Genomic DNA, 72,089 nt, shown 5'->3' on the forward strand with positions numbered 1-72,089 from the left:
CAGAGACCAGTCACAGCTCAGCTTTCATGTTACCTCAGCGACCAGTCAGATCTCAGCTTTCATGTTACCTCAGCGACCAGTCAGAGCTCAGCTTTCATGTTACTTCAGAGACCAGTCAGAGCTCAGCTTTCATGTTACCTCAGAGACCAGTCAGAGCTCAGCTTTCATGTTACCTCAGCGACCAGTCAGAGCTCAGCTTTCATGTTACCTCAGCGACCAGTCAGAGCTCAGTTTTCACGTTACCTCAGCGACCAGTCAGAGCTCAGCCTTCATGTTACCTCAGCGACCAGTCAGAGCTCAGCTTTCATGGTACCTCAGCGACCAGTCACAGCTCAGCTTTCATGTTACCTCAGAGACCAGTCAGAGCTCAGCTTTCATGTTACCTCAGAGACCAGTCAGAGCTCAGCTTTCATATTACGTCAGCGACCAGTCAGAGCTCAGCTTTCATATTACCTCAGCGACCAGAGCTCAGCTTTCATGTTACCTCAGCGACCAGTCAGATCTCAGCTTTCATATTACCTCAGCGACCAGTCAGAGCTCAGCTTTTATGTTACCTCAGCGACCAGTCAGAGCTCAGCTTTTATGTTACCTCAGCGACCAGTCAGAGCTCAGCTTTCATGTTACCTCAGCGACCAGTCAGATCTCAGCTTTCATATTACCTCAGCGACCAGTCACAGCTCAGCTTTCATGTTACCTCAGCGACCAGTCAGATCTCAGCTTTCATATTACCTCAGCGACCAGTCAGATCTCAGCTTTTATGTTACCTCAGCGACAAGTCAGAGCTCAGCTTTCATGTTACCTCAGCAACCAGTCAGAGCTCAGCTTTCATATTACGTCAGCGACCAGTCAGAGCTCAGCTTTCATGGTACCTCAGCGACCAGTGAGATCTCAGCTTTCATATTACGTCATCGACCAGTCAGAGCTGAGCTTTCATGTTACCCCAGCGACCAGTCAGATCTCAGCTTTCATATTACGTCAGCGACCAGTCAGAGCTCAGCTTTCATGTTACCTCAGCGACCAGTCAGATCTCAGCTTTCATGTTACCTCAGCGACCAGTCAGTTCTCAGCTTTCATGTTACCTCAGCGACCATTCAGAGCTCAGCTTTCATGTTACTTCAGAGACCAGTCAGAGCTCAGCTTTCATGTTACCTCAGTGACCAGTCAGAGCTCAGCTTTCATGTTACCTCAGCGACCAGTCAGAGCTCAGCTTTCATGTTACCTCAGCGACCAGTCAGAGCTCAGTTTTCATGTTACCTCAGCGACCAGTCAGATCTCAGCTTTCAAGTTACCTCAGCGACCAGTCAGAGCTCAGCTTTCATGGTACCTCAGCGACCAGTCACAGCTCAGCTTTCATGTTACCTCAGAGACCAGTCAGAGCTCAGCTTTCATGTTACCTCAGCGACCAGTCAGAGCTCAGCTTTCATGTTACCTCAGAGACCAGTCAGAGCTCAGCTTTCATATTACGTCAGCGACCAGTCAGAGCTCAGCTTTCATATTACCTCAGCGACCAGTCAGAGCTCAGCTTTCATGTTACCTCAGCGACCAGTCAGATCTCAGCTTTCATATTACCTCAGCGACCAGTCAGAGCTCAGCTTTCATGTTACCTCAGCGACCAGTCAGAGCTCAGCTTTCATGTTACTTCAGCGACCAGTCAGAGCTCAGCTTTCATGTTACTTCAGCGACCAGTCAGAGCTCAGCTTTCATGTTACCTCAGCGACCAGTCAGATTTCAGCTTTCATATTACCTCAGCGACCAGTCAGAGCTCAGCTTTCATGTTACCCCAGCGACCAGTCACAGCTCAGCTTTCATGTTACCTCAGCGACCAGTCAGAGCTCAGCTTTCATGTTACCATAGCAACCAGTCAGCGCTCAGCTTTCATGTTACCTCAGAGACCAGTCACAGCTCAGCTTTCATGTTACCTCAGCGACCAGTCACAGCTCAGCTTTCATGTTACCCCAGCGACCAGTCACAGCTCAGCTTTCATGTTACCTCAGCGACCAGTCAGAGCTCAGCTTTTATGTTACCTCAGAGACCAGTCACAGCTCAGCTTTCATGTTACCTCAGTGACCAGTCAGAGCTCAGCTTTCATGTTACCTCAGCGACCAGTCAGAGTTCAGCTTTCATGTTACTTCAGCGACCAGTCAGAGCTCAGCTTTCATGTTACCTCAGCGACCAGTCAGAGCTCAGCTTTCATGTTACCTCAGCAACCAATCAGAGCTCAGCTTTCATGTTACCTCAGAGACCAGTCAGAGCTCAGCTTTCATATTACGTCAGCGACCAGTCAGATCTCAGCTTTCATGGTACCACAGCGACCAGTCAGATCTCAGCTTTCATGTTACCTCAGCGACCAGTCAGATCTCAGATTTCATATTACCTCAGCGACCAGTCACAGCTCAGCTTTCATGTTACCTCAGCGACCAGTCAGAGCTCAGCTTTCATATTACGTCAGCGACCAGTCACAGCTCAGCTTTCATGTTACCTCAGCGACCAGTCAGATCTCAGCTTTCATATTACCTCAGCGACCAGTCAGATCTCAGCTTTCATATTACCTCAGCGACCAGTCAGATCTCAGCTTTCATGTTACCTCAGCGACCAGTCAGATCTCAGCTTTCATATTACGTCAGCGACCAGTCAGAGCTCAGCTTTCATGGTGCCTCAGCCACCAGTCAGATCTCAGCTTTCATATTACGTCAGCGACCAGTCAGAGCTCAGCTTTCATGCTACCTCAGAGACCAGTCAGATCTCAGCTTTCATGTTACCTCAGCGACCAGTCAGATCTCAGCTTTCATGTTACCTCAGAGACCAGTCAGAGCTCAGCTTTCATGTTACCTCAGCGACCAGTCAGAGCTCAGCTTTCATGGTGCCTCAGCCACCAGTCAGATCTCAGCTTTCATGTTACCTCAAAGACCAGTCAGAGCTCAGCTTTCATGTTACCTCATAGACCAGTCAGATCTCAGCTTTCATGTTACCTCAGCGACCAGTCAGAGCTCAGCTTTCATGTTACCTCAGAGACCAGTCAGATCTCAGCTTTCATGTTACCTCAGAGACCAGTCAGAGCTCAGCTTTCATGTTACCTCAGAGACCAGTCAGATCTCAGCTTTCCTGTTACCTCAGCGACCAGGCAGTTCTCAGCTTTCATGTTACCTCAGCGACCAGTCAGAGCTCAGCTTTCATGTTACCTCAGTGACCAGTCAGAACTCAGCTTTCATGTTACCTCAGCGACCAGTCAGAGCTCAGCTTTCATGTTACCTCAGCGACCAGTCAGAGCTCAGCTTTCATGTTACCTCAGCAACCAATCAGAGCTCAGCTTTCATGTTACCTCAGAGACCAGTCAGAGCTCAGCTTTCATATTACGTCAGCGACCAGTCAGATCTCAGCTTTCATGGTACCACAGCGACCAGTCAGATCTCAGCTTTCATGTTACCTCAGCGACCAGTCAGATCTCAGATTTCATATTACCTCAGCGACCAGTCACAGCTCAGCTTTCATGTTACCTCATCGACCAGTCAGAGCTCAGCTTTCATATTACGTCAGCGACCAGTCACAGCTCAGCTTTCATGTTACCTCAGCGACCAGTCAGATCTCAGCTTTCATATTACCTCAGCGACCAGTCAGATCTCAGCTTTCATATTACCTCAGCGACCAGTCAGATCTCAGCTTTCATGTTACCTCAGCGACCAGTCAGATCTCAGCTTTCATATTACGTCAGCGACCAGTCAGAGCTCAGCTTTCATGGTGCCTCAGCCACCAGTCAGATCTCAGCTTTCATATTACGTCAGCGACCAGTCAGAGCTCAGCTTTCATGCTACCTCAGAGACCAGTCAGATCTCAGCTTTCATGTTACCTCAGCGACCAGTCAGATCTCAGCTTTCATGTTACCTCAGAGACCAGTCAGAGCTCAGCTTTCATGTTACCTCAGCGACCAGTCAGAGCTCAGCTTTCATGGTGCCTCAGCCACCAGTCAGATCTCAGCTTTCATGTTACCTCAAAGACCAGTCAGAGCTCAGCTTTGATGTTACCTCAGAGACCAGTCAGATCTCAGCTTTCATGTTACCTCAGCGACCAGTCAGAGCTCAGCTTTCATGTTACCTCAGAGACCAGTCAGATCTCAGCTTTCATGTTACCTCAGAGACCAGTCAGAGCTCAGCTTTCATGTTACCTCAGAGACCAGTCAGATCTCAGCTTTCCTGTTACCTCAGCGACCAGTCAGTTCTCAGCTTTCATGTTACCTCAGCGACCAGTCAGAGCTCAGCTTTCATGTTACCTCAGTGACCAGTCAGAACTCAGCTTTCATGTTACCTCAGCGACCAGTCAGAGCTCAGCTTTCATGTTACCTCAGCGACCAGTCAGAGCTCAGCTTTCATGTTACCTCAGTGACCAGTCAGAGCTCAGCTTTCATGTTACCTCAGTGACCAGTCAGGGCTCAGCTTTCATGTTAACTCAGCGACCAGTCAGAGCTCAGCTTTCATGTTACCTCAGTGACCAGTCAGAGCTCAGCTTTCATGTTACCTCAGCGACCAGTAAGAGCTCAGCTTTCCTGTTACCTCAGCGACCAGTCAGAGCTCAGCTTTCATGTTACCTCAGTGACCAGTCAGAGCTCAACTTTCATGTTACCTCAGTGACCAGTCACAGCTCAGCTTTCATGTTACCTCAGTGACCAGTCAGAGCTCAGCTTTCATGTTACCTCAGTGACCAGTCAGAGCTCCGCTTTCATGTTACCTCAGTGACCAGTCAGAGCTCAGCTTTCATGTTACCTCAGCCACCAGTCAGAGCTCAGCTTTCATGTTACCTCAGCGACCAGTCAGAGCTCAGCTTTCATGTTACCTCAGCGACTAGTCAGAGCTCAGCTTTCCTGTTACCTCAGTGACCAGTCAGAGCTCAGCTTTCATGTTACCTCAGTGACCAGTCAGAGCTCAGCTTTCATGTTACCTCAGTGACCAGTCACAGCTCAGCTTTCATATTACCTCAGCGACCAGTCAGAGCTCAGCTTTCATGTTACCTCAGCGACCAGTCAGAGCTCAGCTTTCATGTTACCTCAGCGACCAGTCACAGCTCAGCTTTCATGTTACCTCAGCGACCAGTCAGAGCTCAGCTTTCATGTTACCTCAGCGACCAGTCAGAGCTCAGCTTTCATGTTACCACAGCGACCAGTCAGAGCTCAGCTTTCCTGTTACCTCAGTGACCAGTCAGAGCTCAGCTTTCATGTTACCTCAGTGACCAGTCAGAGCTCAGCTTTCATGTTACCTCAGCGACCAGTCAGAGCTAAGCTTTCATGTTACCTCAGTGACCAGTCACAGCTCAGCTTTCATATTACCTCAGTGACCAGTCAGAGCTCAGCTTTCATATTACCTCAGCGACCAGTCAGATCTCAGCTTTCATATAACCTCAGAGACCAGTCAGAGCTCAGCTTTCATATTACCTCAGAGACCAGTCACAGCTCAGCTTTCATGTTACCTCAGCGACCAGTCAGATCTCAGCTTTCATATTACCTCAGAGACCAGTCACAGCTCAGCTTTCATGTTACCTCAGTGACCAGTCACAGCTCAGCTTTCATGTTACCTCAGCGACCAGTCACAGCTCAGCTTTCATATTACCTCAGAGACCAGTCAGAGCTCAGCTTTCATGTTACCTCAACGACCAGTCAGAGCTCAGCTTTCATGTTACCTCAGCGACCAGTCAGAGCTCAGCTTTCATGTTACCCCAGCAACCAGTCACAGCTCAGCTTTCATGTTACCTCAGCGACCAGTCAGAGCTCAGCTTTCATGTTACCTCAGCGACCAGTCAGAGCTCAGCTTTCATGTTACCCCAGCAACCAGTCACAGCTCAGCTTTCATGTTACCTCAGCGACCAGTCAGAGCTCAGCTTTCATGTTACCTCAGCAGTGTATGGAATGGCGGAGGAGTCTTCTGATCAGAGGGAGGATTCGTGGCCTCAGCACGATGGTGATCACTGCACACGTCTCTGCCGCGCTCATGCAGACATTACAGAACAAATAGTGAGCAAACGTTTGTGGCCTCCACAGTCACCAGACAGGACAGTGGGGTCACCTGAGGGGTCCGGAGTATGGATCTATCTGCCCGCACGAGGTGATATATCTGGAATGTGAACAAGGCCGGGCACATAGCTCCTGACCGTGGTAAGATCACACAGCCACTTCCATATACAGGAGGCCAAGAGCTGATCGTCTTCTCGCGTGAGCAGTCAGAAACCTCAGTTGCTGTTCTCAGTCCTCCTCCCTCCAGACTTCTCTGTCCTCCTTCTCCTCCTCTCTACAGAATCCTATCCTCTTCAGAATCCTGTGTTCTCTTCCTCCTCCCGTGTCCTCCTCCTTCCCCCCTGTCCTCCTTCTTCCAAAGTCATGTCCTCCACCCTTCATAGTCCTGTGTCCTCCTCCTCCCTCCAGACTCCCCTGTCCTACTCCCTGCAGACTTCTCTGTCCTCCTCCTCCCCTGTCCTCCCTCCAGGGTTGTGTGTCCTCCTCCTCCCTCCAGAGTTGTGTGTCCTACTCCCTCCAGACTCCTCGGTCCTGCTCCTCCTCCCTCCAAAGTTGTGTCCTCCTCCCTCATAGTCCTGTGTCCTCCTCCCTCCAGTGTCCTGTGTCCTCCTCTGTCCTCTTCACCAGACGTCTCAGTCCTCATCTTCCTCTGGCAGTGTCTTATTTCAGTCAACGATTGGCCATTGAAATTTAACAAGTGGGATCAGTCTCTCCCCTGTCCTCCTCAGGAGACCCCCATAAACATTAGAAGGTCAGCTGATCCTGCTGAAATCTGAAAGTTTCACCGAATTTTATCCCTAAAGAACCTTTCAAGCGTCGTCCACACTTGTACCCGGCACGAGACATCTCTAGAGCGGCTGGATACGTTATTCTAATGCAGCACTCCGCACTCCCTGCATAACCATGGATTGTTTATCAGGTGTCTGTCTCCTATTAGGCATATGTTTCTTAATAAGCATTTTGTCCTAATTTTGTCCCATTCTTGTGGCATAAATTATAATGAATTTGATGGGCCACAACGACGAGTAGAGCAAAAATATTGAGGCATTCGAAACAGCTTTAGAACAGAATTTTGGCAGAATCTGATTGATGAATTGTCCTCACCTTTCTGTTTTGATCACAAGACTTTATTTCAGCCGGGACCAGGAGCCCCTTCACTGCAGCTCAGCTTTTATTACAAGTATATAATGTCATTTGTTATACACAGGTACATCACCGCCAGAGGAGCGGTCTTTTACCGAGATAGAGTGGAGAACTTCCACCATAATAGAGGATGCGGAGGATAATATTACTGTCCACGTCTTCCTAAGCACATGATATTGTGGCCCCAGCTCAGGATTTGGTGTCAGTTTGCACCTGTATGTTATAAGCTACAAAGCCAATGAATGTGAACCCCAAAAAGAAGGTGACATTCTCATTGCCGTGCGGCACCGATGGGGCGTTCAACGGCAGGATCTCAATTTTGCTCTTCTTGCAATGTCCTTCTGCATACAGTCTTCCGTTCTCGGTCCAGCCGGGGACATTTGTCAGCATGCGATGCACACTATCAGACTTCATCAGGTCGTCATTGTCCCACTTCATGCGCTTTTCATTCAGTGGACCTGCGATGTGCTTCTCGATGGAGCTCCGGTGAATGATCTTCTTGAGGCCGTATCCCTTACCTAGAAAGAAGAGCACATTGGTTCTTTTCTTCCTTACTGGAACATTTTTGATTCTTCTCTCATGCAATACTCGTGCCATCTGCAGAGCATTGGCCAATATGTTGTCTTTATTGGCGTCCGGTTTATCATCGACTTTGTCATCTGGCCAGTACAGCAGGAAGGTGAGGAGGTAGGCGCTGGGCTGGAAGGTCTTCCTGGTGTGTAGAAACCTTTTACCGAGTTCACGGAGTTCCTGCAATGATAACAGGTTTGGAGATCCCGAACACACACATCCCAGCGCTATGTGGGACATGATGTAATTGGCCAGATCAGTGTCACCAAGCCCCTGACGGGTGATGTCCTCTGGGTACAGTGCGATGATATTCTCCAGCTTTTCACTGGATCGTTTTGTATTAGAATCAGACAATATGGACAGAATCGTGGCCACGCTTCCTCCTCCCAGCCTATAAATGCTCATCTTACGGACCAGCTGACTATTAACACCGGCTTCGGTGTTCCTCAGCAAAAACTCAGAGCTAAAGAACTTAGCGAAAACCTCAGTCTTCCTTAGCAGCCACTTTCTAGGATTGTTGACGTGTTCTTCTGTCTTGCTCAGCTGTACTTCATCTTCAATTTTCTCTAACTGGAAGTACCCCACATTATCTGCGATCCACTCCAACGCATTGTAGATATTTTGATAAAGTCCCTTTAGGCGGCTGTGATATTGAAACCACGGCTTCTCAATCTCCGCCGGTATATAATCTGTCAAAAGGTATTTCAGAAGTTCCATGTTTTCCTCCCCTCTGTTCTTGGAGAACACAAGCTGTGATGAAAGCATCTGTAACAATCGGCAGCCGACGTCAACTTCTCCGAAAAACGCAGAGTCGTTCATGCTGTCCATCTCAGTTTTTGCTGCATTTTCTGCTGCTCTGAAACACTCCATGGATTTAAGACTGTGTTCTATTAATTCGATCACATCCTCTGGAGTGAGGTCGTTTTTCTTCCGGTCTAGTGCCAAATTGAACCATCTCTTGTACACCTGACCTTCTGTGTGTAGTATGAAGGAATTACCTGGCAGTTGACACCTGGCCGTCTCTGCCCAGCTTTTCGCTTCCTCGAACTTCTCATGCATGTAATGCAAACGGGCCAGCTGCTGAGCAAAGAAGGCATCCTTGTCAAATTGCTTGTACGCGGCTTCTAGGAGCTTGATTGCCTTCTCAGGATTTTGTTCCACTTCACATACATGTTCAATCATGGGTGAGAAGAACGTATCCACGCTGTCACCTCGGCTCTTCCGGTAGCGCAGTAAAAACAAGTCTCTAATGAACTTTATGAAGTCATCTCGGCCAAATCTGTGCTGAAGTAATACTTTCTCGTCAAGGAGATCATTGGCGATGTCACTCTGAGGACGGATTGATGACAGCTGGTTCAACACTTCCTTAGCGATCAGAGGATGGATGATGTGGATGATGCTGATACAAGAATTCTTCTCCCTCAGCTCAATGAACAGGAGCCGCGCCTGCTCACTTCTAAAGAGGTAGCTCTTAAAATTACATTGCAATATTGCATTGTGCTGATCTTTGGTCATGACACCGAGGCCGAGGAAAGCCTCACAGTGCGAAACAGAAATGTAGGAATTCTGGACGTAGCAATTGAGCAGCGCAACGTATCTCAGGAGCCGAGTGATATCAGACGAGTGATCGATCCCTCGAAGAACGTTCTGCACAAAATCCTTCACATATTGTTCATCGAACTCATGGCTCATGAGGACAAAGGTGATTATGAACTCTTCTTTGGGAAACTCTTTCTCCAGCTCTGTCGCTTTTGTAGAGAACTCCTGCTTTTCCTTCTGGCTGAGCTTATGAGTGATGACAACTGTGTCGGATGCAGACGCTTTAAAGAAATCTTCTGGGACATTTGATCGTTTGCAGCTCAAGAGGATAAAACACGGTTCAGAATAAAGAATTTTCTTTACCGCCATAGCTTCTGTCAACTCGTGCCTCAGGTCATCCAGGTAGACTTCTTCACAGTCCTCTACCAGCAGCAGGACAGGCAGGCACAAGTTGGGGTCATTCTCTTCATACTCCCTGAACTTCACAGCGTGCTGACTAACTGTGGAAACAGGGCAAGATGACCCGACGATAGCACACCTTAAAATATTCCTGTTCTTCCACATGACTTGCCGCGCGACTGTACTCCCTCCACTCCCGGGATGGTGGAAAATTTTTATCATTGCGACTGGCAGCCGGACAGTTTTTTCATGCTGAATCCCGTGTAGAATATTCTGGACTTTGTTACATGCATCACGTTCAATAAAATTTCCACTCATTTTCTGTTCTGCGAGCCAGAGATGTTTCCAGCTGATTTTGCCTCCTCGATAGAACATCCCTTCAAGATCTTTCACCTCTTTCTTGTTCAGAAGATGAAGATTTTTATCACCGCATTCATTCACGCACAGGATTTCCAGCGAGTGCATTTTCTCCTCATCGGGCGTGTTAAGAACACAGACACCTTTGGATGACACTGGCAGATTTCTATAAGAGTTCCCAATGGGGAACATGCTCTCGACCGTAGCGTTAATGTGACTCAACTGTACCCCAACAATGCTCCTCTGCTCCAGGGTCTCCAGATTACATGATGCCTGGGCAAGGCTGGCCCATTCTTTGTAATATTCCTTGTTTTCTGCAATACAAATTATGTCTTCCATCCCGCTCATCAGGGCGTAGAAGCTGTGGAAAGTTTCCACAATGGGCTTCTCCACTGGTGACATCAGTAAAAACACCACAACATAGGTCCCTCTAGGGAAAAGCTCATCACAGATTAATGACAGTGCCTTCAACAGGTGTTTTTTCTTATTCTTGATCCAGGAATTTTCATCACAGGGCTCGTCACCTCCTCGGAAATTGCTTCGGCCATTACAGAATATCCAACTGGTTTGATCGAAGAGTCCAAGAGATTTTCTTAGTTCACTTTGGCTCATCCTACTGTCACTGGCATAATCTTTCAGGGAGTGGATGTTGGGGGCATGGTGTTCCTTGTATGTGGAGCACAGTCCGGACTCATCAGAGTTGGCATCAAAGTCAAATACACAGAAAATCTTTAGGCGCGTGAGGAAGTTGAGATTTGAAAGGGAAGTCGGTTGCCACTTGTTGGTGACCAGTATATACCAGATGGTGTCATCCATGTATTCTTTACCTCCAGTAAGGAGGTCTATTTTCTTGGTGATGTTTTCTGGGGTTGTTGTGTCACATAGTGGTATGGTTTCTGCCTTCTCTCTTCTTGCTTCCACTTCCGTCAGCCCTTGGACAAACTGCACCATGTCATCCTCAGGGACTGGCACGGATTTTGCACCAATTCTGCGGTAATATGTTTTCTTCTCCAGATTTACTTTGTTGCTTTTTTCATTGAACTTCGGTAAACTTGCTTGGAAAACTCGTCCCTTCACAGAACCAGAATCAGGCACCACATCCACCTCAACCACAAAGCGCTGATCTTTACAATCTTTATCGACCACTTCAATGAATTTGGGGGTGCGAATACAGGCTCTGGCCGCGTCGTGTTCTCCTTTATTAAGACATCTCTCGATATAGTCCAGTGCATCGACGTACACGTCCTGCTCCTTCACCGTAATTCCCATTATCTGCCCATGTGTACAGCGTTTGTCTTCCATGCTGTCCATCACTCCGAAATGTATTGTACCATTAGTCCTCACATTCATACAAGCACAAGCGAATCTGATCACCTCTGAGGCAAATTTTGCCTGAAGTCTGGTGCGGTCCAGCTTAGAGGCAGTAATGAGTGACTTGTACTCATGACACGGTGTGATCATGTCTTCTACTCCAGATTCTGGAGGAAGGACTTGGCCCTTCACATATTTAAAGTTCCCAACTTCTTTATTGAATGGGCGGAAAGTAGCCGGAGACACAGAGGATGAGAGCTGAGGCTGGCGGGCGATGTGGTCCGGATTGTTGCTCTTTTGAGTCTTCTCTGAGCTTTGCGTCTCATCCTTGGAAAGTTTCTGTGGAGAGCTCACAGGATCTGACTTTACGGGACTGGACTGGACTTCCTCGGGTTGAGAATAGACCGCACATGAGTTTCCTGACGCTCCAATTTCCTGTGGAATTTTTAGATATTTTTTGTCCTCGTCAGATCTTTGCTCCCCTTCCTTGGTGAGCAGCTCATCCCTCTTTTTTATCAGCAGTTTTATGGGACCATGTTTCATTCCAGTATTTATTAGGAACTTCTCATCTATTTCTTTGAGCACCGGCCCTGAGACTTCTTCCTCGTAGAGCTTGTCAACATACTTCTGGTTTATGGGTATGGACTGGAGCCAGTGCGAGACGTGCTGCTCGGTCCACTCATTCAGAGGCTTCGTCTTGTAATCTAAAGGAAGGAGAGACAAACTGAGTGTATAGACTAAAGGACAATCATCCAGATAAGAGTTACTGACTGGTGCTTAAAGGGAACCTGTCATGTCCCCAAATGGCATTAACCTACAGATATAGGTTTAATCTGCAGGTTAATAGCGTTCCAATACAGTCCGGCCGCCTTACTGAAAGCCCGGCTACCTGGTCCTCCCTGGAGCCGCCGACTTTCAGTTATAGAGGCGCGCACAGAGAGTCTACAGTCACCGGTCACAGCTTATGTACCTTGCCGGGTCTGTATTCTGCTGCATCGTTTCCATACGTAAAAAGCCGTAGAGAAAATGTGTCAATAGCGTATTGTGTGCATTAACCCTTAGGAACAGTGTGGATCATGAGTAAAGATTCTGTCTACAGAAGGCAGATCAGATGACAGGTACTGACCCCTCCCCCTCATTTACATACAGCGTCAGATGACATCAGTGTGAGGTTGGCCAATTACTATTGTGGTTCAGGACTTACCCGCCATCAGTGCAGGGTGCTGGCAGCCTAGTGGTCATCAGAGAAGGCACAAGAAAACCTGAGGGCAGAAAAGCAAGAGTCAGCGGAGGACTGTCAGTACAGTGTTACAGGGGGTGAAGCGCAAAGACAAAGCGGAAAATCCCACTAACTATACATGTACACCGCATCACCAATCAGTCACACTTCTAGGAAGAGGCTGTTAGTACAGGTGCTGCTGAGAGTTCACCCTTAAGGGGTAAAACCAGTGCCTCACACTTTTGCATCTGGAGGAATCCTGCACTTAGCAGTCAACTGTTGACAGGACACCATCAGCATTGTTCACCTCCTACAGTGGGACTGAACAATGTTGGGGCAACCCTTTAAAGCCCTCTTCCCAGTATAACGCTGCTAGGTTCATTCTGTACTTACTGTATATTGGAGATCAGCGGAGCCATCCCTTAGGACACATTAGTGACTGATTTTCACACCCTACAAAAGATGAGAGAGACTCTGTCAGCAAGAAAACACATTAGTACAAAATCTAGAATTGAGGGGGGGGGGGGGAGTATGACACACAGAACCGGTGAAAAAGAAGATTAAGACATCCAGAGCCAGATAAAAACAAGAATCGGACACCTAGAACTGGGGGAAAAAATATGACACCCAGAGCCGGGGGAAAAGAAGAATGCGGTACCTAGAACAGGGGAAAAAATGAATATGACACCCAGAACCAGGGAAAAAGAAGATTATGATGCCCAGAACAGGGAGAAAAAGGAGTAGGACACCCAGAACCAGGGAAAAAGAAGATTATGATGCCCAGAACAGGGAGAAAAAGGAGTAGGACACCCAGAACCAGGGAAAAAGAAGATTATGATGCCCAGAACAGGGAGAAAAAGGAGTAGGACACCAGAGAAAAAGAAGAATACATGCTCTACTCCACTTATCTCCTCTTCCCACAATCGTATACAAAATTTGTCCCGTGCATCCAACCTACTCTAGAACTCTCTACCTCAACACATCAGACTCTCGCCGACCGTGGAAACCTTCAAAAGGAACCTGAAGACGCACCTCATCCAACAAGCCTACCAACCTGCAGTAACCACCGCTCCACCATACCGCTCCACGACCAGCTCTACCCCCACCTACTGTATCCTCACCCATCCCCTGTAGACTGTGAGCCCTCGGGGGCAGGGTCTTCGCTCCACCATACCGCTGCACGACCAGCTCTACCCTCACCTACTGTATCGTCACCCATCCCCTGTAGACTGTGAGCCCTCGCGGGCAGGGTCCTCGCTCCACCATACCGCTGCACGACCAGCTCTTCCCTCACCTACTGTATCCTCACCCATCCCTTGTAGACTGTGAGGCCTTGTGGGCAGGGTCCTCGCCCCACCATACCGCTGCACGACCAGCTCTACCCTCACCTACTGTATCGTCACCCATCCCCTGTAGACTGTGAGCCCTCGCGGGCAGGGTCCTCACTCCACCATACCGCTGCACGACCAGCTCTACCCTCACCTACTGTATCCTCGCCCATCCCTTGTAGACTGTGAGCCCTCGCGGGCAGGGTCCTCGCCCCACCATACCGCTACACGACCAGCTCTATCCTCACCTACTGTATCCTCACCCATCCCTTGTAGACTGTGAGCCCTCGCGGGCAGGGTCCTCGCTCCACCATACCGCTGCACGACCAGCTCTGCCCTCACCTACTGTATCCTCACTCATCCCTAGTAGACTGTCAGCCCTCGCGGGCAGGGTCCTCACTCCACCATACCGCTGCACGACCAGCTCTACACTCACCTACTGTATCCTCACCCATCCCTTGTAGACTGTGAGCCCTCGCGGGCAGGGTCCTCACTCCAACATACCGCTGTACGACCAGCTCTACCCTCACCTACTGTATTCTCACCCATCCCCTGTAGACTGTGAGCCCTCGCGGGCAGGGTCCTCGCTCCACCATACCGCTGCACGACCAGCTCTACCCTCACCTACTGTATCCTCACCCATCCCTTGTAGACTGTCAGCCCTCGCGGGCAGGGTCCTCGCTCCACCATACCGCGGCACGATCAGCTCTGCCCTCACCTACTGTATCCTCACTCATCCCTAGTAGACTGTCAGCCCTCGCGGGCAGGGTCCTCACTCCACCATACCGCTCCACGACCAGCTCTACCCTCACCTACTGTATCCTCACCCATCCCTTGTAGACTATGAGCCCTCGCGGGCAGGGTCCTCGCTCCAACATACCGCTGTACGACCAGCTCTACCCTCACCTACTGTATTCTCACCCATCCCCTGTAGACTGTGAGCCCTCGCGGGCAGGGTCCTCGCTCCACCATACCGCTGCACGACCAGCTCTACCCTCACCTACTGTATCCTCACCCATCCCTTGTAGACTGTGAGCCCTCGCGGGCAGGGTCCTCGCTCCACCATACCGCTGCACGACCAGCTCTACCCTCACCTACTGTATTCTCACCCATCCCCTGTAGACTGTGAGCCCTCGCGGGCAGGGTCCTCGCTCCACCATACCGCTGTACGACCAGCTCTACCCTCACCTACTGTATCCTCACCCATCCCTTGTAGACTGTGAGCTCTCGCGGGCAGGGTCCTCACTCCACCATACCGCTCCACGACCAGCTCTACCCTCACCTACTGTATCCTCACCCATCCCTTGTAGACTGTGAGCTCTCGCGGGCAGGGTCCTCACTCCACCATACCGCTGCACGACCAGCTCTACCCTCACCTACTGTATCCTCACCCATCCCTTGTAGACTGTGAGCCCTCGCGGGAAGGGTCCTCGCTCCACCATACCGCTGCACGACCAGCTCTACCCTCACCTACTGTATTCTCACCCATCCTCTGTAGACTGTGAGCCCTCGCGGGCAGGGTCCTCGCTCCACCATACCGCTGTACGACCAGCTCTACCCTCACCTACTGTATCCTCACCCATCCCCTGTAGACTGTGAGCTCTCGCGGGCAGGATCCTCGCCCCACCATACCGCTGCACGACCAGCTCTACCCTCACCTACTGTATCCTCACCCATCCCTTGTAGACTGTGAGCCCTCGCGGGCAGGGTCCTCTCTCCACCATACCGCTGCACGACCAGCTCTACCCCCACCTACTGTATCCTCACCCATCCCTTGTAGACTGTGAGCCCTCGCGGGCAGGGTCCTCACTCCACCATACCGCTGCACGACCAGCTCTACCCTCACCTACTGTATCCTCACTCATCCCTAGTAGACTGTGAGTCCTCGCGGGCAGGGTCCTCGCCCCACCATACCGCTGTACGACCAGCTCTACCCTCACCTACTGTATCCTCACCCATCCCTTGTAGACTGTGATCCCTCGCGGGCAGGGTCCTCACTCCACCATACCGCTGTACGACCAGCTCTACCCTCATCTACTGTATCCTCACCCATCCCCTGTAGACTGTGAGCCCTCGCGGGCAGGGTCCTCGCTCCACCATACCGCTGCACGACCAGCTCTACCCTCACCTACTGTATCCTCACCCATCCCTTGTAGACTGTGAGCCCTCGCGGGCAGGGTCCTCGCTCCACCATACCACTGCACGACCAGCTCTACCCTCACCTACTGTATCCTCACCCATCCCCTGTAGACTGTGAGCCCTCGCGGGCAGGGTCCTCGCTCCACCATACCGCTGCACGACCAGCTCTACCCTCATCTATTGTATCCTCACCCATCCCTTGTAGACTGTGAGCCCTCGGGGGCAGGGTCCTCGCTCCACCATACCGCTGCACGATCAGCTCTACCCTCACCTACTGTATCCTCACCCATCCCTTGTAGACTGTGAGCCCTCGGGGGCAGGGTCCTCGCTCCACCATACCGCTGCACGATCAGCTCTACCCTCACCTACTGTATCCTCACCCATCCCTTGTAGACTGTGAGCCCTCGGGGGCAGGGACCTCGTTCCACCATACCGCTGCACGACCAGCTCTACCCTCATCTACTGTATCCTCACCCATCCCCTGTAGACTGTGAGCCCTCGCGGGCAGGATCCTCGCTCCTCCTGTACCTGTTGCTGTTACGTTTTGTTCAAGATTATTTTAATTGTTTTTGTATGTATACCCCTTTTTCACATGTAAAGCGCCATGGAATAAATGGCGCTATAATAATAAATAATAATAATAATACGACACCCAGAACCAGGAGCAAAAAGGATTAAGACACACAGAACCAGGGAAAAAGGAGTAGGACACCCAGAACCTGAGGAAAAGAATATGACACCTAGAACCAGGAGAAAAAGGAGTAGGACACCCAGAACCGGGAGAAAAGTAGAATATGACACCCAGAACAGGGATAAAAAGCAGTAGGACACCCAGAACCAGGGGAAAAGAAGAATATGACACCCAGAACCAGGAGAAAAAGGAGTAGGACACCCAGAACCAGGAAAAAAATAGAATATGACACCCAAAACCAGGGGAAAAGAAGAATATGACACCCAGAACCAGGGGAAAAGAAGAATATGACACCCAGAACCAGGGGAAAAAGGAGCAGGACACCCAGAACCAGGGAAAAAGTAGAATATGACTCTGAAAAAAACAGGGGAAAAGAAGAATATAACTCCCAGAACCAGGAGAAAAATGAGCAGGACACCCAGTACCAGGGGAAAAAATAATATGACACCCAGTACCAGGGGAAAAGTAGAATATGACATCTAGAACCAGGAGAAAAAGGAGTAGGACACCCAGAACCGGGAGAAAAGTAGAATATGACACCCAGAATCATGGGAAAAGAAGAATATGACTCCCAGAACAGGGATAAAAAGGAGTAGGACACCCAGAACCAGGGGAAAAGAAGAATATGACACCCAGAACCAGGAGAAAAGAAGATTATGATGCCCAGAACAGGGAGAAAAAGGAGTAGGACACCCAGAACCAGGGAAAAAGAAGATTATGATGCCCAGAACAGGGAGAAAAAGGAGTAGGACACCCAGAACCAGGGAAAAAGAAGATTATGATGCCCAGAACAGGGAGAAAAAGGAGTAGGACACCCAGAACCAGGGAAAAAGAAGATTATGATGCCCAGAACAGGGAGAAAAAGGAGTAGGACACCCAGAACCAGGGAAAAAGTAGAATATGATGCCCAGAACAGGGAGAAAAAGGAGTAGGACACCCAGAACCAGGGAAAAAGAAGATTATGATGCCCAGAACAGGGAGAAAAAGGAGTAGGACACCCAGAACCAGGGAAAAAGTAGAATATGATGCCCAGAACAGGGAGAAAAAGGAGTAGGACACCCAGAACCAGGGAAAAAGAAGATTATGATGCCCAAAACAGGGAGAAAAAGGAGTAGGACACCCAGAACCAGGGAAAAAGAAGATTATGATGCCCAGAACAGGGAGAAAAAGGAGTAGGACACCCAGAACCAGGGAAAAAGAAGATTATGATGCCCAGAACAGGGAGAAAAAGGAGTAGGACACCCAGAACCAGAGAAAAAGAAGATTATGATGCCCAGAACAGGGAGAAAAAGGAGTAGGACACCAGAGAAAAAGAAGAATACATGCTCTACTCCACTTATCTCCTCTTCCCACAATCGTATACAAAATTTGTCCCGTGCATCCCACCTACTCTAGAACTCTCTACCTCAACACATCAGACTCTCGCCGACCGTGGAAACCTTCAAAAGGAACCTGAAGACGCACCTCATCCAACAAGCCTACCAACCTGCAGTAACCACCGCTCCACCATACCGCTCCACGACCAGCTCTACCCCCACCTACTGTATCCTCACCCATCCCCTGTAGACTATGAGCCCTCGGGGGCAGGGTCTTCGCTCCACCATACCGCTGCACGACCAGCTCTACCCTCACCTACTGTATCGTCACCCATCCCCTGTAGACTGTGAGCCCTCGCGGGCAGGGTCCTCGCTCCACCATACCGCTGCACGACCAGCTCTACCCTCACCTACTGTATACTCACCCATCCCTTGTAGACTGTGAGGCCTCGTGGGCAGGGTCCTCGCCCCACCATACCGCTGCACGACCAGCACTACCCTCACCTACTGTATCATCACCCATCCCCTGTAGACTGTGAGCCGTCGCGGGCAGGGTCCTCGCCCCACCATACCGCTGCACGACCAGCTCTACCCTCACCTACTGTATCCTCACCCATCCCTTGTAGACTGTGAGCCCTCGCGGGCAGGGTGCTCGCCCCACCATACCGCTGCACGACCAGCTCTACCCTCACCTACTGTATCGTCACCCATCCCCTGTAGACTGTGAGCCCTCGCGGGCAAGGTCCTCACTCCACCATACCGCTGCACGACCAGCTCTACCCTCACCTACTGTATCCTCGCCCATCCCTTGTAGACTGTGAGCCCTCGCGGGCAGGGTCCTCGCCCCACCATACCGCTACACGACCAGCTCTATCCTCACCTACTGTATCCTCACCCATCCCTTGTAGACTGTGAGCCCTCGCGGGCAGGGTCCTCGCTCCACCATACCGCTCCACGACCAGCTCTACCCTCACCTACTGTATCCTCACCCATCCCTAGTAGACTGTGAGCCCTCGCGGGCAGGGTCCTCGCCCCACCATACCGCTCCACGACCAGCTCTGCCCTCACCTACTGTATCCTCACCCATCCCTTGTAGACTGTGAGCCCTCGCGGGCAGGGTCCTCGCTCCACCATACCCCTGCACGACCAGCTCTACCCTCACCTACTGTATCCTCACCCATCCCTAGTAGACTGTGAGCCCTCGCGGGCAGGGTCCTCGCCCCACCATACCGCTCCACGACCAGCTCTGCCCTCACCTACTGTATGCTCACCCATCCCTTGTAGACTGTGAGCCCTCGCGGGCAGGGTCCTCACTCCACCATACCGCTGCACGACCAGCTCTGCCCTCACCTACTGTATCCTCACCCATCCCTTGTAGACTGTGAGCCCTCGCGGGCAGGGTCCTCACTCCACCATACCGCTGTACGACCAGCTCTACCCTCACCTACTGTATTCTCACCCATCCCCTGTAGACTGTGAGCCCTCGCGGGCAGGGTCCTCGCTCCACCATACCGCTGCACGACCAGCTCTACCCTCACCTACTGTATCCTCACCCATCCCTTGTAGACTGTCAGCCCTCACGGGCAGGGTCCTCGCTCCACCATACCGCGGCACGACCAGCTCTGCCCTCACCTACTGTATCCTCACTCATCCCTAGTAGACTGTCAGCCCTCGCGGGCAGGGTCCTCACTCCACCATACAGCTCCACGACCAGCTCTACCCTCACCTACTGTATCCTCACCCATCCCTTGTAGACTGTCAGCCCTCGCAGGCAGGGTCCTCGCCCCACCATACCGCTGCACGACCAGCTCTGCCCTCACCTACTGTATCCTCACCCATCCCTTGTAGACTATGAGCCCTCGCGGGCAGGGTCCTCGCTCCACCATACCGCTGTACGACCAGCTCTACCCTCACCTACTGTATTCTCACCCATCCCCTGTAGACTGTGAGCCCTCGCGGGCAGGGTCCTCACTCCACCATACCGCTGCACGACCAGCTCTACCCTCACCTACTGTATCCTTACCCATCCCTTGTAGACTGTCAGCCCTCGCGGGCAGGGTCCTCGCTCCACCATACCGCTGCACGACCAGCTCTGCCCTCACCTACTGTATCCTCACTCATCCCTAGTAGACTGTCAGCCCTCGCGGGCAGGGTCCTCACTCCACCATACCGCTCCACGACCAGCTCTACCCTCACCTACTGTATCCTCACCCATCCCTTGTAGACTATGAGCCCTCGCGGGCAGGGTCCTCGCTCCAACATACCGCTGTACGACCAGCTCTACCCTCACCTACTGTATTCTCACCCATCCCCTGTAGACTGTGAGCCCTCGCGGGCAGGGTCCTCGCTCCACCATACCGCTGCACGACCAGCTCTACCCTCACCTACTGTATCCTCACCCATCCCTTGTAGACTGTGAGCCCTCGCGGGAAGGGTCCTCGCTCCACCATACCGCTGCACGACCAGCTCTACCCTCACCTACTGTATTCTCACCCATCCCCTGTAGACTGTGAGCCCTCGCGGGCAGGGTCCTCGCTCCACCATACCGCTGTACGACCAGCTCTACCCTCACCTACTGTATCCTCACCCATCCCTTGTAGACTGTGAGCTCTCGCGGGCAGGGTCCTCACTCCACCATACCGCTCCACGACCAGCTCTACCCTCACCTACTGTATCCTCACCCATCCCTTGTAGACTGTGAGCTCTCGCGGGCAGGGTCCTCACTCCACCATACCGCTGCACGACCAGCTCTACCCTCACCTACTGTATCCTCACCCATCCCTTGTAGACTGTGAGCCCTCGCGGGAAGGGTCCTCGCTCCACCATACCGCTGCACGACCAGCTCTACCCTCACCTACTGTATTCTCACCCATCCTCTGTAGACTGTGAGCCCTCGCGGGCAGGGTCCTCGCTCCACCATACCGCTGTACGACCAGCTCTACCCTCACCTACTGTATCCTCACCCATCCCCTGTAGACTGTGAGCTCTCGCGGGCAGGATCCTCGCCCCACCATACCGCTGCACGACCAGCTCTACCCTCACCTACTGTATCCTCACCCATCCCCTGTAGACTGTGAGCCCTCGCGGGCAGGGTCCTCGCTCCACCATACCACTGCACGACCAGCTCTACCCTCACCTACTGTATCCTCACCCATCCCCTGTAGACTGTGAGCCCTCGCGGGCAGGGTCCTCGCTCCACCATACCGCTGCACGATCAGCTCTACCCTCACCTACTGTATCCTCACCCATCCCTTGTAGACTGTGAGCCCTCGCGGGCAGGGTCCTCGCTCCACCATACCACTGCACGACCAGCTCTACCCTCACCTACTGTATCCTCACCCATCCCCTGTAGACTGTGAGCCCTCGCGGGCAGGGTCCTCGCTCCACCATACCGCTGCACGATCAGCTCTACCCTCACCTACTGTATCCTCACCCATCCCCTATAGACTGTGAGCCCTCGCGGGCAGGGTCCTCGCTCCACCATACCACTGCACGACCAGCTCTACCCTCACCTACTGTATCCTCACCCATCCCCTGTAGACTGTGAGCCCTCGCGGGCAGGGTCCTCGCTCCACCATACCGCTGCACGATCAGCTCTACCCTCACCTACTGTATCCTCACCCATCCCTTGTAGACTGTGAGCCCTCGGGGGCATAGTCCTCGCTCCACCATACCGCTGCACGACCAGCTCTACCCTCACCTACTGTATTCTCACCCATCCCTTGTAGATTGTGAGCCCTCGCGGGCAGGGTCCTCGCTCCACCATACCGCTGCATGACCAGCTCTACCCTCACCTACTGTATACTCACCCATCCCCTGTAGACTGTGAGCCCTCGCGGGCAGGGTCCTCGCTCCACCATACCGCTGCATGACCAGCTCTCCCCTCACCTACTGTATTCTCACCCATCCCTTGTAGACTGTGAGCCCTCGCGGGCAGGGTCCTCGCTCCACCATACCGCTGCACGACCAGCCCTACCACCCTACTGTATCCTCACCCATCCCTTGTAGACTGTGAGCCCTCGCGGGCAGGGTCCTCGCTCCTCCTGTACCTGTTGCTGTCACGTTTTGTTCAAGATTATTTTAATTGTTTTTGTATGTATACCCCTTTTTCACATGTAAAGCGCCATGGAATAAATGGCGCTATAATAATAAATAATAAATAATAATACGACACCCAGAACCAGGAGCAAAAAGGATTAAGATACACAGAACCAGGGAAAAAGGAGTAGGACACCCAGAACCTGAGGAAAAGAATATGACACCTAGAACCAGGAGAAAAAGGAGTAGGACACCCAGAACCGGGAGTAAAGTAGAATATGACACCCAGAACAGGGATAAAAAGCAGTAGGACACCCAGAACCAGGGGAAAAGAAGAATATGACACCCAGAACCAGGAGAAAAAGGAGTAGGACACCCAGAACCAGGAAAAAAATAGAATATGACACCCAAAACCAGGGGAAAAGAAGAATATGACACCCAGAACCAGGGGAAAAGAAGAATATGACACCCAGAACCAGGGGAAAAGAAGAATATGACACCCAGAACCAGGAGAAAAGAAGAATATGACACCCAGAACCAGGAGAAAAAGGAGTAGGACACCCAGAACCAGGAAAAAAATAGAATATGACACCCAAAACCAGGGGAAAAGAAGAATATGACACCCAGAACCAGGGGGAAAGAAGAATATGACACCCAGAACCAGGGGAAAAAGGAGCAGGACACCCAGAACCAGGGAAATAGTAGAATATGACTCTGAAAAAAACAGGGGAAAAGAAGAATATAACTCCCAGAACCAGGAGAAAAAGGAGCAGGACACCCAGTACCAGGGGAAAAAAGAATATGACACCCAGTACCAGGGGAAAAGTAGAATATGACATCTAGAACCAGGAGAAAAAGGAGTAGGACACCCAGAACCGGGAGAAAAGTAGAATATGACACCCAGAATCATGGGAAAAGAAGAATATGACTCCCAGAACAGGGATAAAAAGGAGTAGGACACCCATAACCAGGGGAAAAGAAGAATATGACACCCAGAACCAGGGGAAAAGAAGAATATGACACCCAGAACCGGGAGAAAAAAGAGCAGGACACCCAGTACCAGGGTAAAAGAAGGATATAACACCTAGAACCAGGAGAAAAAGAAGGAGGACTCCCAGAAAAAGTAGAATATGACACCCAGAACAGGGATAAAAAGGAGTAGGACACCCAGAACCAGGGGAAAAGAAGAATATGACAACCAGAACCAGGGGAAAAGAAGAATAGGACAACCAGAACTAGGGGAAAAAGGAGCAGGACACCCAGAACCAGAGGAAAATAAGACTACGACACCCAGAACTGCGAAAAAAAGGAGTAGGACACCTATAACCAGGAAAAAGAAGAATACAACACTCAGAACCAGGAGAAAAAGGAGTAGGACACCCAGAACCAGGGAACAAGGAGAATATGACACCCAGAACCAGGGAAAAAAGGAGAATATGACAACCAGAACCAGGGAAAAAGTAGAATATGACACCCAGAAACAGGGGAAACCAAGAAAATGACACCCAGAACTGGGATAAAAAGGAGTAGGACACCCAGAACCAGGAAAAAAGTAGAATATGACACCCAAAACCAGGGGAAAATAAGAATATGACATCTAGAACTAGGAGAAAAAGAAGCAGGACACCCAGAACCAGGATAAAAGAAGAACACGACACCCAGAACCAGGAGACAAAGGAGCAGGACACCCAGAACCAGAGTAAAAGAAGAATATGACACCCAGAACCAGGAGAAAAGAAGAATATGACACCCAGAACCAGGGGAAAAAGGAGTAGGACACCTAGAACTGGGAAAAAAGAATATGACACCCAGAACCAGGGAAAAAAAGGAGTTATTACACCTACAACCAGGAAAAAGAAGAATACGACACCTAGAATCGGGAGAAAAAGGAGTAGGACACCCAGAACCAGGGAAAAAGGAGAATATGACACCCAGAACCAGGGGAAAAGAAGAATATGACACCCTGAACCGGGAGAAAACTGAGTAGGACACCTAGAACCAAGGAAGAAGTAGATTATGACACCCAAAATCAGGGGAAAAGAAGAATATGACACCTAGAACCAGGGAAAAGGGAGAATGTGACACCCAGAACCAGGGGAAAAGTAGAATATGACACGCAGAAACAAGGGAAAAGAAGAATACGACACCCAGAACCAGGAGAAAAAAAGAGTAGGACACACAGAACCGGGAGAAAAAGGAGTAGGACACCCAGAACCAGAGAAAAAGTAGAATATGTCACCCAGAACCAGGGGAAAAGAAGAGTATGACACCCTGAACCAGGTGAAAAAGCAATAGGACACCGAGAACCAGGGAAAAGGTAGAATATGACACTCAAAACCAGGAGAAAAGAAGAATATGACACCCAGAACCAGGAGAAAAATGAGTAGGACACCTAGAACTGGGAAAAAAGAATATGGCACCCAGAACCAGGGAAAAAAGGAGTTATTACACCTACAACCAGGAAAAAGAAGAATATGACACCCAGAACCGGAAGAAAAAGGAGTAGGACACCCAGAACCAGGGGAAAATAAGACTACGACACCCAGAACTGCGAAAAAAAGGAGTAAGACACCTATAATCAGAAAAAGAAGAATACGACACTCATAACCATGAGAAAAAGGAGTAGGACACCCAGAATCAGGGAAAAAGGAGAATATGACACCCAGAACCAGGGGAAAAGAAGAATACGACACCCAGAACTAGGGGAAAAGAAGAATATGACACCCTGAACCAGGGGAAAAGAAGAATACGACAACCAGAACCAGGTGAAAAAGCAGTAGGACACCCAGAACCTGGGAAAAGGTAGAATATGACACTCAAAACCAGGAGAAAAAGGAGTAGGACACCTAGAACTGGGAAAAAAAGAATATGACACTTAGAACCAGGGAAAAAAAGGAGTTATTACACCTACAACCAGGAAAAAGAAGAATATGACACCTAGGACCGGGAGAAAAAGGAGTAGGACACCCAGAACCAGGGAAAAAGGAGAATATGACACCCAGAACCAGGGGAAAAGAAGAATATGACACCTTGAACCGGGAGAAAAAGGAGTAGGACACCCAGAACCAGGGGAGAATAAGACTACGACACCCAGAACTGCGAAAAAAAGGAGTAAGACACCTATAACCAGGAAAAAGAAGAATACGACACTCAGAACCAGGAGAAAAAGGAGTAGGACACCCAGAACCAGGAAACAAGGAGAATATGACACCCAGAACCAGGGGAAAAGAAGAATACGACACCTTGAACCGGGAGAAAAAGGAGTAGGACACCCAGAACCAGGGGAAAAAGGAGTAGGACACCCAGAACCGGGAGAAAAGTAGAATATGACACCCAGAACAGGGCTAAAAAGCAGTAGGACACCCAGAACCAGGGGAAAAGAAGAATATGACACCCAGAACCAGGAGAAAAAGGAGTAGGACACCCAGAACCAGGAAAAAAATAGAATATGACACCCAAAACCAGGGGAAAAGAAGAATATGACACCCAGAACCAGGGGAAAAGAAGAATATGACACCCAGAACCAGGGGCAAAAGGAGCAGGACACCCAGAACCAGGGAAAAAGTAGAATATGACTCTGAAAAAAACAGGGGAAAAGAAGAATATAACTCCCAGAACCAGGAGAAAAAGGAGCAGGACACCCAGTACCAGGGGAAAAAAGAATATGACACCCAGTACCAGGGGAAAAGTAGAATATGACATCTAGAACCAGGAGAAAAAGGAGTAGGACACCCAGAACCGGGAGAAAAGTAGAATATGACACCCAGAATCATGGGAAAAGAAGAATATGACTCCCAGAACAGGGATAAAAAGGAGTAGGACACCCAGAACCAGGGGAAAAGAAGAATATGACACCCAGAACCAGGGGAAAAAGGAGCAGGACACCCAGAACCAGGGAAAAAGTAGAATATGACTCTGAAAAAAACAGGGGAAAAGAAGAATATAACTCCCAGAACCAGGAGAAAAAGGAGCAGGACACCCAGTACCAGGGGAAAAAAGAATATGACACCCAGTACCAGGGGAAAAGTAGAATATGACATCTAGAACCAGGAGAAAAAGGAGTAGGATACCCAGAACCGGGAGAAAAGTAGAATATGACACCCAGTACCAGGAGAAAAGAAGAATATGACACCCAGAACCAGGGAAAAAGTAGAATATGACACCCAGAACCAGGGGAAAAGAAGAATATGACTCCCAGAACAGGGATAAAAAGGAGTAGGACACCCAGAACCAGGGGAAAAGAAGAATATGACACCCAGAACCAGGGGAAAAAGGAGCAGGACACCCAGAACCAGGGAAAAAGTAGAATATGACTCTGATAAAAACAGGGGAAAAGAAGAATATAACTCCCAGAACCAGGAGAAAAAGGAGCAGGACACCCAGTACCAGGGGAAAAAGAATATGACACCCAGTACCAGGGGAAAAAGAATATGACACCCAGTACCAGGGGAAAAGTAGAATATGACATCTAGAAACAGGAGAAAAAGGAGTAGGACACCCAGAACCGGGAGAAAAGTAGAATATGACACCCAGAATCATGGGAAAAGAAGAATATGACTCCCAGAACAGGGATAAAAAGGAGTAGGACACCCATAACCAGGGGAAAAGAAGAATATGACACCCAGAACCAGGAGAAAAGAAGAATATGACACCCAGAACCGGGAGAAAAAAGAGCAGGACACCCAGTACCAGGGTAAAAGAAGGATATAACACCTAGAACCAGGAGAAAAAGAAGGAGGACTCCCAGAAAAAGTAGAATATGACACCCAGAACAGGGATAAAAAGGAGTAGGACACCCAGAACCAGGGGAAAAGAAGAATATGACAACCAGAACCAGGGGAAAAGAAGAATATGACAACCAGAACTAGGGGAAAAAGGAGCAGGACACCCAGAACCAGGGGAAAATAAGACTACGACACCCAGAACTACGAAAAAAAGGAGTAGGACACCTATAACCAGGAAAAAGAAGAATACAACACTCAGAACCAGGAGAAAAAGGAGTAGGACAACCAGAACCAGGGAACAAGGAGAATATGACACCCAGAACCAGGGAAAAAAGGAGAATATGACACCCAGAACCAGGGAAAAAGTAGAATATGACACCCAGAAACAGGGGAAAACAAGAATATGACACCCAGAACTGGGATAAAAAGGAGTAGGACAGCCAGAACCAGGAAAAAAGTAGAATATGACACCCAAAACCAGGGGAAAATAAGAATATGACATCTAGAACTAGGAGAAAAAGAAGCAGGACACCCAGAACCAGGATAAAAGAAGAACACGACACCCAGAACCAGGAGACAAAGGAGCAGGACACCCAGAACCAGAGTAAAAGAAGAATATGACACCCAGAACCAGGAGAAAAGAAGAATATGACACCCAGAACCAGGGGAAAAAGGAGTAGGACACCTAGAACTGGGAAAAAAGAATATGACACCCAGAACCAGGGAAAAAAAGGAGTTATTACACCTACAACCAGGAAAAAGAAGAATACGACACCTAGAATCGGGAGAAAAAGGAGTAGGACACCCAGAACCATGGAAAAAGGAGAATATGACACCCAGAACCAGGGGAAAAGAAGAATATGACACCCTGAACCGGGAGAAAACTGAGTAGGACACCTAGAACCAAGGAAGAAGTAGATTATGACACCCAAAATCAGGGGAAAAGAAGAATATGACACCTAGAACCAGGGAAAAGGGAGAATGTGACACCCAGAACCAGGGGAAAAGTAGAATATGACACGCAGAAACAGGGGAAAAGAAGAATACGACACCCAGAACCAGGAGAAAAAAGAGTAGGACACCCAGAACCGGGAGAAAAAGGAGTAGGACACCCAGAACCAGAGAAAAAGTAGAATATGTCACCCAGAACCAGGGGAAAAGAAGAGTATGACACCCTGAACCAGGTAAAAAGCAATAGGACACCGAGAACCAGGGAAAAGGTAGAATATGACACTCAAAACCAGGAGAAAAGAAGAATATGACACCCAGAACCAGGAGAAAAAGGAGTAGGACACCCAGAACTGGGAAAAAAGAATATGGCACCCAGAACCAGGGAAAAAAGGAGTTATTACACCTACAACCAGGAAAAAGAAGAATATGACACCCAGAACCGGAAGAAAAAGGAGTAGGACACCCAGAACCAGGGGAAAATAAGACTACGACACCCAGAACTGCGAAAAAAAGGAGTAAGACACCTATAATCAGAAAAAGAAGAATACGACACTCATAACCATGAGAAAAAGGAGTAGGACACCCAGAATCAGGGAAAAAGGAGAATATGACACCCAGAACCAGGGGAAAAGAAGAATACGACACCCAGAACTAGGGGAAAAGAAGAATATGACACCCTGAACCAGGGGAAAAGAAGAATACGACAACCAGAACCAGGGGAAAAGAAGAATATGACACCCTGAACCAGGTGAAAAAGCAGTAGGACACCCAGAACCTGGGAAAAGGTAGAATATGACACTCAAAACCAGGAGAAAAAGGAGTAGGACACCTAGAACTGGGAAAAAAGAATATGACACTTAGAACCAGGGAAAAAAAGGAGTTATTACACCTACAACCAGGAAAAAGAAGAATATGACACCTAGGACCGGGAGAAAAAGGAGTAGGACACCCAGAACCAGGGAAAAAGGAGAATATGACACCCAGAACCAGGGGAAAAGAAGAATATGACACCCAGAACCAGGGGAAAAGAAGAATACGACACCTTGAACCGGGAGAAAAAGGAGTAGGACACCTAGAACCAGGGGAAAATAAGACTACGACACCCAGAACTGCGAAAAAAAGGAGTAAGACACCTATAACCAGGAAAAAGAAGAATACGACACTCAGAACCAGGAGAAAAAGGAGTAGGACACCCAGAACCAGGAAACAAGGAGAATATGACACCCAGAACCAGGGGAAAAGAAGAATACGACACCTTGAACCGGGAGAAAAAGGAGTAGGACACCCAGAACCAGGGGAAAAAGGAGTAGGACACCCAGAACCGGGAGAAAAGTAGAATATGACACCCAGAACAGGGATAAAAAGCAGTAGGACACCCAGAACCAGGGGGAAAGAAGAATATGACACCCAGAACCAGGAGAAAAAGGAATAGGACACCCAGAACCAGAAAAAAAATAGAATATGACACCCAAAACCAGGGGAAAAGAAGAATATGACACCCAGAACCATGGGAAAAGAAGAATATGACACCCAGAACCAGGGGAAAAAGGAGCAGGACACCCAGAACCAGGGAAAAAGTAGAATATGACTCTGAAAAAAACAGGGGAAAAGAAGAATATAACTCCCAGAACCAGGAGAAAAAGGAGCAGGACATCCAGTACCAGGGGAAAAAAGAATATGACACCCAGTACCAGGGGAAAAGTAGAATATGACATCTAGAACCAGGAGAAAAAGGAGTAGGATATCCAGAACCGGGAGAAAAGTAGAATATGACACCCAGAATCATGGGAAAAGAAGAATATGACTCCCAGAACAGGGATAAAAAGGAGTAGGACACCCAGAACCAGGGGAAAAGAAGAATATGACACCCAGAACCAGGGGAAAAGAAGAATATGACACCCAGAACCAGGGGAAAAAGGAGCAGGACACCCAGAACCAGGGAAAAAGTAGAATATGACTCTGAAAAAAACAGGGGAAAAGAAGAATATAACTCCCAGAACCAGGAGAAAAAGGAGCAGGACACCCAGTACCAGGGGAAAAAGAATATGACACCCAGTACCAGGGGAAAAGTAGAATATGACATCTAGAAACAGGAGAAAAAGGAGTAGGACACCCAGAACCGGGAGAAAAGTAGAATATGACACCCAGAATCATGGGAAAAGAAGAATATGACTCCCAGAACAGGGATAAAAAGGAGTAGGACACCCATAACCAGGGGAAAAGAAGAATATGACACCCAGAACCAGGAGAAAAGAAGAATATGACACCCAGAACCGGGAGAAAAAAGAGCAGGACACCCAGTACCAGGGTAAAAGAAGGATATAACACCTAGAACCAGGAGAAAAAGAAGGAGGACTCCCAGAAAAAGTAGAATATGACACCCAGAACAGGGATAAAAAGGAGTAGGACACCCAGAACCAGGGGAAAAGAAGAATATGACAACCAGAACCAGGGGAAAAGAAGAATATGACAACCAGAACTAGGGGAAAAAGGAGTAGGACACCCAGAACCAGGGGAAAATAAGACTACGACACCCAGAACCAGGGGAAAAGAAGAATATGACAACCAGAACCAGGGGAAAAGAAGAATATGACAACCAGAACTAGGGGAAAAAGTAGAATGACACCCAGAACAGGGATAAAAAGGAGTAGGACACCCAGAACCAGGGGAAAAGAAGAATATGACAACCAGAACTAGGGGAAAAAGGAGCAGGACACCCAGAACCAGGGGAAAATAAGACTACGACACCCAGAACTGCGAAAAAAAGGAGTAGGACACCTATAACCAGGAAAAAGAAGAATACAACACTCAGAACCAGGAGAAAAAGGAGTAGGACACCCAGAACCAGGGAACAAGGAGAATATGACACCCAGAACCAGGGAAAAAAGGAGAATATGACACCCAGAACCAGGGAAAAAGTAGAATATGACACCCAGAAACAGGGGAAAACAAGAATATGACACCCAGAACTGGGATAAAAAGGAGTAGGACACCCAGAACCAGGAAAAAAGTAGAATATGACACCCAAAACCAGGGGAAAATAAGAATATGACATCTAGAACTAGGAGAAAAAGAAGCAGGACACCCAGAACCAGGATAAAAGAAGAACACGACACCCAGAACCAGGAGACAAAGGAGCAGGACACCCAGAACCAGAGTAAAAGAAGAATATGACACCCAGAAACAGGAGAAAAGAAGAATATGACACCCAGAACCAGGGGAAAAAGGAGTAGGACACCTAGAACTGGGAAAAAAGAATATGACACCCAGAACCAGGGAAAAAAAGGAGTTATTACACCTACAACCAGGAAAAAGAAGAATACGACACCTAGAATCGGGAGAAAAAGGAGTAGGACACCCAGAACCAGGGAAAAAGGAGAATATGACACCCAGAACCAGGGGAAAAGAAGAATATGACACCCTGAACCGGGAGCAAACTGAGTAGGACACCTAGAACCAAGGAAGAAGTAGATTATGACACCCAAAATCAGGGGAAAGAAGAATATGACACCTAGAACCAGGGAAAAGGGAGAATGTGACACCCAGAACTAGGGGAAAAGTAGAATATGACACGCAGAAACAGGGGAAAAGAAGAATACGACACCCAGAACCAGGAGAAAAAAGAGTAGGACACCCAGAACCGGGAGAAAAAGGAGTAGGACACCCAGAACCAGAGAAAAAGTAGAATATGTCACCCAGAACCAGGGGAAAAGAAGAGTATGACACCCTGAACCAGGTGAAAAAGCAATAGGACACCGAGAACCAGGGAAAAGGTAGAATATGACACTCAAAACCAGGAGAAAAGAAGAATATGACACCCAGAACCAGGAGAAAAAGGAGTAGGACACCTAGAACTGGGAAAAAAGAATATGGCACCCAGAACCAGGGAAAAAAGGAGTTATTACACCTACAACCAGGAAAAAGAAGAATATGACACCCAGAACCGGAAGAAAAACGAGTAGGACACCCAGAACCAGGGGAAAATAAGACTACGACACCCAGAACTGCGAAAAAAAGGAGTAAGACACCTATAATCAGAAAAAGAAGAATACGACACTCATAACCATGAGAAAAAGGAGTAGGACACCCAGAATCAGGGAAAAAGGAGAATATGACACCCAGAACCAGGGGAAAAGAAGAATACGACACCCAGAACTAGGGGAAAAGAAGAATATGACACCCTGAACCAGGGGAAAAGAAGAATACGACAACCAGAACCAGGGGAAAAGAAGAATATGACACCCTGAACCAGGTGAAAAAGCAGTAGGACACCCAGAACCTGGGAAAAGGTAGAATATGACACTCAAAACCAGGAGAAAAAGGAGTAGGACACCTAGAACTGGGAAAAAAAGAATATGACACTTAGAACCAGGGAAAAAAAGGAGTTATTACACCTACAACCAGGAAAAAGATGAATATGACACCTAGGACCGGGAGAAAAAGGAGTAGGACACCCAGAACCAGGGAAAAAGGAGAATATGACAACCAGAACCAGGGGAAAAGAAGAATACGACACCTTGAACCGGGAGAAAAAGGAGTAGGACACCCAGAACCAGGGGAAAATAAGACTAAGACACCCAGAACTGCGAAAAAAAGGAGTAAGACACCTATAACCAGGAAAAAGAAGAATACGACACTCAGAACCAGGAGAAAAAGGAGTAGGACACCCAGAACCAGGAAACAAGGAGAATATGACACCCAGAACCAGGGGAAAAGAAGAATACGACACCTTGAACCGGGAGAAAAAGGAGTAGGACACCCAGAACCAGGGGAAAAAGGAGTAGGACACCCAGAACCGGGAGAAAAGTAGAATATGACACCCAGAACAGGGATAAAAAGCAGTAGGACACCCAGAACCAGGGGAAAAGAAGAATATGATACCCAGAACCAGGGGAAAAGAAGAATATGACACCCAGAACCAGGGGCAAAAGGAGCAGGACACCCAGAACCAGGGAAAAAGTAGAATATGACTCTGAAAAAAACAGGGGAAAAGAAGAATATAACTCCCAGAACCAGGAGAAAAAGGAGCAGGACACCCAGTACCAGGGGAAAAAAGAATATGACACCCAGTACCAAGGGAAAAGTAGAATATGACATCTAGAACCAGGAGAAAAAGGAGTAGGACACCCAGAACCGGGAGAAAAGTAGAATATGACATCCAGAATCATGGGAAAAGAAGAATATGACTCCCAGAACAGGGATAAAAAGGAGTAGGACACCCAGAACCAGGGGAAAAGAAGAATATGACACCCAGAACCAGGGGAAAAAGGAGCAGGACACCCAGAACCAGGGAAAAAGTAGAATATGACTCTGAAAAAAACAGGGGAAAAGAAGAATATAACTCCCAGAACCAGGAGAAAAAGGAGCAGGACACCCAGTACCAGGGGAAAAAGAATATGACACCCAGTACCAGGGGAAAAGTAGAATAAGACATCTAGAAACAGGAGAAAAAGGAGTAGGACACCCAGAACCGGGAGAAAAGTAGAATATGACACCCAGAATCATGGGAAAAGAAGAATATGACTCCCAGAACAGGGATAAAAAGGAGTAGGACACCCATAACCAGGGGAAAAGAAGAATATGACACCCAGAACCAGGAGAAAAGAAGAATATGACACCCAGAACCGGGAGAAAAAAGAGCAGGACACCCAGTACCAGGGTAAAAGAAGGATATAACACCTAGAACCAGGAGAAAAAGAAGGAGGACTCCCAGAAAAAGTAGAATATGACACCCAGAACAGGGATAAAAAGGAGTAGGACACCCAGAACCAGGGGAAAAGAAGAATATGACAACCAGAACCAGGGGAAAAGAAGAATATGACAACCAGAACTAGGGGAAAAAGGAGCAGGACACCCAGAACCAGGGGAAAATAAGACTACGACACCCAGAACTGCGAAAAAAAGGAGTAGGACACCTATAACCAGGAAAAAGAAGAATACAACACTCAGAACCAGGAGAAAAAGGAGTAGGACACCCAGAACCAGGGAACAAGGAGAATATGACACCCAGAACCAGGGAAAAAAGGAGAATATGACACCCAGAACCAGGGAAAAAGTAGAATATGACACCCAGAAACAGGGGAAAACAAGAATATGACACCCAGAACTGGGATAAAAAGGAGTAGGACACCCAGAACCAGGAAAAAAGTAGAATATGACACCCAAAACAAGGGGAAAATAAGAATATGACATCTAGAACTAGGAGAAAAAGAAGCAGGACACCCAGAACCAGGATAAAAGAAGAACACGACACCCAGAACCAGGAGACAAAGGAGCAGGACACCCAGAACCAGAGTAAAAGAAGAATATGACACCCAGAAACAGGAGAAAAGAAGAATATGACACCCAGAACCAGGGGAAAAAGGAGTAGGACACCTAGAACTGGGAAAAAAGAATATGACACCCAGAACCAGGGAAAAAAAGGAGTTATTACACCTACAACCAGGAAAAAGAAGAATACGACACCTAGAATCGGGAGAAAAAGGAGTAGGACACCCAGAACCAGGGAAAAAGGAGAATATGACACCCAGAACCAGGGGAAAAGAAGAATATGACACCCTGAACCGGGAGCAAACTGAGTAGGACACCTAGAACCAAGGAAGAAGTAGATTATGACACCCAAAATCAGGGGAAAGAAGAATATGACACCCAGAACCAGGGGGAAAGAAGAATACGACACCCAGAACCAGGAGAAAAAAGAGTAGGACACCCAGAACCAGGAGAAAAAGGAGTAGGACACCCAGAACCAGAGAAAAAGTAGAATATGTCACCCAGAACCAGGGGAAAAGAAGAGTATGACACCCTGAACCAGGTGAAAAAGCAATAGGACACCGAGAACCAGGGAAAAGGTAGAATATGACACTCAAAACCAGGAGAAAAGAAGAATATGACACCCAGAACCAGGAGAAAAAGGAGTAGGACACCTAGAACTGGGAAAAAAGAATATGGCACCCAGAACCAGGGAAAAAAGGAGTTATTACACCCACAACCAGGAAAAAGAAGAATATGACACCCAGAACCGGAAGAAAAAGGAGTAGGACACCCAGAACCAGGGGAAAATAAGACTACGACACCCAGAACTGCGAAAAAAAGGAGTAAGACACCTATAACCAGGAAAAAGAAGAATACGACACTCATAACCATGAGAAAAAGGAGTAGGACACCCAGAACCAGGGAAAAAGAAGAATATGACACCCAGAACCAGGGGCAAAAGGAGCAGGACACCCAGAACCAGGGAAAAAGTAGAATATGACACCCAGAATCAGGGAAAAAGAAGAATATGACACCCAGAATCAGGGAAAAAGAAGAATATGACACCCAGAACCAGGGAAAAAGAAGAATATGACACCCAGAATCAGGGAAAAAGAAGAATATGACACCCAGAACCAGGGGCAAAAGGAGCAGGACACCCAGAACCAGGGAAAAAGTAGAATATGACTCTGAAAAAAACAGGGGAAAAGAAGAATATAACTCCCAGAACCAGGAGAAAAAGGAGCAGGACACCCAGTACCAGGGGAAAAAAGAATATGACACCCAGTACCAGGGGAAAAGTAGAATATGACATCTAGAACCAGGAGAAAAAGGAGTAGGACACCCAGAACCAGGAGAAAAGTAGAATATGACACCCAGAATCATGGGAAAAGAAGAATATGACTCCCAGAACAGGGATAAAAAGGAGTAGGACACCCAGAACCAGGGGAAAAGAAGAATATGACACCCAGAACCAGGGGAAAAAGGAGCAGGACACCCAGAACCAGGGAAAAAGTAGAATATGACTCTGAAAAAAACAGGAGAAAAGAAGAATATAACTCCCAGAACCAGGAGAAAAAGGAGCAGGACACCCAGTACCAGGGGAAAAAGAATATGACACCCAGTACCAGGGGAAAAGTAGAATATGACATCTAGAACCAGGAGAAAAAGGAGTAGGACACCCAGAACCGGGAGAAAAGTAGAATGACACCCAGAATCATGGGAAAAGAAGAATATGACTCCCAGAACAGGGATAAAAAGGAGTAGGACACCCATAACCAGGGGAAAAGAAGAATATGACACCCAGAACCAGGAGAAAAGAAGAATATGACACCCAGAACCGGGAGAAAAAAGAGCAGGACACCCAGTACCAGGGTAAAAGAAGGATATAACACCTAGAACCAGGAGAAAAAGAAGGAGGACTCCCAGAAAAAGTAGAATGACACCCAGAACAGGGATAAAAAGGAGTAAGACACCTATAACCAGGAAAAAGAAGAATACAACACTCAGAACCAGGAGAAAAAGGAGTAGGACACCCAGAACCAGGGAACAAGGAGAATATGACACCCAGAACCAGGGAAAAAAGGAGAATATGACACCCAGAACCAGGGAAAAAGTAGAATATGACACCCAGAAACAGGGGAAAACAAGAATATGACACCCAGAACTGGGATAAAAAGGAGTAGGACACCCAGAACCAGGAAAAAAGTAGAATATGACACCCAGAACCAGGGGAAAATAAGAATATGACATCTAGAACTAGGAGAAAAAGAAGCAGGACACCCAGAACCAGGATAAAAGAAGAACACGACACCCAGAACCAGGAGACAAAGGAGCAGGACACCCAGAACCAGAGTAAAAGAAGAATATGACACCCAGAACCAGGAGAAAAGAAGAATATGACACCCAGAACCAGGGGAAAAAGGAGTAGGACACCTAGAACTGGGAAAAAAGAATATGACACCCAGAACCAGGGAAAAAAAGGAGTTATTACACCTACAACCAGGAAAAAGAAGAATACGACACCTAGAATCGGGAGAAAAAGGAGTAGGACACCCAGAACCAGGGAAAAAGGAGAATATGACACCCAGAACCAGGGGAAAAGAAGAATATGACACCCTGAACCGGGAGCAAACTGAGTAGGACACCTAGAACCAAGGAAGAAGTAGATTATGACACCCAAAATCAGGGGAAAGAAGAATATGACACCCAGAACCAGGGGGAAAGAAGAATACGACACCCAGAACCAGGAGAAAAAAGAGTAGGACACCCAGAACCAGGAGAAAAAGGAGTAGGACACCCAGAACCAGAGAAAAAGTAGAATATGTCACCCAGAACCAGGGGAAAAGAAGAGTATGACACCCTGAACCAGGTGAAAAAGCAATAGGACACCGAGAACCAGGGAAAAGGTAGAATATGACACTCAAAACCAGGAGAAAAGAAGAATATGACACCCAGAACCAGGAGAAAAAGGAGTAGGACACCTAGAACTGGGAAAAAAGAATATGGCACCCAGAACCAGGGAAAAAAGGAGTTATTACACCCACAACCAGGAAAAAGAAGAATATGACACCCAGAACCGGAAGAAAAAGGAGTAGGACACCCAGAACCAGGGGAAAATAAGACTACGACACCCAGAACTGCGAAAAAAAGGAGTAAGACACCTATAACCAGGAAAAAGAAGAATACGACACTCATAACCATGAGAAAAAGGAGTAGGACACCCAGAACCAGGGAAAAAGAAGAATATGACACCCAGAACCAGGGGCAAAAGGAGCAGGACACCCAGAACCAGGGAAAAAGTAGAATATGACACCCAGAATCAGGGAAAAAGAAGAATATGACACCCAGAATCAGGGAAAAAGAAGAATATGACACCCAGAACCAGGGAAAGAGAAGAATATGACACCCAGAATCAGGGAAAAAGAAGAATATGACACCCAGAACCAGGGGCAAAAGGAGCAGGACACCCAGAACCAGGGAAAAAGTAGAATATGACTCTGAAAAAAACAGGGGAAAAGAAGAATATAACTCCCAGAACCAGGAGAAAAAGGAGCAGGACACCCAGTACCAGGGGAAAAAAGAATATGACACCCAGTACCAGGGGAAAAGTAGAATATGACATCTAGAACCAGGAGAAAAAGGAGTAGGACACCCAGAACCGGGAGAAAAGTAGAATATGACACCCAGAATCATGGGAAAAGAAGAATATGACTCCCAGAACAGGGATAAAAAGGAGTAGGACACCCAGAACCAGGGGAAAAGAAGAATATGACACCCAGAACCAGGGGAAAAAGGAGCAGGACACCCAGAACCAGGGAAAAAGTAGAATATGACTCTGAAAAAAACAGGAGAAAAGAAGAATATAACTCCCAGAACCAGGAGAAAAAGGAGCAGGACACCCAGTACCAGGGGAAAAAGAATATGACACCCAGTACCAGGGGAAAAGTAGAATATGACATCTAGAACCAGGAGAAAAAGGAGTAGGACACCCAGAACCGGGAGAAAAGTAGAATGACACCCAGAATCATGGGAAAAGAAGAATATGACTCCCAGAACAGGGATAAAAAGGAGTAGGACACCCATAACCAGGGGAAAAGAAGAATATGACACCCAGAACCAGGAGAAAAGAAGAATATGACACCCAGAACCGGGAGAAAAAAGAGCAGGACACCCAGTACCAGGGTAAAAGAAGGATATAACACCTAGAACCAGGAGAAAAAGAAGGAGGACTCCCAGAAAAAGTAGAATGACACCCAGAACAGGGATAAAAAGGAGTAAGACACCTATAACCAGGAAAAAGAAGAATACAACACTCAGAACCAGGAGAAAAAGGAGTAGGACACCCAGAACCAGGGAACAAGGAGAATATGACACCCAGAACCAGGGAAAAAAGGAGAATATGACACCCAGAACCAGGGAAAAAGTAGAATATGACACCCAGAAACAGGGGAAAACAAGAATATGACACCCAGAACTGGGATAAAAAGGAGTAGGACACCCAGAACCAGGAAAAAAGTAGAATATGACACCCAGAACCAGGGGAAAATAAGAATATGACATCTAGAACTAGGAGAAAAAGAAGCAGGACACCCAGAACCAGGATAAAAGAAGAACACGACACCCAGAACCAGGAGACAAAGGAGCAGGACACCCAGAACCAGAGTAAAAGAAGAATATGACACCCAGAACCAGGAGAAAAGAAGAATATGACACCCAGAACCAGGGGAAAAAGGAGTAGGACACCTAGAACTGGGAAAAAAGAATATGACACCCAGAACCAGGGAAAAAAAGGAGTTATTACACCTACAACCAGGAAAAAGAAGAATACGACACCTAGAATCGGGAGACAAAGGAGTAGGACACCCAGAACCAGGGAAAAAGGAGAATATGACACCCAGAACCGGGAGAAAACTGAGTAGGACACCTAGAACCAAGGAAGAAGTAGATTATGACACCCAAAATCAGGGGAAAAGAAGAATATGACACCCAGAACCAGGGAAAAGGGAGAATGTGACACCCAGAACCAGGGGAAAAAGGAGTAGGACACCTAGAACTGGGAAAAAAGAATATGACACCCAGAACCAGGGAAAAAAAGGAGTTATTACACCTACAACCAGGAAAAAGAAGAATACGACACCTAGAATCGGGAGACAAAGGAGTAGGACACCCAGAACCAGGGAAAAAGAAGAATATGACACCCTGAACCGGGAGAAAACTGAGTAGGACACCTAGAACCAAGGAAGAAGTAGATTATGACACCCAAAATCAGGGGAAAAGAAGAATATGACACCCAGAACCAGGAGAAAAAAGAGTAGGACACCCAGAACCGGGAGAAAAAAGAGTAGGACACCCAGAACCGGGAGAAAAAGGAGTAGGACACCCAGAACCAGAGAAAAAGTAGAATATGTCACCCAGAACCAGGGGAAAAGAAGAGTATGACACCCTGAACCAGGTGAAAAAGCAATAGGACACCGAGAACCAGGGAAAAGGTAGAATATGACACTCAAAACCAGGAGAAAAAGGAGTAGCACACCTAGAACTGGGAAAAAAGAATATGACACTTAGAACCAGGGAAAAAAAGGAGTTATTACACCTACAACCAGGAAAAAGAAGAATATGACACCTAGGACCGGGAGAAAAAGGAGTAGGACACCCAGAACCAGGGAAAAAGGAGAATATGACACCCAGAACCAGGGGAAAAGAAGAATATGACACCCAGAACCAGGGGAAAAGAAGAATACGACACCTTGAACCGGGAGAAAAAGGAGTAGGACACCCAGAACCAGGGGAAAATAAGACTACGACACCCAGAACTGCGAAAAAAAGGAGTAAGACACCTATAACCAGGAAAAAGAAGAATACGACACTCAGAACCAGGAGAAAAAGGAGTAGGACACCCAGAACCAGGAAACAAGGAGAATATGACACCCAGAACCAGGGGAAAAGAAGAATACGACACCTTGAACCGGGAGAAAAAGGAGTAGGACACCCAGAACCAGGGGAAAAAGGAGTAGGACACCCAGAACCCGGAGAAAAGTAGAATATGACACCCAGAACAGGGATAAAAAGCAGTAGGACACCCAGAACCAGGGGGAAAGAAGAATATGACACCCAGAACCAGGAGAAAAAGGAATAGGACACCCAGAACCAGGAAAAAAATAGAATATGACACCCAAAACCAGGGGAAAAGAAGAATATGACACCCAGAACCAGGGGAAAAGAAGAATATGACACCCAGAACCAGGGGAAAAAGGAGCAGGACACCCAGAACCAGGGAAAAAGTAGAATATGACTCTGAAAAAAACAGGGGAAAAGAAGAATATAACTCCCAGAACCAGGAGAAAAAGGAGCAGGACACCCAGTACCAGGGGAAAAAAGAATATGACACCCAGTACCAGGGGAAAAGTAGAATATGACATCTAGAACCAGGAGAAAAAGGAGTAGGATACCCAGAACCGGGAGAAAAGTAGAATATGACACCCAAAATCATGGGAAAAGAAGAATATGACTCCCAGAACAGGGATAAAAAGGAGTAGGACACCCAGAACCAGGGGAAAAGAAGAATATGACACCCAGAACCAGGGGAAAAGAAGAATATGACACCCAGAACCAGGGGAAAAAGGAGCAGGACACCCAGAACCAGGGAAAAAGTAGAATATGACTCTGAAAAAAACAGGGGAAAAGAATATAACTCCCAGAACCAGGAGAAAAAGGAGCAGGACACCCAGTACCAGGGGAAAAAGAATATGACACCCAGTACCAGGGGAAAAGTAGAATAAGACATCTAGAAACAGGAGAAAAAGGAGTAGGACACCCAGAACCGGGAGAAAAGTAGAATATGACACCCAGAATCATGGGAAAAGAAGAATATGACTCCCAGAACAGGGATAAAAAGGAGTAGGACACCCATAACCAGGGGAAAAGAAGAATATGACACCCAGAACCAGGAGAAAAGAAGAATATGACACCCAGAACCGGGAGAAAAAAGAGCAGGACACCCAGTACCAGGGTAAAAGAAGGATATAACACCTAGAACCAGGAGAAAAAGAAGGAGGACTCCCAGAAAAAGTAGAATATGACACCCAGAACAGGGATAAAAAGGAGTAGGACACCCAGAACCAGGGGAAAAGAAGAATATGACAACCAGAACCAGGGGAAAAGAAGAATATGACAACCAGAACTAGGGGAAAAAGGAGCAGGACACCCAGAACCAGGGGAAAATAAGACTACGACACCCAGAACTGCGAAAAAAAGGAGTAGGACACCTATAACCAGGAAAAAGAAGAATACAACACTCAGAACCAGGAGAAAAAGGAGTAGGACACCCAGAACCAGGGAACAAGGAGAATATGACACCCAGAACCAGGGAAAAAAGGAGAATATGACACCCAGAACCAGGGAAAAAGTAGAATATGACACCCAGAAACAGGGGAAAACAAGAATATGACACCCAGAACTGGGATAAAAAGGAGTAGGACACCCAGAACCAGGAAAAAAGTAGAATATGACACCCAAAACCAGGGGAAAATAAGAATATGACATCTAGAACTAGGAGAAAAAGAAGCAGGACACCCAGAACCAGGATAAAAGAAGAACACGACACCCAGAACCAGGAGACAAAGGAGCAGGACACCCAGAACCAGAGTAAAAGAAGAATATGACACCCAGAAACAGGAGAAAAGAAGAATATGACACCCAGAACCAGGGGAAAAAGGAGTAGGACACCTAGAACTGGGAAAAAAGAATATGACACCCAGAACCAGGGAAAAAAAGGAGTTATTACACCTACAACCAGGAAAAAGAAGAATACGACACCTAGAATCGGGAGAAAAAGGAGTAGGACACCCAGAACCAGGGAAAAAGGAGAATATGACACCCAGAACCAGGGGAAAAGAAGAATATGACACCCTGAACCGGGAGCAAACTGAGTAGGACACCTAGAACCAAGGAAGAAGTAGATTATGACACCCAAAATCAGGGGAAAAGAAGAATATGACACCTAGAACCAGGGAAAAGGGAGAATGTGACACCCAGAACCAGGGGAAAAGTAGAATATGACACGCAGAAACAGGGGAAAAGAAGAATACGACACCCAGAACCAGGAGAAAAAAGAGTAGGACACCCAGAACCGGGAGAAAAAGGAGTAGGACACCCAGAACCAGAGAAAAAGTAGAATATGTCACCCAGAACCAGGGGAAAAGAAGAGTATGACACCCTGAACCAGGTGAAAAAGCAATAGGACACCGAGAACCAGGGAAAAGGTAGAATATGACACTCAAAACCAGGAGAAAAGAAGAATATGACACCCAGAACCAGGAGAAAAAGGAGTAGGACACCTAGAACTGGGAAAAAAGAATATGGCACCCAGAACCAGGGAAAAAAGGAGTTATTACACCTACAACCAGGAAAAAGAAGAATATGACACCCAGAACCGGGAGAAAAAGGAGTAGGACACCCAGAACCAGGGGAAAATAAGACTACGACACCCAGAACTGCGAATAAAAGGAGTAAGACACCTATAATCAGAAAAAGAAGAATACGACACTCATAACCATGAGAAAAAGGAGTAGGACACCCAGAATCAGGGAAAAAGGAGAATATGACACCCAGAACCAGGGGAAAAGAAGAATATGACACCCAGAACTAGGGGAAAAGAAGAATATGACACCCAGAACCGGGAGAAAAAGGAGTAGGACACCCAGAACCAGGGAAAAAGAAGAATATGACACCCAGAACCAGGGGAAAAGAAGAATATGACACCCAGAACCAGGGGAAAAGAAGAATATGACACCCAGAACCAGGAGAAAAGAAGAATATGACACCCAGAACCAGGGGAAAAAGGAGCAGGACACCCAGAACCAGGGAAAAAGAAGAATATGACACCCAGAACCAGGAGAAAAGAAGAATATGACACCCAGAACCAGGGGAAAAAGGAGCAGGACACCCAGAACCAGGGAAAATAAGAATATGTCACCCAAAACCAGGAGTACAAGGACTAGGACACCGAGAACCAGGGGGAAAAAAATATTACGACACCCAGAACCAGGGGAAAATAAGAATTCAAGAAGCAGAACCGGGAGAGAAAGGAGTAAAATGCAGAGAATCAGGTAAAAACAAACTGTGTGTGCCATTCGGCTCTTACCAGACATCTGTAAGATTATCTCTGCAGCCATTGCCCTCCCAGCCTCTTCGGTTCTGTCATATCTGGGGAGGAGGCCACATTCTCTGAGAGTCTCCTCCTCTGGGCTTAGATCAGTTTCTCTTTCCTCATGATGACGAGACGGGAGCGGCTGGACACCAAAGACCAATGGAGGCCACTGAGGCGGGAAATCCACAATGAGAGAGAGACTCAGAGAGAGACAGTGACAGAGTAAGAGACAGAGACAGACACAGAGAGAGGGAAGGACAGAGAAAATAAGAAAGACACAGACGGGCAGCAAGGTGGTTAGCACAGTGCTGTATATAGCGCAGCACGGTGGCTCAGTGGTTAGCACAGTGCTGTATATAGCGCAGCACGGTGGCTCAGTGGTTAGCACAGTGCTGTATATAGCGCAGCACGGTGGCTCAGTGGTTAGCACAGTGCTGTATATAGCGCAGCATGGTGGCTCAGTGGTTAGCACAGTGCTGTATATAGCGCAGCACGGTGGCTCAGTGGTTAGCACAGTGCTGTATATAGCGCAGCATGGTGGCTCAGTGGTTAGCACTGTTGCTTTGCAGCGCTGGGTTCCTCGGTTCAAATCCCACCAAGGACAACATCTGTAAGGAGTTTGTATGTTCTCCCCGTGTTTGTGTGGGTTTCCTCCGGGTTCTCCGGTTTCCTCCCACACTCCAAAGACTGATAGGGAATGTAGATTGTGAGCCCCGATGGGGACAGTGATGATAATGTCTGTGAAGCGCTGTGGAATTAATGGTGCTATATAAGTGAGGAAAATAAATAAACATAGAGAAAGAGATGGAAACCAAGACAAAAAAAAAGAGTGAAGTCTCCACTAGAGGGAGCCCCCAGAAAACCGAGGCTCCAGACAGCAGGTTCTTGACAAAAAAAACTTGTTCTTTATTCCATGTCAATATTAAATATCACAGGAAGACACAGCAGGCAGCGTTTTGGCCATAATTTGCATTTTTCAAGCCCCAAAACAATTTATACAGTTCTAGTATACAGACAACATGACACTGCTTCAATACAATCCACATGGCAAGAGCTCCTCTTCCTCCTCCTCCTCTTCTTCTTCCTCTTCCCAGGAGCTCAGGCCAGTTGTCACAGCCGCCGCAGTCTGACTCATCCCCATACCTCCCAACTTTTGAAGACCAGAAAGAGGGACAAATTATGCGGCGCTGCAAATTTTGTCCACGCCCATTTTCCATTTCTTTCTTCCCTGGCAGGAGGAGTTGTCAGAGGGGCGCTGGTAATGATGGGCATTCAGCAGACGTTCTAGACTGCATGGCATAGACCTAGATCCAGGACTGTCCGCTGTATCCGGGACAGTTGGGACTAGAGATGAGCAGATGGATTCCCGAGTCTCTGGTCCAGGTCAGTGGTCCCCGGCGGCTGGACAGGAGGCCGTGAATCTCTTACCTTCCGGTGTCCCCAGCGGCTTTTTATCACCCAATGGCAGCACGGCGTCATCTGTGCGTCCTGCTCATCTCTAGTTGGGACACAATCTTCTCCCCCTTATTTGATGCGTTTCTGGTGCAGATGTGAAGCCGCGTTTGTAATGGTTTTTTTTATAGTACAGAAAAGCTTTGGGCTTAAGGGCTCGTACCCATCTGTGAGAAAAAAAAAACGTTCCGATATCTGGACCGAAAAAACGGGCGAGTGCCATGCGATTGTCTCACCTAGCATCCGTATGACATCCGTGTGCAATCCGTATGCAATGCGATTTTAACATGGGCTTTTACATAGGGGAATACACACAGCTTTCCAAGGAAATATTCTTCACTACATATATAAATATTGTAGAGTTGGTACTCACTTGGGTGCGACGGGAGGCAAACAGGAGGCATGTTCTTTTAAAAGTCCACGTCGGTTTATTACTTCATAAATCAAAAAGGAAAAAACAAACAGCCTTTAGTTCAGGCAAACAAAGTAAAGTGTCCCTTAAGCAAGACTCTGCTTAGCCACTCCTGTGGGCACACAGGCTGGGTAGTGTCCAGTATCCTGGCTCGGTCTGGAGACAACAACACACAGAAGGCCTTCTCCCTCCAAACACTGACAATGTGCCAAACAACGACCTCCATTTTATAGGTTGTAACCACACCCAGAGGTGAGGTCTGTGGGTAGCTGGACCCGCCCAACTCTCCAAATACCTGTAACCTGATCCCAGGTGCACCAATCAGTCCTCTTAGTGCTTACGTGCACTAGAGCAACACTCCGAGTTACATCACAGAGGACAACCATCTCTGTGATACATACCTCCCATCGATTATGCGACCGTTAGCCACCTTACATACCTCCCCCCTCTGCCTAAAGCCGTGGGGCTTGGCACTTTCTACTGCTAGACAGTGAATTCTCGATAGGGCATCGGCATTACCATGTAGCTTCCCTGCTCTATGTTCTACATGGAAGTTGAAATCTTGTAGCGCTAAGAAACAGCGGGTGACCCTAGTATTTTTTCTCTTTGTTTCCCTCATCCATCTGAGTGGGGCATGGTCGGATACCAATCAAAACTTTCATCCTAACAGATATTACCGTTACGTGTCCACCGCCCACTTTATGGCCAAGTGTGGCACCCCAGGGGTCTGGTTGCCACAGTGTTGTTGCCTTCCTCACAGGGGGTGATGCCATGCCTGGAAGCAAGAAGGGGTCCCCTAATCAGGTTTTACTAGCATACAACACTTTCCTGGCTCCAGACCAGGAGGGGGAGCTCCTCCCCTTAGCAACTGGAATCTGGAGGCGGGGTTAGTCAGAGTTAGTGAGAGGAGTTGAAGTCAGGAGAGCGAAGAGGAAAGACCTGGGGAGTGGAGCTGCATGGCAGTTCACCCCAGAGGGAAGCGCAGAAGAACCGGACCCCAGAGTCCGAGGTTGTGGGGCACTGAAGGCCCAGCAGCAGAAACCGAAGGGCAGAAGACTGCAGGTGTCCTGGCCCCATCAGACGCCCGGAGGCTCAGCAGCATATAGGGCCCAACACCGCCACGTGGGAGCGACACTCCAGGAAGGCCCGAGCTGTCTGCCATATGAGTGAGCACAAAGACGTTTTACTCAGGAACGAGGGCCGCAGCATAGCTATACGCAGCAGGGCCAAAGAGATTAGCGCAAAGGGAAGGTCTCCAACTTCACCAGGCGAGGTGGATTCCCAACTTGCTTCCAGGCCGCCCGGACCTCTACTACAAGCTAGTACCCGTGCCCCGGTCTGCCTAACCACCGCAAGTAAAGATAAGAGGAAACCGCCATTAAGTTGTGGACTGGTCTATCTGCGTCATCCCCTGCACTACACCGCACAGCAACATCTATAACATCACCACTTCCTGCCCTGGAGCTAAGCTCTGCCTGTGGAGAGCTGAACCAACTCTGCTGCGTCACCATCAGCTCCAGAGGATCTGCACCGCAGCGGCGGCTACATATAGCCGCATACCACAGGTGGCATCACGAATGTTATATATAAACTATATTCCCTTTTCTTGATTCCCCTGGGTCACAGACCAGGTCACCGCCACTGTGACATCTCTCAGTATCGACCGGTCAGGCTACCGAGTACCCCACGGCCCAGGGGGCGCGTCACAAGCACTCCTCCAGAGGATCTGCACCGCAGCGGCGGCTACATATAGCCGCATACCACAGGTGGCGTCACGAACATTATCTATAAAAAAGTTATTCACTTTTTTTGATTCCCCATTTATTGACCGCCCTGGGTCACGGACCAGGTCACCGCCAGTGTGATATCTCAGCATCGACCGGTCCGGCTACCAAGTACCCCACGGCCCAGGGGGCGCGTCAACTTGTCGTCACGAACAGGATTCACGAAGCCCGGTATAACCGGGTCCTGTGTGCCACAAATACTGTGTATAACTGTATAAACTGCAGCCATTACTGTAGCACATGCGGAGTTAATGATATGTGGGGTGTCCCATTATGGGCGGAGCCTCGGAATCGGTGCCAAAATAGGTCCCTCCCACTTGCATAGACTGTACCAGAGTTGTCTGTCACTCAGGCTGAAAGGTGCCAGGCTTCCCCTTTGCATCAGACTGAGGGGGGAGATTGTCGCCTCCTGCTGCAGAGGGCTGTGTGATCCCATCCATCCATCCCAGCTGCTGCAGCTCTGTGCTGTGTGATCCCATCCACCCAGCTGCTGCAGCTCTGTAAATACAAGTGTGAGAAGCTGTACAGCAAGACTGCAGCTGTACAGTGACCTGCAGGGCAGCAGACTGGTACGCCAGCAGAAACCCAGGACCTGGCTGAGGTTCACTAGGGGAGAGGAAGATGCCCAACCGGGGGGAGGATTCAGCCGCAGGCGCGGTCGCCGCCACTGTATTGCCGTTATCAATGCCGTATATACCGGGGCCGGCGTGGTTGCCCCAGTACTCAGGGGAGTCGCACACCCTGAGCGACTTTGAGGAGAGACTGCGCAGTTTGTTTAAAGTGTACCCCCTGTCTGAGGAGCAAAAAGTCAGCATCCTCATAGGCCAGCTAATCGGTGCCGCCCAGAGAGAGGTGAAGTCCTGGCCGGGCAGAGACAAAGGCACTGTAAAGGAAATACTGGCCCGGTTGAAGGACACCTTTGACACCCGCACCGCAGCAGAAATTAAGATGAAGTTCTACGGGTGCAAACAAAGGGTGCAGGACTGTGTACGAGACTATGCTCTAAACCTGCAGGAGGCGCTGCGGGCCATCAAACAGGTAGACCCTGACAGTATGCGAGACGAGGACAGACTGCTAACTGAGCAGTTTATTGAGGGGCTCCTGTCTAACGCACCGGACACAGCTGCGCATTATAGCTCTGCAAAACCCTGATCTGGACTTTGCGCAATTTAAAGACCGAGCCATCCGGGTGCTGCGAGAACCAACCCCAGGCGGCACTGCATCCCTCCGGCGCCCAGATATCACATACCACCAGGAGGTGGCGTCCTTTTCCCCAGCACCTGTGGAGGCTGACGCGCAGACCCTAGATAATGACCCGTCTGCAGACCTACACCTTCAGGTCCAGGAGCTGACCAAAAGTGTGGCTACGCTAACCAAAACCGTGCAGGCCCTGCAAGTGTCTCCAAAGGAAAGGATCCAGCTGGCTTCCAGTCCAGATGACTTCCCGTGGCGACGGCAGAGAAGGATTCCACCGACCAGAGGGAGGAACAGCGATTGCTATGACCAGGACGGACAACCCATCTGCCGCCGCTGTCAAAAGGCGGGGCACTACGCAAGATTCTGTAATTTAAACGAGCAACCCCTGGGGCAGAGGGCCAACCCCCAGGAGTAAGACCACCAGACCCACAAAGCTGGCGAGACAAGTACGTGGGAGGACGGCCGGTCCTACCTGTCGTGCTTGATGGCATCCCGATGAACGCACTGCTGGACACTGGTTCCCAGGTGACAATGATGCCATATATCCTTTATAAACGATACTGGACTGACTCAGACATTACCCGCCGTCCAGATGAACATCTTAGTATCTATGCCAGCAATGGTCAGCCCTTGCCTCAGGTGGGGTATAAAGAGGTGACCATAAAAGTTGGTCGAGTAGAATTGCCATCACAAGGAATGATTATTGTTGATATCGATCTCTGAGAAAGTCATCCCATGATGACCTTAGGCACCAATGTGATAGAGAATTGTCTTGGGGAAATTATTGTTTTGTTGCAGCAGGTCGCAGAGACCGCCAGTTCCAGTCAGCAGCGAGTTCTGCAGAAGGAGATCAGAGCCCTGACGAAAAGACAAGAGGTAGAGCGGTCTGGTGGAGAAGTCGGCAGTGTCAGGATGAGCGATCCATTCCCCATTGCAATTCCCCCTAGGAGCGAAATGTTAATATGGTGTTGGGCAGCAATAGGTCTCAGGGGTCAAGATTATCAGGCCCTGGTAGAACCCGTGTACTCCAACAGTAGGCCCACCACCTTGACGGCCAGGGGGGTAGTCGATGTCCACAAGGGGAGAGTACCGATACGCATCCTGAATTGTGGGGAGAAAGAGGTCCATTTACCCCAGTATGCTACACTTGCTAAGCTATTTACGGTCAGTAACAATGCAATAAAGGCAGTGGAACCCTTGCCTCCATCCAAACCGGAGGAGGATAACGGCTCCAAGGGGCAGATGGAGGATTGGTGTCAGAAGCTACAAGTGGGCACTGACTCCACCCCTTTGCACCAAAAGCATGGAGTATACCGGGTGGTCCAAGAATATGAGCGAGTCTTCAGCGAACACCCACTAGACTTTGGGCAGGTAAAAGGGGTCCAACATCATATCCCCACGGGAGATCATCCGCCCATTAACCCCTTTACCCCCGAGGGTGGTTTGCCAATTTTTACAATTCTGACCACTGTCACTTTATGAGGTAATTACTCTGGAGCTTCACCGGATCCCCCTGATTCTGAGATTGTTTTTTCGTGACATATTGTACTTCATGATTGTGGTAAAATGTCTTCAATATCACTTGCGTTTATTTGTGAAAAAACGGAAATTTGGCGAAAATTTAGAAAATTTTGCAATTTTCAAAATTTGAATTTTTATGCCCTTAAATCAGAGAGATATGTCACACAAAAGAGTTAATAAATAACATTTCCCACATGTCTACTTTACATCAGCACAATTTTGGAACCAAATTTTTTTTTATTAGGGAGCTATAAGGGTTAAAAGTTGACCAGCGATTTCTCATTTTTCCAACAAAATTTACAAAACCATTTTTTTAGGGACCACATCACATTTGAAGTCACTTTGAGAGGTCTTTATGACAGCAAATACCCAAAAGTGACACCATTCTAAAAACTGCACCCCTCAAGGTGCTCAAAACCACATTCAAGAACTTTATTAACCCTTCAGGTGCTTCACAGGAATTTTTGGAATGTGGAAGAAAAAAATGAACATTTAACTTTTTTCACAAAAATGTTACTTTAGACCCAATTTTTTTTATTTTTGCAGGGGTAACAAGGAAAAGTGGACCCCAAAATTTGTTGTGCAATTTCCCCTGGGCACACAGATACCCCATATGTGATGAAAAACCACTGTTTGTGCGCACGGCAGGGCTCGGAAGGGAAGGAGTGCCATTTGACTTTTTGATTGTAAAATTTGCTTGAATAATTAGCGGACGCCATGTTGCGTTTGGAGAGCCCCTGTGTGCCTAAACATTGGCGCTCCCCCACAAGTGACCCCATTTTGGAAACTAGACCCCCAAGGCATCTATCTAGATGCATAGTGAGCACTTGGAACCCCCAGGTGCTTCACAAATTAATCCGTAAAAATGAAAAAGTGGAAAAAAAAACACTTTTTAATTTTTATGAATCAAATTGTGAAGCACCTGGGGTTCCAAGTGCTCACGATGCATCTAGATAGGTGCCTTGGGGGGTCTAGTTTCCAAAATGGGGTCACTTGTGTGGAAGCTCCAATGTTTAGGCTCACAGGGGCTCTCCAAACTCGACATGGTGTCCACTAACAAACTGAATTGGAAAATCGGCTCAAATTGTTAGCAGACACCATGTCGCGTTTGGAGAGCCCCTGTGTGCCTAAACATTGGAGCTCCCCCACAAGTGACCCCATTTTGGAAACTAGACCACCCAAGGCTCCTGTCTGGATGCATAGTGAGCACTTGGAACCCCCAGGTGCTTCACAAATTGATTCGTAAAAATGAAAAAGTGGAAAAAAACACACTTTTTTATTTTTACGGATTAATTTGTGAAGCACCTGGGGGTTCCAAGTGCTCACTATGCATCTAGATAGGTGCCTTGGGGGGTCTAGTTTCCAAAATGGGGTCAATTGTGGGGGAGCTCCAATGTTTGGGCACACAGGGACTCTCCAAATGCAACATGGTATCCGCTAACAAATTGAATAGAAAATCGGCTCAAATTGTTAGCGGACACCACGTTGCGTTTGGAGAGCCCCTCTGTGCCCAAACTTTGGAGCTCCCCCACAAGTGACCCCATTTTGGAAACTAGACCCCCCAAGGCACCTTTCTAGATGCATAGTGAGCACTTGGAACCCCCAGGTGCTTCACAAATTGATTCGTAAAAATGAAAAAGTGAAAAAAAAACACTTTTTCATTTTTATGAATCAATTTGTGAAGCACCTGGGGTTCCAAGTGCTCACTATGAATCTAGATAGGTGCCTTGGGGGGTCTAGTTTCCAAAATGGGGTCACTTGTGGGGGAGCTCCAAAGTTTGGGCACACAGGGGCTCTCCAAACGCAACATGGCGTCCGCTAACAATTTGAGCCGATTTTCCATTCAATTTGTTAGCGGACACCATGTCGCGTTTGGAGAGCCCCTGTGTGCCTAAACAGTGGAGCTCCCCCACAAGTGACCCCATTTTGGAAACTATACCCCTCAAGGATTTTATTAAGGTGTATAGTGAACATTTTGAACCCAGAGGTACGACACAGAATTTGTTTACATTAGGTCATCATATTGAATAAGTTGTCATTATTCTTGAGTGCAAGTGCTCGCTACTTGAGTTTGCATCGGGTACTCAGGTATGCACCATGTACAGCGTGTGCTCGAGTGACATGTTCGAGTCCCTGCTCCGCATGTTTCACGGTTATTAGACACCCAAAAAAAAACATGCGGGGATCGCTCGTGCATGGCAGGCAATCCCCGTAAAGTTTTTTGGCCGCGAAGCATATGGGGCAGAGACTCGAGCATGTCACTCAAATACCCACGATACTCAATGCATACCAGAGCACCCGATGCAAACTCAAGTAGCGAGCACTTGCGCTCAACACTAGTCGCCATATCGTCATCTTTTTTTCTTACTTTTGAAAAAAAATCCCAACCCTAGCACAACCCTAACCATAGCACAACCCTAGCCCGAGCACAACCCTAGCCCCAGCACAACCCTAGCCCCAAACCCAGCCCTAACCCTAGCCCAATCCTAACCCAAGAGTTTATTTTTGACGCCGTTCCTTGTGCAGTATAAGTGATTAGACGACTTTATTCTTCGAGTCGGTCTGATTACAGCAATGCCAGAATCATATGGGGTTTTTATGACTGACAGCTGTCACACACTAAAAGACGCATTTTTTGTAAAATCTAGTTTTTGCATCGCCATATTTTGAGAGCTATAATTTTTCCAGATTTTGGCAGACAGTCATGTGACGGCTCGTTTTTTGGGGGATGACTTGACGTTGTTATTGGTGGCATTTTCAGGCACGTGACATTTTTTGATCGCTTTCTATTCCGATTTTTGGGAGGCAGAATAAACAAAAACCAACAATTCAGGAATTGTTTTTTTTTTTTTTTTTTTATGCTGTTCCGCGTGTGGTACAATTGATAAGGCAGCTTTATTCTTTGGGTCAGTACGTTTACAGCGGTACCACATTTGTATCATTTTTCTATGTTTTGGCGCTTATACACAATAAAAGCTATTTTATAGAAAAAAATATTTTTTAGCATCGCTTTATTCTGAGAGCTATAACTTTTTTATTTTTCGGCTGATGGAACTGTATGGCGGCTTGTTTTTTGCGGGACGAGATGACGTTTTCAGCGGTACCATTTTTATTTATATGCGTCTTTTTGATCGCGTGTTATTCCACTTTTTGTTTGGCGGTATGGTGATAAAGCATTGTTTTTTGCTTTGTTTTTTTTTACCGTGTTCACTGAAGGGGTTAACTAATGGGACAGTTTTATAGGTCAGGTTGTTCCGGATGCGGCGATACCAAATATGTGTACTTTTATTGTTTTTTTTTTATAATAATATTTATTGATGGGTACATTATATTTTTATTTTTGGTGGATTATTTTTTTTATTTTTTTTTTATATTTTTGCAATTTTTTTTTTTTCCATTTTCAGACAGTTTATACACTTTATTACTTTGTCCCACTCTGGGACTTTCACTTTTTTTTTCTCTGATCGCCTGCATGGCACAGGAATGCAGCACCATCCCTATGCCATGAAGGCTGTCAGAAGTGCACAGTGTGAAGATTGCTTGGAGATGCACTGCGCATGTCCAAACAATCTTCCTGCTGTCTGGTGACCCGGATGTTGTCATGACGACATCGGGTCGTCATGGCAACACCCGGGAAGCCTTTGCAGACTGCGCTGGAAGCCGGAAGAGGAGGTGAGTATCGGCGATCACCTCCCCTTGCCCCCGCAATGCCGCGATCGACTTCGATCGACTTCGATCGCAGCATCGCGGGGGTTAGTGTGCTGGGAGCGGTGCAGGACCGCTCCCTGCACATAGTACCGGGTGTCAGCTGTGACAATCAGCTGACACCCGGCGGCGATCGCGCCCGCACAGCCTGTGTGCGCGCGCGATCGCCATGACGTACTAATACGGGTCTGGCTCTTAAGTCCCAGGGCACAGACGCGTATTAGTACGCCAGATGTTGTTAAGGGGTTAAAAAAGAAAAACTGAAATATCACATGGTCATAAGTATTCAGACCCTTTGCTCGGTATTGAGGAGAAGCCCCCTTTTGAGCTAGTACAGCCATGAGTCTTCTTGGGAATGATGCAACAAGTTTTTCACCCCTGGATTGGGGGTCCTTGGCCATTCTTCCTGGCAGATCCTCTCCAGTTCCGTCAGGTTGGATGGTGAACGTTGGTGGACAGCTATTTTCAGGTCTCTCCAGAGATGCTCAATTGGGTTTAGGTCAGGGCTCTGGCCGGGTCAGTCAAGAAGGGTCACAGAGTTGCTCTGAAGCCACTCCTTTGTTATTTTAGCTGTGTGCTTCGGGTCATTGTCTTGTTGGATGGTGAACCTTCGGCCAAGTCTGAAGTCCAGAGCACTCTGGAAGAGGTTTTCATCCAGGATATCTCTGTACTTGGCCGCATTCATGTTTCCTTCAATTGCAACCAGTCATCCTGTCCCTGCAGCTGATAAACACCCCCCTAACATGATGCTGCCACCACCATGTTTCACTGTTGGGATTGTATTGGGCAGATGATGAGCAGTGCCTGGTTTTCTCCACACATACCGCTTAAAATTATCACCAAAAAGTTCCATCTTCGTCTTATCAGACCAGAGAATCTTATTTCTCATAGTCTGGGAGTCCTTCATGTGCTTTTGAGCAAACTCTATGCGAGCTTTCATATGTCTTGCACTGAGGAGAAGCTTCCATCAGGCCACTCTGCCATAATGGCCCAACTGGTGGAGGACTGCAGTGATAGATGACTTTGTGGAACTTTCTCCCATCTCCCTACTGCATCTCTGGAGCTCAGTCACAGTGATCTTGGGGTTCTTCTTTACCTCTCTCACCAAGGCTCTTCTCCCACGAATGCTCAGTTTGGCTGGACGGCCAGGTCTAGGAAGACTTCTGGTGGTCCCAAACTTCTTCCATTTAAGGATTATGTGCTTTTAGGAACCTTGAGTAATGCAGAAATTCTTCTGTAACCTTGGCCAGATCTGTGCCTTGCCACAATTCTGTCTCTGAGCTCCTTGGGCAGTTCCTTTGAGCTGATGATTCTCATTTGGTCTGACATGCACTGTGAGCTGTGTGGTCTTATATAGACAGGTGTGTGCCTTGCCACAATTCTGTCTCTGAGCTCCTTGGGCAGTTCCTTTGAGCTGATGATTCTCATTTGGTCTGACATGCACTGTGAGCTGTGTGGTCTTATATAGACAGGTGTGTGCCTTGCCACAATTCAGTCTCTGAGCTCCTTGGGCAGTTCCTTTGAGCTGATGATTCTCATTTGGTCTGACATGCACTGTGAGCTGTGTGGTCTTATATAGACAGGTGTGTGCCTTGCCACAATTCTGTCTCTGAGCTCCTTGGGCAGTTCCTTTGAGCTGATGATTCTCGTTTGGTCTGACATGCACTGTGAGCTGTGAGGTCTTATATAGACAGGTGTGTGCCTTTCCACAATTCTGTCTCTGAGCTCCTTGGGCAGTCCCTTTGAGCTCATGATTCTCCTTTGGTCTGACAAGCACTGTGAGCTGTGAGGTCTTATATAGACAGGTGTGTGCCTTTCCAAATCAAGTCCTATCAGTTTAATTAAACACAGCTGGACTCCAATGACGGAGTAGAACCATCTCAAGGAGGATCACAAGGAAATGGACAGCATGTGACTTAAATATGAGTGTCTGAGCAAAGGGTCTGAATACTTATGACCAGGTGAGATTTCAGTTTTTCTTTTTTAATAAATTTGCAAAAAATTCTACATTTCTGTTTTTTTCTAGTCAAGATGGGGGCAGAGTGGACTGTAAGGAGAAAAAAATGAACTTTTTAGAATTTACCAAATGGCTGCAATGAAACAAAGAGTGAAAAATTTAAAGGGGTGTGAATACTTTCCGTACCCACTGTATTTTATTCTGGGTGTGGGTGTTTTTATTTCACATTTCACTTCCACTATGGGGTTAGTAATGGGGGTGTCTTATAGACGCCTCTCCATTACTAACCTGGGCTTGATGTCAGCTGGCATTATAAGCGGACATCAACCCCAGCCCCATTACCCACTGCCACCGCTACAGGGCAGTGGGAAGAGCGAGGCTAAGTCCTATGGATGCGCCATTTCTGGGGCGGCTGACGGCTGGTGTTTCTAGCCTGGGAGGAGGCCAATATTCATGGCACCCTTCCTGGTCTATTAATATCAGCCCCCAGCTGTCTGCCTAGCCTTTGCTAGCTGTTAAAATAGGGGGACCCCACGTAATTTGTTTTGGGGTCCCCCATTTTAATAGCCAGTAAAGGCTAAGTATACAGCTGGGGGCTGATATTAGTAGCCTGGGAAGCTCCGTGGGTATTACCCCCTTCCCAGGCTAAAAACATCAGCCCCAGCTGTCCGCTTTCCCTCTGCTGGTTAATAAAATTATGGGAGACCCCACACCAATGTTTTAAATAAATTCTTTAATTTAACAATAAATGACAAGTACAGTAACCAGAAGGGTCACTGTACTAATTATACATATGACTGACATCTTTCTATGTTACGCATCCGGGTGGTGGAACCTCTGTGCTGCGGTGCAAGGAGGGACCAGAGGGGCGTAACTAGGTATCAACTCGGACTGACCAAGGTCGCATGGCGGCTCAATCGACTCCGTGACCAGGGAAGGACCGAGCAGAGGGACCAGGTGCTACTCTGGGGACCGACCTTGTATGAGAGCAGGTGACTCCCACGGGTCAGAAGGCAGGGACTGACCGGTACAGCAGATGAGCACGGCAGGCAGGCTGACGGGTGATCCGGGCAGACGGACTGGCAGGCACGGCAGGTAACCAGCAGGAGCCTCCAGGTAGGCTGGCAGGTAGGCACGGCAGGTAACAAGCAGGGGCCTCCAGGTAGGCTGGCAGGTAACAGGCAGGTGCTTCCAGGTAAGCAGGCGGGCAGAGCCCATAGACAGACTGGCAGACTGGATTGTAGACCGACTGTCGGGCTGGAGAGTAGACAAGATGGTGGACTGGACTTGTAGTCAGGCTGGCGGACTGGATTGGTAGTCAGGCTGGCGGACTGGACTTGTAGTCAGGCTGGCGGACTGGACTTGTAGTCAGGCTGGCGGACTGGACTGGTAGTCAGGCTAGCAGCGGGACCTGAGGGCTGAAGCAGAGTTTAACACACAAAGCTACAACCTTGCATGGGCACCTCCATTTTGGAGGAGGTGCCCTTTATATGAGAGGTCCTCCGGCCATTGGCCGGGGACTACTTAGGACGGCACGTGCGGCCCCTTCAAGAGGGAGGGAGCGCGCGTCCTAAGCACGGTGCCCGGGAAGCTACGCGCGCCGGCAGAAGCAGGAGCGCCGGAGGATGCCGAGCGGGGAGCGCGGCGGTAAGAGGGACGGCGTCTCTGCCTGTCAGGGGGCAGAGACGCTGATACTACATTCTATCTATTTTATGTATGTAGAGCTATTCTCTCTATTCTATAATGTCGGGTACCGCTGTGATTTTACAATACGCGGGTGATGAATTGTCGGGTTTCAAGGAAATGGGTGCGGGAAAATCGGACGGCACTCGAATTGTCCGAGAGCCGTGCGATTTTTTTCATGCACCCATTGACTTGCATTGTCGAGTCTCACCCGAGATACGCGGCAATACGCAGCATGCTGACATTGTTTTCTCAGCAGATGAGCTGTAATCCAGAGAATAACATTGGTCCGAGTGCAGTCTGATTTTTTATCGGATTCCACTCCTCCGTTTTTTTCGCAGATGAGCATGAGCCCTAATAAAGTAGCCGGGGGCGGTAGACTGGTCAGCTTCAGGTCAGAATTACTAGTAAGTAAAATCTCCATCTGATTATCAATGTTTGTTCATGTTCCTGATCCTCCTCCCAAACCTTAATTACCCGAGCACGTGTCGCACAACATTAGCCGTGCCCTCAACAACGCAGTTACTGGGAAAGTCCACCTAACCACGGACACGTGGACAAGTGCTTGGGGCCAGGGACGGTACATTTCAACTCTTATCTGAAATTCGTGTACGGGTGAGCTATCGCACTATGGATAGCGTATTACACGCATCCAGACAGGGATTATTGCCTTATGCTCATGCTGTTGCAAGCAAACAAACAAAAATTCTATTCCCTATTGATACCGCTGTTACCTAGCACCTGTCCCTATTCTACATGCAGCTATCATCAGCTGTAAATGAGAGTTCATTCTGGTTGCATACATCTCTTACACTGTCTATAACTTGATTGTTAGAACTCTCCTGTTAGTTTTTTTCTAGCTTGCTGGTCACATGACCATTTTTGCCTATTTAATCCGGCTCCGCCCTCCTGGCCTTGCTGGACTTCATTGTATTTTCTACTCTTGAGCTAGCTTGGTACTCTGTTACCTTTCTCTGTTAGTGGTCAGAAGACCTAGAAAAACTATGTTCTATGTTGTGTGTTTGTCTTTTACTGCTACAATTTCTGCTAGGAGGTGTCCAACTTTAACCCAGTCCCTAGTTCTTGTAGGGATCCCTCCCTTGCATCTATAGGTCTTCGTACAGACTAGCCGAGGACTTTAGCGGGTCTGGTTCCCCGTTACATCGTAGGGATCCAGTTTAGTTCTATTGTAGGGACAGATCTCCTGTCTTTCCTTAGTGCTTGTAGCAGATCATAACATTGATTGCTTTTTTACAAAAATCATTGACAGATTCATGTTTTTTAATACAATCTTCACTCAGAAATTCATCAAAGCAGGCAGGGTTGCTGGCGTTTCTCCACAGTTTTCTGTTGCCACGTACCAAAAAAAACCCTCTTTGGAGCCGGTTAAAATCTATTTTTTATTCTACAATATTACCTCTCTTATCTGAAATTCGTGTACGGGTGAGGTATCGCAGTATGGATAACATATTACAAGCATCCAGACAGGGCTTATTGCCTGCCGCAAAAATCTATTCTATTCCCTATTGATACCGCTGTTAGCTGCTTTTACAATAGGGACAGGTGCTGCTAAAGTGGTATCAACAGCTAAAAATGAGTGTTAATTCTGGTCACATACATATCTTCCACAGTGCATAACTTGATTGATATTTTCCATGCACTCATTCACCGATTCATAATTTTTACAGTGATCTGTACTCAGAAATAATAATAATGTTTTTGATTTATATAACGCCAACATATTCCGCAGCACTGTACAATTAAGTAAGGACATGTGCAGACAATATAAACAATACAATGTATCACATTTCACCAGTTACAGGAGCAGTGAGGGTCCGGCTGCTCGCAAGCTTACAATCTATATGGAAATGGGGGGACACAATAGGTAGAACATGGTCATCAGCCAGGATCTGTCTAAGGGCCGATACCATGTGGTATTGGGTGCATGGAGGATGTGGAGACAGATGAATACGCAGGGGCAGATTAAGATTAACATTTAGGAGTAAGGTTAGGGGGTTGAGGTGATCGGCTTGTCTAAACAGATGTGTTTTTAAAGCACGTTTGAAGACATGGGGGCTAGATATCAGTCGGATCGTTTGGGGCAACGCAGTCCAGAAAAATGGAGATTAATTAATGAAAATTGTTAATTAATTAATAAAAAAAATTAATGAAAGTTGGCAGAGATTTTTCAAATTTGACAGAAATTAAAGTTAATAAAATGTACTGATTTAATGTATCATTTGCAGTTTCTCTGTAGCTTCTGTGTATAAGAGGTAGTGGTGAGAGACTTGATGCTACTGGAGCTGGAATTACCACTTCAGATCTCTCCAGCAATTTGTTTCCATCCATTTCTGGGGGCTTCTTGAAGTATGTTTGGGGTCATTGTCCTGCTGGAAGACCCATGACCTAGGATGCAAACCCAGCTTTAGGCCGTGTGCCCCCACTATGCGTTTAAGCGTTTCCGCATGTGTTTTTTCTGCCAGGAAAATATCCAGAGCATTTCTGCATCGTGGGCACATAGCCTTATGACACTGGGCTCTATATTGCCACCCAAAATCCTTTGGGAATCTTCACATTTCATAATGCCTTGCACACAGTCAAGGCACCCAGAGGCAGCAAAACAACCCCTAAATATCTTTGAACCTCCACCATATTTGACTGTAAGTATGGTGTTCTTTTATTTGTAGGCCTCATTCCATTTACAGCAAACAGTTGAATGATGTGCTTTACCAAAAAGCTTTATCTTGGTCTCATCTGTCCCCAAGACACCTGCTAGCCCTCTAAAAATAGTGGAGGCTGCCTGCTGGCACTCTATAAATTGTTAAGTCCGCCTGCAGGATATCCATAAATTGTGAGGGCCACCTGCTGGACATCCAAATTTCAAGTTTTACAGAATATATACGAAAAAGAAAATGTGACCACTTCAGATGATTACGTTATATGGCAGTAGCAATATACAGCTATGCAAAACATAGCTGACTGCTGGCCCTCTAACAATAGTGAGGGCTGACTGCTGATCCTCTAACAATAGTAAGGGCCGCCTGATGGTCCTGTAAAAATAGGTTTTGTGACTTTCAGAGTCCCTCCTTCATAAATGAAACAGGATGTGTCTGATGATGTGTCACACATGGCCAGATAAGGTTGTAAAATGTTAAAATGTAATTTCCCGGTGAATGTATATTTCACGGTTGAAAGCAATGCAAAAACGCATCAAAAATGCTACATGTGAACATAGCCCAAGGTGTGGAGGAGTATTTTTGTATATTGAAATATAGCAACAATGATGTTAGTTATAAAGCCAACAAACATTTTTAACGCTTGTAACAATTCATCCATTTACCTTTTTATATAGCCAATATCACACAATTCATGTACATTTTAGGGACTACATTATTATACTACATCAAAGTAAGATATTGTCATAAAATACCAAAGAAAGATTTTTAGAGTAAAGAAAATAAATTAGTATGGGGTTATAATATTAACTTGGACATTTGTATAATGGATCTTGTGGGGACATGTGGCATTAACATACCTACAATCCCGGCTAATCTTCATCAGTGGAACCCTAGATAGAACAAGGACACCCCGATTAGGGGAGAGGAGATACAACTATCAAATAAAAGGGCAACAAATTACAATCAAGGGTCATACCATAGGGCAATAGAGTCCTAATCCAGAACATCTCCTTCTTCCTCAGACGTAATATCGGTCACCAGCATGTTTTACTGGAGGGACCCTATCAATCGCTTGATGTCGCAGCTGTGATACCCTATGTCCTGCCTCCTCCTGCCTCTGGGGACAGGAAGATCTAGATTTTAGAAAGTATGGTAGTTTTGTGTCGACCTATTCGTGTTTTGATTTCCTGAGTTGTCTCACCCACGTAATGCAATCCACATGGGCACGTCGATAGGTAAAATTAGAGTTACAAGTATGGTAACCCTTAATTTTGTATTTCCTCCCAGTTCGTGAGTGTCGGAATAATTGCAGAAAGATATGCAAGGGAAGGTGCCACACGTGGGAGTAGCTAAAGACTGTTGTTTTGGTTCCTTGCTGCCTAAATCAGCCCAAACTAATCTCTGATTGTCAGTAAAATATTAAGAAAATATTAGGAATTTCTCCCTCCCACACCCCTCCCCTATAGTATTTGGCAGAGGAGAGGAGCTGACACTCCACGCAGCTGTCCCCATGCAAATTAACACACACAGCAGAAGTAGTTTGTAAGCAAATGCTAGCACAACAGGTGCTACCTAACCCAAGCTTGCGATAAATCTACATCTAGGCGAGAAGGTTGTATTCCCAGGACTTCAAAAGGAATTCAACAGAAATCTACTACAGTCTGGCCGGCGCCATCACGAAATATGTAACATCTAGAGTGCTATATGTCCGATAATAATGGGGCCCATATTTTTAGTGGCAGGGTCAGCTAAGGAGCAATATGCTTATTTTCCCATAGCTGTAAGCCCCTCCAGTGAGCTGTGGCGCAAAAGTATCAGAATAACGGACCGCAGCCAGGTCATGTATGGTCTCTGGAGAAAGGTAAATTCATAATAGAAAATATGGTACCACTTTCAGGCTTCTGCAATCAACCAGCGATAAGTTATCCCACAAGTTAGAGATTTTAATAAAAATACGAAGGCTAAAGACCAGCCCATGAGGTCATTACAGAGGGGTGGGGGCAGGCCTCTCCCTTCGGCATAAAAGACACAGAGGAAGGGAGGGTAAGTAGTCATTGCCGGGGGGTATAGAGACTATAAGCAAAGGATCACGTTCGATAACGGTCACATCAAAGTGGGGCGCCCCCCTCTAGCGATACTGAATCGTCTCTGCGATCTTATAGTAAGTTTCTTCTTTAATCCTTATTATTTTGTGTAACTGCCTATGTATTTTAATGTCTCCTTTTGTAAATTTTTCCTAACACTGCCTCCCTTTTGGATTAAATATAAAAGGTAATAGTCCTGTTCCTTTTGTTCTGCAATCGTTCCCTCCCCCAAAGCCATACTCGCTACCAGAACGCAGGCGTCCGCCCCGGCCTGTATTATATTTCAAATTGGGTCGGTGGTGGCAGTGAATATTAATACTTGGGCTATCGTGAAGCTGACAGTGACCGTACGGGGCGTATACACATATTCCATGCTCTGGAATCCAGAGGTGTGACGTCATACGCTCACTGGTTCCTTGCCGATAGCTAAGTAGTGAGTAATCTGGATCGTGTGCGCGCAAATCCCGTGACGGAAGCAGCGGGATATTGTGTGATCACCCTGGTATCGTTGCGGTCGGTCCTGACACTGATGGATTCAGGTTGATGATATGACATTAGTGCAGATTTTGGAAGATCTCAATATTAGTGTATCTTTTGACTATATGCCAATGCTTTCTGACAACTTTGGCAATAGCTCGGTTCAATGCTAGTCCTTGTATGGTCCTGTGTACACACTGCAGACCACAGGGACAAGTAATGAACAGAAGGTAACGAGGGCACCATGTGAGGCCTGAGAGGACGGATGGACGAACCAGAGATCCCTGGTTCTTAGGTCACGTCCCCCTGACTCAGACTGTTTTTGTTTTTTTCGTGACATATTGTACTTCATGATGGTGGTAAAATTTCTTGGATATCACTTGCGTTACTTTGTGAAAAAAATCGGGAATTTGGCAAAAATTTTGAAAATTTTTGCAATATTCAAAATTTTAAAATTTTCATGCCCTTAAATCAGAGAGAGATATGTCACAAAAGAGTTAATAAATAACATTTCCCACATGTCTACTTTACATCAGCACAATTTTGGAACCAAAATTTTTTTTTGTTAGGGAGCTATAAGGGTTAAAAGTTGACCAGCGATTTCTCATTTTTCCAACAAAATTTACAAAAACTTTTTTTTTTTTTTTTTTTTAGGGACCACATCACATTTGAAGTCACTTTGAGGGGTCTATATGACCCAAAAATGACACCATTCTAAAAACTGCACCCCTCAAGGAGCTCAAAACCACATTCAATATTTTTATTAACCCTTCAGGAGCTTCACAGCAATTAATCAAATGTGAAAGGAAAAAATGAACATTTTACTTTTTTTTCACAAAAATTTTACTTTAGACCCCAATTTTTTTTATTTTCACAAAGGTAACAGGAGAAATTGGACCCCAAAAGTTGTTCTGCAATTTCTCCTGAGTAAGCCGATACCCCATATGTGGCGGAAAACCACCGTTTGGGCGCACGGCAGGGCTCGGAAGAGAAGGGAGCGCCAATTGACTTTTTGAATGCAAAATTTGTTGGAATCGAGAGCGGACACCATGTTGCATTTGGAGAGCCCCTGATGTGCCTAAACAGTGGAAACCCCCCCCCGCAAGTGACACCCTCAGGAAACTTATCGAGATGTTTAGTGAGCACTTTGAACCCTCAAGTGCTTCACAGAAGTTTAGAACATTAAAAACAAAAACATTTCTCCCACAAAAAGGTTTTTATAGCCACAATTTTTTTATTTTCACAAGGTTAACAGACCCCGTAATTTTTTGTCCAATTTCTCCTGAGAACGCAGATATCCTATATGTGGGGGAAAACTACTGTTTTGGCGGACAGCAGGGCTCAGAAAGGAAGGAGTGACCTTTTGGAACGCAGACTTTTATGGAATGGTCTGCAGTTGTCATGTCGCGTTTGGGGAGCCCGATGTGCTTAACAGTGGTAAAACCCCACAAGTGACCCCATTTTGGAAACTAGACCCCTCAAGGAATTTATGTAGATGTGTGGAAAGCACCTTGAACCACAGGTGCTTCACGGAATTTTACAACGTTGATCTGTAAAAATAAAAAATATATATATTTTCCCCACAAAAATGTTTTAGCCCCCAATTTTTCATTTTCACAAGGGTAACAGGAGAACATGGACTCCAATATTCGTTGTGCAATTTTTCCTGAGTACGCAGATACCCCCCATATGTGGGGGAAAACTACATAGAAGCGCCATATTATACGGTCATGGTTTGCGGGTGTCATGTCACATTGGTAGAGCCCCTGAGGTGCCAGAAAAGCAGAACCCACCCATAAGAGACCCCATTTTACAAACTATACCACCCAATGAATTCATCTAGGGGTGCAGTGATCATATTGACACCACAGGTGGGTCACAGAATTTTACACCATTGGGCGGTGAAGAAAGAATAATTACATTTTTACCACCAAAGTTTTGTTTTAGTCCCAGATTTTACATAAGCATAAACAGTCCACGGTGCCTCCCTACTGCCTCATTATGGGAAATCTTCCGTCTGAATCACGTATTTCAGAGATTTACACAGAAACCCCGGTGTAAGCGCTCAGCGCAGAGCGCAGGATAACTGTGAGCCGAGCCTTACTGTGATCTTTGGGAGGCAGAATGAACAAATCAACAGCAGGTGAAGAGTTTATTTTTTACGCCGTTCCTCCTTCGGTATAAGTGATTAGACGACTTTATTCTTCGGGTCGGTTCCGATTACAGCGATGCTTTTACATAAATAAATTTATTTATTGGATAAATATTTCTTTATTTTGTGATTTTTACTGCTTCCCATTGTCCCGCTATGAGGGTTCCCTGCCCCGATCGCTTACACTGTAGGCAGGAAGGAGGCGTCAGGTGCTGCTTTGAGCAGGAGCTTACAGGCCACTGTCCCTGGGTGACCCTGCGGCCATCTTTTTCAGCCAGGGGTCACCATGGAGCCCAATGTCATGAAGGGGTTAGAGGGAATGTGTCAGTGATCGCCCTCCTCAGCCGTCCATGTGGCCGCAGGTCATAGGAGACTGAATACAACGACACTTTGATATCAGGGAGTCGTATTCCAGAGAGAGACACATTTTTCTTATATGTAAGACAGCTGTTAGGATCTATGGGCGGAGCAAAGATCTGCTGAGACTCCGCCTCTGTGTGTGAGACTGAGTCTGCCCTTATCACACACAGCTCTGCAGTGAGATTAGGGCTAGCCACGGCGCAGCCGCGCCCAGCCGAGGCGGCCACGGCCCAGCAGAGGCGGCCACGGCACAGCCGAGGTGGCCACGGCCCAGCAGAGGCAGCCACGGCCCAGTCGAGGTGGCCACGGCACCAGTGCTCAAACACCCCACAGGTACTAGAGGCTCCGACTGACGAGAAACCGCTTTTATTCCACATTGAGACCAGACGACAGTTCTGCAATTATCACATTTTCCTTATAAAAAAAAAAGCATAAAAAACCCCAAACCGTCCACTCCGAGCGCCCCCCACCAACCCCCGCTTTATAAAATGTCTTCTGCACCAAATATAAAAGAACAAATAAGTTAATGCTCCGATACTTCATGTAGTAACAGCCACCTGCCACAGCAGGCGCACACGTGACGGGTGCAGCACCCCGAATACTGAGCTCCGTCCATAAATAAGTCTTCCCTTCAGGCCATAGTGCAACGTGGGATCACCGCGAGGCCTCGGCTCTGCTACATGCCCCACTGTCCGTGCAGCAGAGCGGCCCCCCGGCAGTGTAAGGCACCGTGTGGGTGACAAGTGCGGCTCACGCCTCCGGCGGCGGCACTGTGCTGGCGGCCGGCTCCCACAGCTCCTGGGCATAATACGGCTGGAAGAGTCTCTCGCGGCTGCACAGCTGCATGGCCAGGTAGGTGTGCAGCAGGAGTCCCGGGAACCGAGACGTGAAGTAACAGACAAACTCATCCGGGACGCTCCCCAGCGTCTCCTGCACCTCCGGCGGCAGCTCCCGGTAGTGGTGCTTCTGCAGAGAGGGAACCACGCATCAGAGGACTACAACCCCCATCAGACACAGCACAGGAATAATGATACAGCCGCCCGAGACTATGGACACAGCACACTCCTGAAATACTCTGTGCTGCTGGGATCTCCACATGCTCTGTCTCACCTTATTTCTTAGCGCCCGCAGTAAATCTCTAACGGATCTTCCCTTGTAACTGCGGAACTTCCTGAGATCTGTAACACAAGAGCAGCGCGGTAATGCACAGGCGGAGGCGGCGCAGCGGCACAGGGGCCGGAGGCGGCGCAGCGAGGCTCACAGCAGCATACCTGTCTGCAGCGGCAACGTGATATGTTCTCTCCAGTCCAACTTCACCACTTCCCGTCCTCCCTTCTCAAGACTCCTCACAACTGCTCCGTCCAAAGCCTCCTTCTCTATCCGGTCACTGACATCCTGCAGAAAAGCATTAGTCACCAGAGCGCGAACGGCGAGTGCAGGGGCGGCCGGCGCCGAACGGCGAGTGCAGGGGCGGCCGGCGCCGAACGGCGAGTGCAGGGGCGGCCGGCGCCGAACGGCGAGTGCAGGGGCGGCCGGCGCCGAACGGCGAGTGCAGGGGCGGCCGGCGCCGAACGGCGAGTGCAGGGGCGGCCGGCGCCGAACGGCGAGTGCAGGGGCGGCCGGCGCCGAACGGCGAGTGCAGGGGCGGCCGGCGCCGAACGGCGAGTGCAGGGGCGGCCGGCGCCGAACGGCGAGTGCAGGGGCGGCCGGCGCCGAACGGCGAGTGCAGGGGCGGCCGAACGGTTACAGACCTGGAAGAACTGAAGCTGCTTCTCCAGGCTCCAGAAGAAGGGGTGTTTGAGGACGGCCGGGGCGGACGGTCGTCTCTGCGGGTCCTTGTCGATCATCCGCTCTATCAGGTGATGTGCGACCAGGTCCTCTGTGGCAGGAGACAGGAGAGGTGAGAACGGTGCAGAGCGGAGAGGGTGGAGGTACCTGGCGCGTCCTCCCCAGTCCGCACGCTCACCGTGCTTCTCAAGGCTCAGGCAGTCCAGGCTGGACGCACCGAGCAGGATATTGGCTTGCCGCTGCAGGGACTTGCCAAATGGGTGTCTCCCCTCTGAGACCACGTAATAGAAGACGCAGCCGGCAGAGAAGATGTCCACGGTGTAAGTCTGCAAGACAAGTGAGTGAGTGGCGCCCCCTGCTGCACCGCCCGTGCCCAATATCACAATGGCGGATCTTACAGGGTTCTCTTTAAAGTCTTCACTTAACATCTCCGGGGCGATCCAGCCTTCTGTGCCGGGGACCCCCGAGCGCCGGCTGAAGCTGTGCCGGCCCACCGCCAGCTTCTTACACAGCCCGAAGTCCGAGATCATGGCCTTCACCCTCCCGAGAGCGCTCGGCATCGAGATCAGGATGTTGTGAGGCTTCAGGTCTCTGTGGACTGAGAAGACAAGACCGACTAATGCCATCCCATAATCCCGGGAGGGAGAGCTTCTCTACAGTAAGAGCAGTGACAGCGGGAGGGAGAGAGCTTCTCTACAGTAAGAGCAGTCACAGCGGGGGGGGAGAGAGCTTCTCTACAGTAAGAGCAGTCACAGCGGGAGGGAGAGAGCTTCTCTACAGTAAGAGCAGTCACAGCGGGAGGGAGAGAGCTTCTCTACAGTAAGAGCAGTCACAGCGGGAGGGAGAGAGCTTCTCTACAGTAAGAGCAGTGACAGCGGGAGGGAGAGAGCTTCTCTACAGTAAGAGCAGTCACAGCGGGGGGGGAGAGCTTCTCTACAGTAAGAGCAGTCACAGCGGGGGGGAGAGAGCTTCTCTACAGTAAGAGCAGTCACAGCGGGAGGGAGAGGGCTTCTCTACAGTAAGAGCAGTCACAGCGGGAGGGAGAGGGCTTCTCTACAGTAAGAGCAGTCACAGCGGGAGGGAGAGGGCTTCTCTACAGTAAGAGCAGTCACAGCGGGGGGGAGAGAGCTTCTCTACAGTAAGAGCAGTCACAGCGGGAGGGAGAGAGCTTCTCTACAGTAAGAGCAGTGACAGCGGGAGGGAGAGAGCTTCTCTACAGTAAGAGCAGTCACAGCGGGAGGGAGAGAGCTTCTCTACAGTAAGAGCAGTCACAGCGGGAGGGAGAGAGCTTCTCTACAGTAAGAGCAGTCACAGCGGGAGGGAGAGAGCTTCTCTACAGTAAGAGCAGTGACAGCGGGAGGGAGAGGGCTTCTCTACAGTGTGAGCAGTCACAGCGGGGGGGGGGGGGGGAGAGGGCTTCTCTACAGTAAGAGCAGTCACAGCGGGAGGGAGAGGGCTTCTCTACAGTAAGAGCAGTCACAGCGGGAGGGAGAGAGCTTCTCTACAGTAAGAGCAGTCACAGCGGGAGGGAGAGAGCTTCTCTACAGTAAGAGCAGTCACAGCGGGAGGGAGAGGGCTTCTCTACAGTAAGAGCAGTCACAGCGGGAGGGAGAGGGCTTCTCTACAGTAAGAGCAGTCACAGCGGGGGGGAGAGAGCTTCTCTACATTAAGAGCAGTCACAGCGGGAGGGAGAGGGCTTCTCTACAGTAAGAGCAGTGACAGCGGGAGGGAGAGAGCTTCTCTACAGTAAGAGCAGTGACAGCGGGAGGGAGAGGGCTTCTCTACAGTAAGAGCAGTCACAGCGGGGGGGGGGGGGGGAGAGGGCTTCTCTACAGTAAGAGCAGTGACAGCGGGAGGGAGAGAGATTCTCTACAGTAAGAGCAGTGACAGCGGGAGGGAGAGAGCTTCTCTACAGTAAGAGCAGTGACAGCGGGAGGGAGAGAGCTTCTCTACAGTAAGAGCAGTGACAGCGGGAGGGAGAGGGCTTCTCTACAGTAAGAGCAGTCACAGCGGGAGGGAGAGCTTCTCTACAGTAAGAGCAGTGACAGCGGGAGGGAGAGGGCTTCTCTACAGTAAGAGCAGTCACAGCGGGAGGGAGAGAGCTTCTCTACAGTAAGAGCAGTCACAGCGGGAGGGAGAGAGCTTCTCTACAGTAAGAGCAGTCACAGCGGGAGGGAGAGAGCTTCTCTACAGTAAGAGCAGTCACAGCGGGAGGGAGAGAGCTTCTCTACAGTAAGAGCAGTCACAGCGGGAGGGAGAGAGCTTCTCTACAGTAAGAGCAGTCACAGCGGGAGGGAGAGGGCTTCTCTACAGTAAGAGCAGTCACAGCGGGGGGGAGAGAGCTTCTCTACAGTAAGAGCAGTCACAGCGGGAGGGAGAGAGCTTCTCTACAGTAAGAGCAGTCACAGCGGGGGGGGGGGGAGAGGGCTTCTCTACAGTAAGAGCAGAGACAGCGGGAGGGAGAGAGCTTCTCTACAGTAAGAGCAGTGACAGCGGGAGGGAGAGAGCTTCTCTACAGTAAGAACAGTCACAGCGGGAGGGAGAGAGCTTCTCTACAGTAAGAGCAGTCACAGCGGGAGGGAGAGAGCTTCTCTACAGTAAGAGCAGTCACAGCGGGAGGGAGAGAGCTTCTCTACAGTAAGAGCGGTCACAGCGGGAGGGAGAGAGCTTCTCTACAGTAAGAGCGGTCACAGCGGGAGGGAGAGAGCTTCTCTACAGTAAGAGCGGTCACAGCGGGAGGGAGAGAGCTTCTCTACAGTAAGAGCAGTGACAGCGGGAGGAAGAGAGCTTCTCTACAGTAAGAGCAGTCACAGCGGGAGGGAGAGAGCTTCTCTACAGTAAGAGCAGTCACAGCGGGAGGGAGAGAGCTTCTCTACAGTAAGAGCAGTCACAGCGGGGGGGGGGGAGAGGGCTTCTCTACAGTAAGAGCAGTCACAGCGGGAGGAAGAGAGCTTCTCTACAGTAAGAGCAGTCACAGCGGGAGGGAGAGAGCTTCTCTACAGTAAGAGCAGTCACAGCGGGAGGGAGAGGGCTTCTCTACAGTAAGAGCAGTGACAGCGGGAGGGAGAGAGCTTCTCTACAGTAAGAGCAGTCACAGCGGGAGGGAGAGAGCTTCTCTACAGTAAGAGCAGTCACAGCGGGGGGGGGAGGGCTTCTCTACAGTAAGAGCAGTCACAGCGGGAGGGAGAGGGCTTCTCTACAGTAAGAGCAGTGACAGCGGGAGGGAGAGAGCTTCTCTACAGTAAGAGCAGTGACAGCGGGAGGGAGAGAGCTTCTCTACAGTAAGAGCAGTGACAGCGGGAGGGAGAGAGCTTCTCTACAGTAAGAGCAGTGACAGCGGGAGGGAGAGAGTTTCTCTACAGTAAGAGCAGTGACAGCGGGAGGGAGAGCTTCTCTACAGTAAGAGCAGTCACAGCGGGGGGGGGGGAGAGGGCTTCTCTACAGTAAGAGCAGTCACAGCGGGAGGGAGAGAGCTTCTCTACAGTAAGAGCAGTCACAGCGGGGGGGGGGGGGGGGAGGGCTTCTCTACAGTAAGAGCAGTCACAGCGGGGGGGGGGGGGAAGGGCTTCTCTACAGTAAGAGCAGTCACAGCGGGAGGGAGAGAGCTTCTCTACAGTAAGAGCAGTCACAGCGGGAGGGAGAGAGCTTCTCTACAGTAAGAGCAGTCACAGCGGGGGGGGGGAGAGGGCTTCTCTACAGTAAGAGCAGTCACAGCGGGAGGGAGAGAGCTTCTCTACAGTAAGAGCAGTCACAGCGGGGGGGGGGGGGAGAGGGCTTCTCTACAGTAAGAGCAGTCACAGCGGGGGGGGGAGAGGGCTTCTCTACAGTAAGAGCAGTCACAGCGGGGGGGGGAGAGGGCTTCTCTACAGTAAGAGCAGTCACAGCGGGAGGGAGAGAGCTTCTCTACAGTAAGAGCAGTCACAGCGGGAGGGAGAGAGCTTCTCTACAGTAAGAGCAGTCACAGCGGGAGGGAGAGAGCTTCTCTACAGTAAGAGCAGTCACAGCGGGAGGGAGAGCTTCTCTACAGTAAGAGCAGTCACAGCGGGAGGGAGAGAGCTTCTCTACAGTAAGAGCAGTCACAGCGGGAGGGAGAGAGCTTCTCTACAGTAAGAGCAGTGACAGCGGGAGGGAGAGAGCTTCTCTACAGTAAGAGCAGTGACAGCGGGAGGGAGAGAGCTTCTCTACAGTAAGAGCAGTCACAGCGGGGGGGGAGAGCTTCTCTACAGTAAGAGCAGTCACAGCGGGGGGGAGAGAGCTTCTCTACAGTAAGAGCAGTCACAGCGGGAGGGAGAGGGCTTCTCTACAGTAAGAGCAGTCACAGCGGGAGGGAGAGGGCTTCTCTACAGTAAGAGCAGTCACAGCGGGAGGGAGAGGGCTTCTCTACAGTAAGAGCAGTCACAGCGGGGGGGAGAGAGCTTCTCTACAGTAAGAGCAGTCACAGCGGGAGGGAGAGAGCTTCTCTACAGTAAGAGCAGTGACAGCGGGAGGGAGAGAGCTTCTATACAGTAAGAGCAGTCACAGCGGGAGGGAGAGAGCTTCTCTACAGTAAGAGCAGTCACAGCGGGAGGGAGAGAGCTTCTCTACAGTAAGAGCAGTCACAGCGGGAGGGAGAGAGCTTCTCTACAGTAAGAGCAGTGACAGCGGGAGGGAGAGGGCTTCTCTACAGTAAGAGCAGTCACAGCGGGAGGGAGAGAGCTTCTCTACAGTAAGAGCAGTCACAGCGGGAGGGAGAGAGCTTCTCTACAGTAAGAGCAGTCACAGCGGGAGGGAGAGAGCTTCTCTACAGTAAGAGCAGTGACAGCGGGAGGGAGAGGGCTTCTCTACAGTAAGAGCAGTCACAGCGGGGGGGGGGGGAGAGGGCTTCTCTACAGTAAGAGCGGTCACAGCGGGAGGGAGAGGGCTTCTCTACAGTAAGAGCAGTCACAGCGGGAGGGAGAGAGCTTCTCTACAGTAAGAGCAGTCACAGCGGGAGGGAGAGAGCTTCTCTACAGTAAGAGCAGTCACAGCGGGAGGGAGAGGGCTTCTCTACAGTAAGAGCAGTCACAGCGGGAGGGAGAGGGCTTCTCTACAGTAAGAGCAGTCACAGCGGGGGGGAGAGAGCTTCTCTACATTAAGAGCAGTCACAGCGGGAGGGAGAGGGCTTCTCTACAGTAAGAGCAGTGACAGCGGGAGGGAGAGAGCTTCTCTACAGTAAGAGCAGTGACAGCGGGAGGGAGAGGGCTTCTCTACAGTAAGAGCAGTCACAGCGGGGGGGGGGGAGAGGGCTTCTCTACAGTAAGAGCAGTGACAGCGGGAGGGAGAGAGATTCTCTACAGTAAGAGCAGTGACAGCGGGAGGGAGAGAGCTTCTCTACAGTAAGAGCAGTGACAGCGGGAGGGAGAGAGCTTCTCTACAGTAAGAGCAGTGACAGCGGGAGGGAGAGGGCTTCTCTACAGTAAGAGCAGTCACAGCGGGAGGGAGAGCTTCTCTACAGTAAGAGCAGTGACAGCGGGAGGGAGAGGGCTTCTCTACAGTAAGAGCAGTCACAGCGGGAGGGAGAGAGCTTCTCTACAGTAAGAGCAGTCACAGCGGGGGGGGGGGGGGGAGAGGGCTTCTCTACAGTAAGAGCAGTCACAGCGGGAGGGAGAGAGCTTCTCTACAGTAAGAGCAGTCACAGCGGGAGGGAGAGAGCTTCTCTACAGTAAGAGCAGTCACAGCGGGAGGGAGAGAGCTTCTCTAC

At 48.6% G+C, this 72,089-nt stretch overlaps 2 protein-coding genes across 3 annotated transcripts; both read right to left on the reverse strand.

Annotated features, from left to right (window-relative positions):
- Positions 1–7,100: 7,100 nt before the first annotated feature.
- Positions 7,101–43,301, reverse strand: LOC141176379 (sterile alpha motif domain-containing protein 9-like). Its single transcript, XM_073660341.1, has 4 exons — positions 43,115–43,301; positions 12,927–12,986; positions 12,519–12,576; positions 7,101–12,018 (listed from the first exon to the last, which is right to left on the reverse strand). The coding sequence occupies exons 3-4, from the start codon at positions 12,523–12,525 to the stop codon at positions 7,328–7,330; spliced, it is 4,698 nt and encodes a 1,565-aa protein (XP_073516442.1). The 5' UTR covers positions 12,526–12,576; positions 12,927–12,986; positions 43,115–43,301; the 3' UTR covers positions 7,101–7,327.
- A 15,241-nt stretch (positions 43,302–58,542) lies between these two features.
- Positions 58,543–66,964, reverse strand: LOC141176380 (serine/threonine-protein kinase/endoribonuclease IRE1-like). Of its 2 annotated transcripts, XM_073660343.1 has the most exons (7): positions 66,769–66,964; positions 66,549–66,696; positions 66,334–66,461; positions 65,854–65,977; positions 65,693–65,760; positions 60,367–60,399; positions 58,543–59,237 (listed from the first exon to the last, which is right to left on the reverse strand). In XM_073660343.1, the coding sequence occupies exons 1-6, from the start codon at positions 66,928–66,930 to the stop codon at positions 60,379–60,381; spliced, it is 651 nt and encodes a 216-aa protein (XP_073516444.1). In that variant the 5' UTR covers positions 66,931–66,964; the 3' UTR covers positions 58,543–59,237; positions 60,367–60,378. The 2 variants fall into 2 exon arrangements, with proteins under 2 accessions (XP_073516444.1, XP_073516443.1); XM_073660342.1 differs by lacking the exons at positions 58,543–59,237; positions 60,367–60,399 and adding an exon at positions 63,285–65,548.
- Positions 66,965–72,089: the final 5,125 nt, after the last annotated feature.

This window comes from Phyllobates terribilis, unplaced genomic scaffold (assembly GCF_046119375.1).
Source record: "Phyllobates terribilis strain yellow unplaced genomic scaffold, ASM4611937v1 Scaffold_25__1_contigs__length_18738178, whole genome shotgun sequence".
NCBI lineage: Eukaryota > Metazoa > Chordata > Amphibia > Anura > Dendrobatidae > Phyllobates > Phyllobates terribilis.

Excerpts from the sequence above, each read along its gene's own strand:
- LOC141176380 (XM_073660342.1), bottom strand. The coding sequence starts at position 66,930 with ATGCCGAGCGCTCTCGGGAGGGTGAAGGCCATGATCTCGGACTTCGGG. Across the intron at positions 66,697-66,768 it reads AAGACTTTAAAGAGAACCCT|ACTTACACCGTGGACATCTT; the intron begins GTAAGATCCGCC and ends CTTGTCTTGCAG. Across the intron at positions 65,978-66,333 it reads AGCAGCTTCAGTTCTTCCAG|GATGTCAGTGACCGGATAGA; the intron begins GTCTGTAACCGT and ends GCTTTTCTGCAG.